The following is a 71,174-nucleotide window of genomic DNA, read 5'->3' on the forward strand; positions in this document are numbered from 1 at the left end:
CAATCACAAAGTCCAAGTTCAAACGCTGTTCAGGATCCATCATGTTAATGAGGCCATGCAGTAGAGAAGAAAGGGAATCTCATCTGGGTGGTGATCCGGGAGTCCTGGGAGCCAGGCTAGCATCGGGGGTGGCTGGGTTACCTTGGGTGGGTAACTTCTTTCTGGGGTCTGGGCTCCTGCTGTGAATCTCAAGTTGTTCCACAAGACTCATGCTGTCCCTTCAGATCTATCTAGTGCCACCATCATTCCCAAGGAGACCCTATGGTGTCCATCTTACCTTGAGTGGTACACAGGTTTTTCCCTTGAGGGTCAGGGTTAGCAGAGGCCTCAATGATTTGCTTCTTCCCCAGGATGCTGAGAGCTGTTACCTTGTCCACAGTCTGCTGAAATTCTACTTGAACACTGTTTTCAAAAACTACCCCAGCAAAGTAGCCAAGTTCAAGATCTCGAAGTCCTTCTCCACTCTGGCCAACAACTTTTTTGTCATTGTGTCAAAACTGCATCCTAGTGTGAGTAGATCATGACTGGAGCCTGGGAAAGGATGTGCTAGAGAATCTGCCCCTCCCTCCATTCAGACCCAGCTTCCATTCTCAACGGAGTCCTGGGTGTCATGAAAAAGGGTTATTGGTTCAGGTCTCTATTTGCCCTGATCAGCTAGGGAACCCTTGCAAGGTACTCAACTTCTCTGGGCTTCAGTTTTGTCATCTGTAAAATGGGGGTGACATTTCTACCTATAGAGAGTGCTGTGAAGGAAGATAGAGCCCTGCCATATGCTGGGAATCTGGCTCTGGCTTCCCTGAGAGTGTGGAACTCAGTGCAGTCCTCACAGGATCTGGGAGTCCTACCCTGGTATCACCAGGAAGAGCAGGAGGGGTGAACCTCCTGCCTGATCTGGAGGGGCTAACCTCCACTCTGGTCTAAATTTAGGAACTTTTTTTTTCTGATATGCAGAAGGACGAGGACATGCTTTCCATTAGTGAGAGTGCACACCGGCGGTTTTTGCTATTCCGCAAAGCATTCAAACAGGTAAGAGCTGGGAGCCTGCCTCCCCAACAGAAGCAGGCTAGCTTGAACTGCCACAGGGGAGTGCCCCATAGACCTTGCAAATGGAAATGCTATTGTATTTCCTTACAAGATAGTTCACTGTTAAGGACTTTCCCTAAGAGAAAGTTTTACAGGCAACTAATGTCAGAATTGAGAAAGAAGGTGGGCAACTCACCTTCCAACACACCAGCATCATTTCTGCAATATTCAAATGGTCTCATTTTGAATAAAAGATACCAAAGATCATATTACATTTTTCTAAATTAACACACCAAAGAAAATCCAAATTTCAACCCTAGTGCCCTCACCCTCAAAGAAAGCATCCTTGGTTTTGATCACTTTGTGGAAGAGCAGATATAGCAGTCTACAAATATATGGTGGAATGCAATGTGGGCTCATTTCTTATCTGCCCAATGAGTTCACCACATCTTCCCTGGGTTGCATCCCATGGTTCTTATGTTCCAGGAGCCGTGTTCTTCTCTGGCCCTCTACCTCCTACTCAATAGTCCCCTTTCCTCACCCTGAAAACATATAAACATAATGGGGTACAAGTGATGGGTGGATCTATTTATCAGAGGTCGTTCCCCAGGGGATTCAGCTAATTTGGAGTCAGGTCCCTTTCAGGCAGGCCAGGTTGGAATGAAGCTATTCTCAGTCACCATACCTGACTCCTAACTCTTGATTCACTGCAGATGGACACAGAAACGGCTTTGGTGAAAGCCTTTGGGGAAGTGGACATTCTCCTGACCTGGATGCAGAACTTCTACCATCTCTGACTGTCTATCAGGATAACTTCCTATTTGTTCTCCACGCCATTTCAAGCCATTGTTAACACCCAGGCTGTCCTCAGGACACTTCAGACTCTTGGCCATGGACTGACTCCGTTGCTGGCTCAGGCTTCTCTTCAGACTTCATTCTCCAGCAGTCCAAATGACAGTCATGGCAGGCACCTTGGAATGCTGTGGTGAACTCCTAAAGTGGACTTGTGTATTTATTACACCTTTATTTAATTATTGTCACTGTTTCAGTGGAAACTGTATTTATTTGTGAGACTGGAAGTTCCAGGAAAGCAGCAGAACGTAGTGTCCCATGCTTCCACCTTATTTCCTGTGCTCTGGCTACGACGTGGGGGCAGTGGATGGTTGCTCAGGAAATATTTAAACTGCGTTGTTTTTATTTATTGTTGTGTCTTGTGGATTATTGGGGAACAATGAGTGATGGGTTATGAAGCTAAACTTCAGTGCATGGAAATCATGCAGGGACAGAATGCTGGGGCATGGAGGGCACTGATTTGAGATTTTGTTTATTTTTGTGTGTATGGGTGTTTTGCCTACCTATATGTCTGTGCACTTCATGCGTGGCATGCAGTACCCTTGGAGGCCAGGTGAGGGCGTCAGATCCCCTGGGACTAGAGTTAGAGGCAGTTGTGAGCTGCCCTGTGGGTGCTGAGGATCCAACCCAGGTCTTCGGAAGAGCAGCCAGTGCTCTTAACCTCTGGTTTGTTGCTCCACCAAAGGACACTGATTTGAAGAATAAACGATGAAAACTACCATGTGGACTAAAATAAGGCAGATCCATCCCAGACACTTCACCTTTTCTTGATTTCCCCACCCATCCCACTCCCCGATTTCTCTGAGCACCCCTCTTTTCTTATGATACCATTCTTTCCTTATCTGTTTAATACAATGTATCAAGCGGTAGTAACATTGGACCTGGATGCACTGTTCAATCTGTGATGACATTCCTCGCTAAGAAAGGCAACTCGACTCAGGCAGCCACTCCATTCTATTTCAAGAAAAGTGTCCAGGGAGCTTATGTTGGGTATCTGGGAAAGACCTTCTTCTCAAAGGCAAGATCTGGCATTCTCTTGCCTCATGCTGTGGCTGCACTCTGCAGCTGATGTCAATTCAAGAAGTGTCTGACTCTAACCTTGACCTAAAAAGTGTGCGCAGAAGTGGGATGTCTCTTCTTCCACGCCAGAAGGACTAGTACAAATCCCCTGACCTTGTGGGATCCCCCAGGGTGTGTTTCTCCCATGTCTTGCCATGAGTTGTCTGGAATTGACAAGGGAGGTGATGGTTTGGCTAAAATCAAAGTGAAAGTATTAAAATGTAGAAGAAGGTAGGGAGATAACCAAGACTTTCTAAAAGGAGAGAGATGCTGGAGTCTTGTTATCTGTACCAAGGGATGGGGTTAAAGAGGATTCATGTGGGTGTATATCCCTAACACAAACAAAAGGTTAGTTCTAAAAATTTAGATATAAGTCATCATATCAAATAAGTTGCCCTTGCCATGGGACTCAAGAAAAGTAGCTCATTATGCACTTTGGATCTGGGCCTGGAGATGGCAGACAAGCTTATGTTCTAGCCTGATGCCACATGAGCTAGGGGTGGGGCAGCGAAGATCATGTGCCCAAAGGTAGTGATGAAACACCTTGTAGGTCCCACAGCTATCAGCTGGTACAGACAGGGCAGGTGCCATCATGACTAACGAATGCTCTGCATGTCCAGAGCCCCCCTGATGAATGCAGGGGGCATCAATGGGGGGTGTGAAATTAGCTTGTAACAGGACCATTCTCAAGGCACTCAGACAGTCGGGTGAGACTCAGGTTGGGGTAGGGGACATGGGAGGTGACAGGGATCCTATAACAAATGGAAAAGGTGCTGGAAATCAGCCGACAGGCAGGACTCATTGGCACGAAGGTCTGGGCCCTGGGAGACAGCTGGGGAGATGATGTGGGCCAGGAATATTGATGTAATCATCTGAATCAGTGTCTCCCATGTTGACAGCAGGCTGGTGGCACAAGGTCACGTATTCACAGCTTGTCTTCAGAGGCGGGGTGTGAGGCCAGGGGGCCTCAAGTACCTGGGAACAACCAAAGGAGTGTCAGTAGCTCTGGCTGGGGGGTTTTAACACCTGTTTAGGTGGATTTCCATTGCAGGAAATGGACGAACATGGACATGGTGGCTGAGTTCCAGATGGCAATGACGCAAAATTAGCTGAACTTCATTAAGAGGGCCAGCCCCGGGGTTTTTCAGGGTGCAGTCTCACACCTCCAAATAACTGGAAACTGCCTCATTCTAATGCCAGAGGGATGCTTTACATGGGTTCAGACTGCAACCATAGGGCTGAGCACAAGTGTGAAGGAGGCCCAACTGAAGAAGTCTCCCCTTGGGGATAAAGGGATATGACTTGTAAGGAAAATATGCATCCTTTCCATCAACTATTCAGAGGTAGGGTGAGTCATTTCTTACACCTCTGTAAGGACACGGAGAGGCCATGGCATCAGAATGCATTCCAGAAAAGGGCTAGGTAGCTGAGGAAGGAAGATTGCGGGTCATGTGGGCACTAGGGTCAGACAGAAGCGTCAGGACTCCCCCTCCATGGCAGCTAGTTCTCGGAAGACAAGGTTATGTCAAGACTCCAACATGGTACACGTACTGCACTAGCCACAGAAGAACGCCACGGCAGACACTGTGATCAGTCATCTGAAGTTCTAAGAACCAGGAGCACAGTCCTTTGAATGCAGGAAGCGTCTGTTAAAAAGAACTTCTACATTGTATATTTTACCAAAAAAGAGACACAGGCAGAAGCTTGCTTCAAAACCACATCTCCCACTGTAATGTCGACTTATTTGGTTTAGATGGCAAAAATGTTCACTATGGGCCTGGAGAGATGATGGCTCAGAGATTAAGAGCACTGGCTGCTCTTTCTAAGGACCCAGGTTCAATTCCCATCACCCACATGGTAGCTCACAACAGTCTGTAATCCAATTCTAGGGAATCTGACACTCTTCTACAGATATAAGCAGGCAAACCACCAATACACTAAAACTAAGTTTAAAAATATTCACTATGAAGACTGAAATAAGTCATTGAGCACACGTACCCTGTAAATTTGTTCTGTCGGGATTTTTTCCACCCTAATTGAGAGAAGGAGGGTCTCCCAGAGGGAGGCAGGATCACAGGGCAGATCCACAGGAAAAGACTAGCTTTGGGAAAGGACAGACAGGCTCTGCTGGGCCATTCATTCCCAAGCCTTGAGGACTATTTTGGGGGGTTACATGGGTGAGAGAACACATTCAAGACACTGGAGGTGACTACAGGGCTTCTTCCCTTTTTAGCCAGACACATCATCATTTAATCAATATATTACCAACCAGGCATGACACTCATTGTAGCTGGAGAATTTCTCTCCAGCTCCCGCCATGTCTCGCCAGTCCTGGAGCCCACTTATAAAATAAACACACAGACTCTTATATTATTTAAACTGCTCTGCTCTTAGCTCAGGCCTCCCGTTGTCTAGCTCTTACTCTTATACTAAGTCCATTTTTGTTAATCTATGTGTTGCTACCTGTTCCGTGGCTTTACCTGTTGCCTCTACATGATGCTCCCAGAGCGGCAGCTGGTGTCTCCTCCCCTCTGCCTTCCTCTCCTTTTGCTCTCTCCTCTCTGCTAGTCCCGCCTATACTTCCTGTCTGGCTACTGGCCAATCAGTGTTTTATTTATACAGAGCGATATCCACAGCAACTCATACCCTCCCTTGAAGGCAGATGTGCTTGCAAGACAGCTAATAAGAGGCAAGTGGAAGTGGGTTATGAAAATTCAGGGTCATGGTCATAAAGAAGCCAGTTTTCCCTCTGGGTAGAAATAAGAACTTGGTCTGGTGGCTGAATACTGGCCATGGACATGGAAGTTTGTTGGAGTTTTTTTAGAGCAAAATGTCACTGGGTGACGGCATGGATTAAGCCAGTTCTTCCTATCTCTCTGGTTTGAACCTTGACTTCAGAGGAAGATTGGCCTCCATGTCCTGAGCTCTGCATTTTTGGGTCTGTTATATTTAATTAATTAAACAGTAATTATACAAACACACACACACACACACACACACACACACACACACACACACATGGAACCCTTATTAATATTTTTCTGACTACAAAATCCAATGTTTTGGACGTTGAGAATAAAGAATATTTCCTTAATTTAGAAAACAAAAGGACATACCTGTAGTGTTGAATGTCTGCATCTCTGCCCAGTCACTTTGGATAAAGCCTAATGATCACGTTACTATGACTTCATCTCATTTTAAGAGTTGTCTCGAATGTTCTCCCTCACACTGAGGTAAAACTATCCTGGTAGCTTCCACCTTCTCTAGCCTTCTAGAAACCTAGGTGTCCCTTTTACATCATGGTCACTGCAGAGATATACACCTTTTATCATTCTCTATTAGACTAAAGCCATGGCATCCATTCATCCCAAAAGAAATGCTTGGCCAGTAGGTAAAAGTAACCACAGTTCTTGCAGAGTCACCCTCCAGAGGGCTTAAACCTAGGAACTGGATATAACCGGTTAGTGGACCCGGACCAGAGGAGCGGGCTGGGGCGGGTGGAGCTTACCTGTACCTGCAGCGGGGCGGGAGATGCTGAGCCTGGGGCACTGAGGAGCGGAGCCTCTGCCGGACCTACAGGGCAGAAGAAAGCGGTGAGGGCCGGGCCTCTGAAGGCCTGGCCGCCACCTGTCCCCTGCACCCCGCTGGATCCCGTCTCCACGCTTCACTCGCTCACCCACTCGGTCGGGGATCGGTGCACGCCGCGGGCAGGCGCTGTAGACGTTGTTCTGCGAGCGCGGCCTCTGCGGGGCACCCCGGCGCTGTGCCGGGAACGGGCGGGACGCCCCCTGGCCTCGAATCCTCATTGCCACCCGGCCCATGCGCCTGGAGAAGGCTTCAGGAAGTCACCGGGAAGAGAGAAGGACATGGCATCAGACAGTGCGTCTCCTTCCCCCAAATTGTGGGCTACACACTTCTCTGAGGCCTAGCAACGTATGGTCTGAGCATAGATGCCCAGGGTGCAGAGCAAAGAAGGAAGTGCAAAGCGGTCCTGGGCTCCATCTCCCACCCACGTTCCCTGGGAGTTCAAGCTGGATCTGAATGCTCTGGGCTCTTTGGGTATCTCAGCTCTCCCAACCCAAGCCTAGAGCCTCAAGCTGCTCACCTTTCCTCCGTTGAATGGCTCTTTTTACCATCAGCCCCAAAAGAACCAGCAAGAGAAAGGCCAGGAAGGTCGGGATCAGGATGTGAAATTCCAGAATGGGGATGTGAAGCGCCCGGTCTTCTTTCCCATGCTGTGGGCTGTGGTGGAGTGTCCTTGGCCAGGAAAGAGAGGGAGAGAGGGAGACAGAGAAGGTAAATGAGGAAAGGAAATTTAAAGACTCATCTTTGTGTGGCCACCTTTTTTTTTGGAGATGACTCAGAGTTGACCCTTTGTGAACAGAATTTCCTCCATTACCCCCCAAAGAGATTTGTTTATGGGGTCAGGAGTCTTGGATTCAAATTCAAGTTCTGCATTTTACTGGTTATGTGGTCTTGAGCGAGTCTTAATTCCCCTGAGCTGTATTTCCTTATAAATGGGAACCATAAAACCTGCCACGAAACTGTTAGGGCTGTGAACAAAGGAGGCATAAAGAATTGAAGGTGCCTGGCCGATAGCAGTTTCTAAATCGGCTCCTGCTCCCGCCGCTAGAAACCCTTCCCCAGGCCGGCCTGCATCAATCAGACCTGGACATTGCATATCTTTATCTTGTAAACATCTTAAAGACACTGCACGGTGCCTGGCGCACAGTTGGCATTAAGAAAATGTTTATTACGTGGATTTCTGAAATAGGAATCAAGAGTCCTGTTTTCATGGAAACCACTTAGATTTTATTGCCCAGTTCCCTCACTTAAAGGATCCAAACGATTCTGGGAGTCTTTTTTCCTCGCTCACAAGTTTATATTCGCTCAGGCTATAAAATTCTTGTGTGCTTTCCTCAGCATTTTCTGTAATGTTGCCCCCTAGTGGTTCATTTAGGTCCGATATTTAGGACAATGCTAAGCAACAGAAACATTTGTCACTTATGGAATTAAAATTCTGTTAGCAGCATTAAAAAGGAAAAGAAAAAAGATGAGAGTAATTTTAACACTTACTAATTAGTAATTAATTACTTTAAATTAATTAAAAGTTCTTCTCATTTAGTTATTCATTACGACAGACCTGAATGAAGCTGTATGGTTGAAAGAGCCAAGTCTTTCTATAAGGTCAGAAATGGCTGTTGGCAAGTGTATTCTTTGTTGAGGAGACTAACGCATTTATATAGCACACTCAGAAACAGAGCAATTCTCTGTAGACTCTTGGAGACAAAGCTGAGAAGTGGACAGGCTGACTTGACCGCTCTTAGCTCTAAACACAGAGACCCTTACTTTTGCCTAAACACAGAGACCCTTACCTTTGCCTAAACACAGAGACCCTTACCTTTGCCGGTGAAATCTGGTGTGGTGGCTGTAGCTGGCCCCTAGGGACCCGAGTGCTTGCTGAGCTGAGGTCTTTGGGGGTGTGGTAGCTGGCAGGAGGGCTGGGGACTTGGCAGCTGTCACGGAAGATGTTCTGGAAACTCTGGGATGGTGGGTGACTGGATTGGTGCTGGAGGGCTGGTCAGCTGGAGAGGCCTCAGTCTTTGGGGCTGGTGCGGTAACTTCAAGAGAGAGAAGGAAAAGGTTACATTAGAGACATATTGTGTTCTCCAGTCTCCAGAAGGAGTGGCCTCCTCTTCCTCTCTCGATCATTTCTTCCCTTTTGCAGCCCTCATGGCCTGAAATGCCTTTATAGCATGCCATCTGCACAGACACTTTTCATGCATGCTTCCTTCAAATTTTCTCAGCTTCCTTCCAATTGACCTCAGCTCAGCAAGCGCTGGGGTCCCTAGGGGCCAGCCACAGCCACCACACCAGATTTCACCGGCAAAGGTAAGGCTCTGCATTTAGGGCCTGTGTGCTAAGAGCCCTGAAGTCAGCCTGCCCCTTCTCAGCTTTTTTTCCCCAGCAAGCCTTTCCTGGCTTCACAGGCATGGTACTGAGCATGGGAATGGGGGGTGAGGTGGGGGGTGTGTCTTACTTTTCTGTGCTCATCTATTCTCCCCCCATCCCATCCCTGTCAGTCGCGCTCATGGATCTCTGATCTGCCCAGTTACACTGTTTTTCTTGGCCCCAGCAGGGTCTCCGGGTGTAACAATGCTGTTCACTTAGTGTGTCTAACTTATCTGATGTATGTTAAGATACAATGGAAATGCTAGCATGACAGTCATCTTTTCATTGCCAAATGGAGCTGTTAAAACCACTAGTGACCAGCAGCCAGAAGACACCCCTGCAGGTAGCAGGAAACATAATGACCTCCAGCTGGGAACCGGCTGCTGCCTGCTTCCTGTCATTCAAACAGGAGCTGGCATTTGTAAACTGGTCACTTTGTTACTTGTGGTGCCACCTGGTGGTGACATGGGACTCCTCCAACTAGAGCCTCATGTCCTAGTGGTAGGATGAAGCCCTCTCTTAGGGCAAAGACAAAGCACAGGGAAACCCATGTCTGCTTTGCCAGCCACCCTTGGAGCTGAAAAACAAAACAAAACAAAACAAAACTCTCCCTCTGCTGCTGATCTTGATTTGATGGACTGACCTTCGACTATGAATTCAGAAAGACTGGCATGTTCATCCTCATGGAGCCAGCTGGGAATCTGCTCCCACGGAAACCCGTGAAACCATGGTGGAGGCTGAGGAGTCGGTTCGTCTTCCCAGAATGGCTCATACTCTGTTGGAGGCAAGAGGGATATACTGGTGATCATGAAGAGATAGGACTGGGGGATCAGGTAGAAGCTGACTCAGCCAAGGCCACGAGGAGATGAGTACGGTCCCCCGAGACAAGCAGAAAGGGAACCGGGCATCCCCTCCCCGCCACTTCCCGCCGGCACATCCAGCATTCCCTACAAGACTATCAGGCTATTGGGATTATAAACTGCTGAACCAGTCCTGCGTGTGTTAGGAAGCCACTGAAAAGAGGAAAAGTCAGAGGTCAGAAGAAATGAAGGTCCCGACCATACAGTAACAAATTTGGACTAGATATGACTTGATCACTGAGTCTTTCTCCTTTTCATTCACCCGAGACTTCTCATGACATAGGACAGTCAGGGTCCTTCTGGTTTCCTCTGCCTCAAAGCCTCTCCTCAGGCTAACGTCTGTCTCTCTGCTCACACCGGCTAGGATGGGCAACACACAACATCCACCTTATTCCTTTCATCCCCTGTGGTAGAAGGTTCTAGGCTAGGGTGTTAGTCTTGAGCTCTGTTGAACCACATTGTTATTGGGCTGCCTAACACGGTAGTGGCACAGAGCAGTTACAATGAGAAGATTGCCTCCGTTTTCCCAACTGGGAATGTTTTCTAAGCACCTACCATTGTGGACATTCAGGGTGATTTTCTGGGTCTTGCCCCGGTCCGTGTATAGACCCACACCACAGGCATAGACTCCAATGTCACTTTCAGTCAGATGTGTCATCTCCACTAGGAAGAGCTTCTTATCCCAGCATGGCGTTAGGGTGACGCGTCTTTCATACTCCTTCTTGACAAAGCTGCTGGATACCACAGTGGCACATATTCCAGGGTCAGCCATCTCCCGGCAGAGATACATCCTCACATGTGTTTGAGGGAGTGGGCACGTGATGGTTATGGATCCACCCCACTCTACATCCAGCTTTACTTCTGGGAGGACCTTCAGGGTCTTAGACACTGCAAGGAGAAGAAATTAATGCAGAAGAAGCTCCATACTCAGTTGTATCTCAACTTCAGCCACATCCTCAACCTCTAGCATCTCTCCAAACCTAGAGCTGATCCCAGACCACCCACATGCCCACCCCTAGATCTAGCCACATTCCTGTCATTAGTCCAGCCTCGTCCCTATGATGATCTGCCTGTTGACTCATGCTCAATTTCTTCAAGGTCCTATTTGCATTCAGGCTTAGTCTGTGCCCACCCTGTGTCCTCAGCCTCAGCCTCATAATTAAACCTGAAATTGTAAGAATTTAGACACAACTACAGTGCTTATTCCAACGAGAAATAGTGTGCCTGGAATCACCCCCAATGACACACAACCCCCAAGTGAATTCAATATGGGGTGAGAAGGGTGACACGTTCTTGCAGGACATTTCTGTTCCAAGTTCTTTTTTCCCTCAAATCCTCTCATCTACCCAGTCCTCCTTTCAACTCTATTAAACCATTCAACCAGCACACATTGGATGCCTTTCGTGTGCATCCCTCCCTCATATGATAAAGCATGTGGTAAATTATCCCAACAGACAGCTACTGCAGCACAATGGAATAGAGTCCACGAGACGGACAGCTCAGTGTTCCCTGAAAGGAGCAAACAGGAGCGCCTGATTCAGGCTACCAAGGGGATGGTGTCCCAGGAGGAGGGCTTTTGAGAGAAGTGATGTCCATGCTGTACCCTGAACCAATGGGCATGAAGAGCAACTGAGAAGGTGATCTTAGTCACTAGTGTAGAGAACTCACGGAGGGAAAGCAGGCATGTACGAGTGTGAGTGCACATGTGTGGGGATGAGCACACATATGTCTGGAGGGCGAAGACCAGGGAGGAGTAGAAGTTGTGTGCCCACCCCCTCAAATACATGTGAGGATGTATCTGTGGCCACAACTAGCAGGAGGAGAAAAGGATAGTATAATTTGACCCCAGACGACAATGTAAGTGAGTCCCAGCAAGTGTCCATATACAGAGAAGAGAGTTGTCTTAGGTACTTTTCTATTGCTGTCACAAAACACCATGACCAAGGCAAATTATAAAAGAGAGCATCTACTTTGGGGCTCACACTTTCAGATGGTTAGAGCTGGTGAATGATCACAGAGGTGCCAGGGGTGGGGTATGGCAGCAGGCAGGCAGGAATGGTGTTGGAGCAGTAGCTGAGAGCTTACGTCTTGATCCGAGAGAGAGAGAGAGAGAGAGAGAGAGAGAGAGAGAGAGAGAGAGAAACAGAGAGACAGAGACAGAGACAGACACAGAGAGACACAGAGAGACAGAGACAGAAAGAGAGAACAGGCTGGAATGGTGTGGGGTTTTGAAATTCCAAAGCCCACTCCCAGTAGCACACCTCTTCAACAAGGCCACACCTCCTAATCCTTTCCAAACAGTTCCACCTGGACCAAGCATTCAAATATATGAACTTATGGGGGCCATTCTTATTTAAACCATCAAAAGGACTGATAGGGCAAAGTGTGCGTGTTCAGGTGATTCTGGATGGCTAAAGCAGAGGTGAAAAGGGACTTTCAGATGATAAGAACCAGCTGCATCAAGATGGGGATGTGAGAAAGAACATGGTAGGGAGATCTGCCAGCCTACTGATGTTTATCTACAGACTGTACATTCTGAATAGCTCCAATGATTTAGTCAGATGAAAGTTTAAAAAAACTAGAATATTCTTGGGTTGAGGCTTCTATATTAGGATACTTCTGGTAGAGGGGAGCATTGAGGGGTAGGAAGGTGGGGAAAATGCGCTAGAGACAGATATGAGGGTTAGGAGAGGGTAAAGGACTAGAAAATGCCCACAGAAATGTTGAGATGGAAAAGTGAAGCTATGTTTTTTGTTTTGTTTTGTTTTTAAGACAGGGTTTCTCTGTGTAGCTTTGGAGCCTGTCCTGGAACTTGCTCTATAGGCCAGGCTGGTGCCTATGAGGTAGTCTTGTCCTTGGGTGTGGCCATTCTCTCTGTCTAGGCTAGTGTAGGGCCCACTTTTTAAAGGAACATTCCAGATGCAATCCTTGGCCACTGAAAAGCGATTCTTGGGAAGAACGGGGAGATGGGAGAAGGTATCTAAAGGACCCACCGATGTGATATTAATGTTGTAGCGGCAGTTAAGTGACATCTAGTTTTCAGTCTCTAATTCGGTGACTAAGTAGCTGGTAATAGCAGAAGGAGTGATGTAGTTTGAAAAGTCATTGTCGATATAGAGTCGTGTGAAAACACATGTCTGAGATGTGAATGATGCCCTATAGCCTTTTCCTAGGGCAAAATACGGTGAAAGAAGGTAAGGCTGTGAGGGCCGAGGCCACTCTAGAGATTGTCCAGGTGGGAGTGGGATTCAACCCAATCAGGAGCAGAATGCTCCAAAGGATGGAGACAACTGCTTGACATTTGTATGTTTATCAAAAGGGTTGTAGCTTATGAGTGTGTGTTTGTGGGGCAGGTGTTCTCTTTACCTGGACCTGTAGCTCACCCATTCACCAGCAATCGTGGGTGTCTGTTTGTCTCTGCCTCCCCAGCTCTGGGCTCACAGGTGTGTGTCACTGAGCCTGGCTTTTTTTTCTTTTCTTTTCTTTTCTTTTCTTTTCTTTTCTTTTCTTTCTTTCTTTCTTTCTTTCTTTCTCTCTCTCTCTTTCTTTCTTTTTTTTAATGTGGTGGCTCTGAACTCAGGTTCTCATGTTTTTGTGGAAAGCATTTTACCTACCTACCTAGCCCCTGACTGTAAAATTCTAAATTCCTTTAAAAAGGATGAGAGGGCTGGTGAGATGGCATGTGCTGACAATCCGGGCGATTTTGATTCCCAGTGCCCACGTGATAGAGAAAGAGAACTTACTCCTTCAAATTGTCCTCTGACTCCATATGCATGCTGTGGCACATGCCCCAAAATAAACAAACAAATGTAATAAAAAAAAAAAGTGTAAAAGCACGAGAACTTCCCACCCAGCATCCCATCTCCATCTATAGTCGCCTGACATTAGTTCTGCAACAGAAAACGGTCCTGTTTCCTCTCGCAGGGCGCTCCCTCACTGCAGCCTGAGTCCACCCTTCTCTCGTTTCAGAATGTCTGTCTGCACCGACCCCACCCCCCTTTCTGCAGCATCACTGGCTTCATATTCTCGTCAGCACTGCAGCAGCTCGCACACAAGCCCTGATGTCGGCGCTTTTAAAACCCCTCGGAGGGTGTTTGCCTCTTCTCCGCTCTTCTCTGTTCTCTCTCTCAAGTGTCTCATCAAATTCCTATCCACTCTTCCAATTTCTCTTTGATCAAATCCAAGCAAAATCTTGTCTCTAAAAGTCCACCCAAACTGCTCTCATCCGAGTCGACACAACTGCCATCGCTGTCCCTGTCGACCACTTGTTTGTCCTCATCTTACTGGCCCCCTTGGCAGCATTGACCCAGCTGAGTCCTCCCTCCTGGGACCACTTTCTGTGCTCCCCCTGATGCTGTACTGCCGTGGCTGTTCCCGTGACGGCTCCTCTCTCACTTGTCCATCTACATCTACCCCTCCACTGGGCTGGCACACAGCTGGGTATCCGACCTTCTCTTCCTGTGTCTTCCTTCTCTTTCCACACTACCTCATTTGCTCTAGGGCCTTTTAAATACAGGTGCCGATAGACTGGGTTTTAACTAAACATATGTTTGTTTCTCGTCTTGTCATTTCCTCTGAGCTCCCGACTGGCTCTGGCCCCTGGACTCCGTGGGATATTTAAGATGATATCGAACAACAGCCATCAGAGAGCTCTTCTTAAATCTGCTCTCTCACAAAAGAGTTTTCTATCTTGGGAAATAACGCTACCACCCAAGTGATGAAGGCCAAACTCATCCTCATGCTAATGAATCAAGAAGAAATTGCTGGAGGTCCAGGGAGATGGCTCAACAATCCAAGCTCTGTCCTTGGAACCCAAACATGTATACATGTCTAAAATCCCAGGCATGTATCTGTAATCTCCTTACTCCCATGGTAAGATAGGAAGCGGAGAAAGGAGAATCGCCTGGAAGTTCATAGGCCAGCTACCTTAAAGTCTGTAGCATAGCAGCAGACACAAGACGGGTAGGAAGAAGGTACGAAGTGACCCCCCAAAGTTATCCTCTGATCCCCACATATGTGCTGTGGCATGCACACAATAAATTTTTTTTAAAGGAATAAATGAATATTCTCTCTCTCTTGAGTACATGTCTCACATGTGCGTGCTGAGTCATAATATGTATATGTATTCTTATTGGTGGTCTAGGGAAAGAGGTTTGAAGCCCACATCCTATGATACTGTCTTGGTTTATGAGGGACCCTCCCATAGGGCTCAGTGTCTATAGTTGTACTGAGCTCTAGGGACAGGCCTACCCCAATATTTACAGGCCTGAGAGCAGTATTAACAAATAAAGGTCAAACTATCATACATCTAGCTATTTAAAGTTATTACCAAGGGCTGGGCATGTGGCTTGGTTGCTACAGTGCTAACCTAGCACGCACAGAACCCTGAACTTGAGCCCCAGGCCTATGTAGCCAGGGATGGTGGCCCATGCCTATAATTCTAGTTCTTGAGATCCTCTGCAAGAGGATCAGGAATTCAAGGTCATCTTCATCTACAGAGCTCATTAGAAGTCAGCCTGGGATACAGGAGACCCTGTCTTAAAAAAAAAAAAAAAAAAAAAAAAAACAAGATTAACAATAAACTATTGATTAAAGTATTTTGTATGTTCTAATCATGTTAAATCTATATATTCCTGCTCTGTTGCTTATAGCACATGTGACCTCCCTCTGGGCGGGCTCCCCTTGGTCCCTCAGCTTTCCTCAGTGATGTGATTTCTCCACATTTCTGGCACCTCCCATGTCCTGGGGTCTCCATTGCTTCACCTTCACAGCTTCATGCAGTGACACCTTGGGGTCTTTGTACAGACAATCCAAACCTGCACCCTTTGCCTAGCCTCGGAAGCTGTTCGGAACCTCGGTGCTGGCCTTCACGACCCCTTTACCCTTGTATGTTGCACATCTGCAAAGGCAGCTGTGTGTGGACAGGCCGGTTCTGCTATAGACTTGAGAAGCAGCATGGCCCCTTGGACCACAACTAGAACAGGATCTGTATGTCTTTGAGGACAAACACTTTCCAAGGTGGCGGTATTCTAGCAACACGCTCTGAAGAGTCTCCGTACTTAAGCTCTCTTTTTTCAAATGAAAATCTGTGAAATGGGTTCACATCACTACACTCTCTAGTTTGAGAGGTGGAATTTTGTGCTCAAGGCATCTTTCCTATTGTCCCATTGCAAAGTCCGAGGTTTCCCCTTGTGCTGGATAGTTTTATGTCTCAATTAAGAAAATCCTTCCACATGATTGGCTTTCAGGCAAGCCTGTGGGGGCATTTTCTTAATTAGTGATTGACGGGATAGGGCTCAGCCCATTGTGGGTGGGACTGTCCCTGGGCTGATGGTCCTGGATTCTATAAGAAAGCAGGCTAAGCAAGTCATGAAAAACACACCAGGAAGCAGCACCCCTCCATGGCCTCTACATCAGCTCTTGCCTCCAGATTCCTGCCCATATTTCCTTCAGTGATGAACAATGATGTGGAAGTGTAAGCCAAATAAACCCTCTCCTCCCAACTTGCTTTTGGTCATGGTGTTTCATTGCAGCAACAGAAACCCTAACTAAGACACTCCCTAGATTGTACTAATCTCTTAAAGAATCATAGTTCTTTGTCTGAATCCATTTTATCTGATCTGTTTGCATCTCTCAAGCCCTTTTCTCTGCCAGGCAGAGCATTTTCCACACATTTCTGTTCTTTCTCGCTCTGACTCTGGGCACACGCAGTGAGCCATAACTGTGCCATGGCATGAATGCTATGCCACATTTACAGTACTTCCGTCAAAACAACTTAGTTCACCTGAACTCAGCATCATTCAGCTTACGGAGGCCCAAACAGAACACAGGCAGATTCTTTGCCAGGTTATAACACAAATGACTCCTACTTCAAGTTCTGATAGAGTCCTTGTTCTCCCGTGAGCACAGTCTTTACAGTGGCCCCCTTTTTTAGGGGGGGTCGGTCATTCTGTTCTTACGTGCTCTTACCAGTATGGCCCAATTAACTTCCACTTATAGCATTCTAGATCCTCTCTACATCATCTGTGTTTCAAAATGCCTCCTGAAAACTAATTCTGAAGGCCTATAAAGCACAAGGTCAGATTTCTCACAGCGGGAACCCAAACTTCCTGGTATAAATTTCCAATTATTAGTTACTTTTTCTCATTGTTGCAACAAAACACCCAACAAGAAGAAACTTCAGTAAGAAAAGGCCTGTTTGGGTTCACAGTTTGAGGGTCTAGACCAGTGAGTGGTTCTTAACCCCTTTGGGGGTTGAACGACCCTTTCACAGTGGCCACCTAAGGGTGTCAGAAAACACAGATATATACATTGTGATTCATATCAGTAACAAAATTACAGTTATGAAGTAGCAATGAAAATAATGTTATGGTTGGGGGGTGGACACAGCATGAGAACAGTACTAAAGGGTCGCAGCATCAGGAGGGGTGAGAACTGGTCTAGACTATCATGGTGTCGATACTGTGGTAGCAGAAGCATGAAGCTGCTTGATTTTATCTCGGGGTGGGATCAGCAAGGAAGGTGAATTCCAGCGCTCAGCAGGCTTTCTCTCTTCCTGTTTTGATTCTGTCTGTTATCTCAGCCCATAGTACAATCCACAGTCGAGGTGGGTCTTCTCCCCCAGGTGATGTTCTCTGGAAACACCTCACAATCATACCCAGAGGTAAGCCTCACGAACACCTCAGCATTTCCTAATCCAATCAAATCTTGAACGAAGCTTAACCACTGCAAAGGAGGTATTATTGACAAACTAAGTAAGATAAGCACACTGAGCCAAAATATGGCGTGCGTGTTAATGGATTCAGAAGGTGCTCAAGAATGAGATACGGTAAGTGGGTTTGAGAAGAACTAGTGAGTGGAAAATGGGGAAGAATGATGTTCCCATAGCAGGAACAGCCTGAGAGAGGGTGTGGTGGCAGGGATCTGTAGCATTTGTTCAAAGAAGAGCCTGTTTGGCTGGAAGAAGATACAGGGAAGTGCGGTATGTTTGGAGCAGAAGAGAGGAGAGGATATTTAAGTTAGTAGTGGGAGCCATCGAATGACATTCTAATGTTAGAGACAGGGTAGATGGACTAGCTGGTTTATACGGTGGACCTGTGAAGTATCTCAGGCAGGGCATTAGGCACATTGAGTTCCAGATCTTGGCGAACATTCAAGTGAGGTGCCAAATAGGCATTCATAAACCGAGATATGAAGCTTAGGGGCTAGGTTAGGGAGTCTTCATTTGAACTTGAGGGTTGCCAGTTCAAGAGTGAAAAAGAAAGATATAAAGAAAGAGAAAATAGAAATAAGAAGAACAAACCTTAGAGACACTCACTTTTAGATCGCATACATATAAGTGAATAGTTAGGATACGTGACACCTCCAACCTTTAAGACTCTAAGGGTTGCCCTGGATGGAGGTCTGGAAGAATGCTGCATGAGTCAGGAGGGGCCAGCACTTCAGGGGTCCCCATCCTGATCCTCCCTGGCTGCAACTCAATCTCTCAATCTGTGCAGGAACGGTAGAGCTGGAGATGGCTGCCGATTGATAAACCTCTGCCTACCTCAAACCTGCTGGCTAGCCTGGAGTGTTTCCCCATAGCACTCACCTGGCAGGAAGGAAAGTAACCAGAGCCAAAGGCACATGGTTCCTTGAGGCCGGATCCTATCCAAGAGCCCCTGGAGTGCGGCGGAGACACAGTGATCACCTGGGAGCCTTCTACAGTTGGGCGCTTGAAAGAGATTCTGGCCCCCCTGAGGGGTAAGGGCTTAAAAATGAGGAAATGATAATCTGTCTTGTTTGCTAACTAGTCTTTGTCTAAAAAAGAAAACAGCAGCAAACCACAGCGGAAATCAAGTGTTGAGAAAACATGTGTTACATGAAGATGGGTGGCTAGGGTTCAAAGGGCCTCTAAGAAACTCAGGACTCCCAGATGCTACCAGGTTCCGGCACCTTTCTCAGAGGGGCTCAGGATTTCTATGCATTGATTGGCTTCCGAGTTAAAGGCATTTATTGTCTCTCTGACTTCAGGACAACACAACCTCCTCACCAACCCTCCCCCAACCACAAAGGCTTTGTGGACCAAAGCTTGGCTGCTTGAAGTCTTAATGAGTCGTCGGTTAATTCCTCCGATGAATACTTGTGAACACCTGCTATTCGCAGTGATATTAACCATGGATTTTCAGCAGTTCACTATTTTTTTCTCTGAACTTTATCTAGAGGATAAATGAAGGTGAGACACACAGCCTCTGGCACCCCACCATGCAAATGATCATTTCCGGGGTCTGAGCCTCAGCCTGCCCAGTACCCCAGCCATGCTTCGGCTCTCATTCTCCCACAGTGGTCTCCAAACAGGGGCTCCCCTCTCACAGAGGCATTGATAGGGAGAAGAGAGAAGCCAAGGCCCAGTGAGCGCATGAAAACAACGTTGGTTTCAAGGCAGAGGGTTTGTCCAGGCTTGACACCTTTTAGCCTTGGGCGAGCTTCCCTCAGCCCGTGTTCTCACTGATCATTTGGGGACAGCAGAAATCACTGATGAGGCCAATACTGTGCAAAGCCATAACTTATCAGAGGATTCCCAGGTTTTCCTTCAGAGGTCCCCTAGTCTGGCATTCCAGCCCCTCGTGCCCACCCTATTTCAGGCTCCTTGGTGGCTGGCTGACTGCACACACCACTCCCCACTCACGCCCACACACCAGATTTGTCACATGCTCTCCAAAACACAACTGGACACTTTCCTCAGCCCCGGAGGTTGAATGCGAGTGAGTTCAGAGCAGGTGCAGAGGAAGAGGAAAGAGGAAACGTGTGGGTGTGAGCAGCCTGCCCTGCCCATCTCCCTCCAGGTCTCTACTAGCTCAGAGCAACTGGCGTGGGATGTCCTCCAGCTAGCAAACAGGCCAAGAGGTCTGGGCGCAGCCTCGGGCTTCTGGTTAGAGTGGCTAACCGAGGCCACTTTCAGCCAGGATCAGTGTTTACACTTCCTCCTTACAGAGCGCTTTCCTGGGCTCCATCTGCCACACAGCTAGCGGGGCTCTCCATTGGCTGGGATTGCCTTCGTGTCCTGGGGTGGGTGAGAGGAAGCTAAGGAGAAAGGGAAGGAAGGGAGGAGGATATGAGTGAATATACAAACGACAATGGTGGCTGTGAGAGCGTGTGGGTGTCAGTGTATTTTGAGTGTGTGAGAGCAGTGTCCTGTGCCGATGTGCAGCAAGCCATGTAAATGGGTGTTGTGTGGTGTGTAAGCATGTGATGGGTGTTCTGTGACACACGGCCGTGGTATGTGACGTCTGAGCATATGATGTGGCGGTGAGTGTGTATCATGTATATTTGGTGTGTAATGTCTGCATATCTACGAAGTTCTGGCATTTGCCGTGTGGCCGAGCCTGCCAGTCAGGGCTACAGACATGCGGATGAGAGAACACTTAACAGGTGCAGCCTACACAGATTCCTTTTGCAAATTCATATGAGGGGGAAACAAGAATTAGTGTGTGTTGGAGGGGTGGAGGGGTGACCATCTGCAAACCTTTCCATCTACCGTGGTGACCTGCCTGCCTGATAGACTGGGGTGATAGTGTCACAAATAATGTGGGAGTGACCAACCAGTATCTGATTGGAATTGAGGCCCGTTTCATGAGATGGAACCTGTACCTGCCGCTGCTCTGGTGCCGAGGACCTGAGACTAGATTGGACATGGACCTAGGGGAGAAACAAGTACTATTGTTCTACTAAAGGAACCTTGTAATTAAATGACTCCTAACAACGTTCTTCTATACATACAGATCTTGCTCAGCCTTCATCAGAGAAGTTTCTTCTTCTTGTTAGTAACGTAAACTAACACAGAGACCCACAAATGTACAATGTGCAGAGTGAGAGACTTTGGAGCACTCAGTCCTAAATGGGATGTCTCCATCAAAGCCCTCTCCCTAGGCTTCAGGGACCTATGCAGAAGGTGGAAAGGTTGCAAGGGCCAGAGGTGATGGACGACTCCCAGGAAACAGTATCTTCTGGATACAACAGGCGAAGGACCAAGCCATATAAAATAAAAATAAATAAATCTTAAAAAAATAAAAGAAGTACAAGTCTAAGCTATGAGAGGTAGGAATGACTGGAGAGATCAAAAGTCTTAGACCTGAGTCTGGCCAAATGGAGGGTCTCCACTTCAGGCAGTCCTCCTCCTGACTCATTGTCCTTTCCACAGTGACACACAAGTCAACCAACCAATCAATAGTAGCCATTGGCTGAAGCTATGGCTCAGTAGTAGAGTGATTCCTTGAATGCCCAAAGTCATGGGTTTCAATCTCCAACACCACAAAGATACCACCAATCCACTCTCACTGCTAGATGGGAATGTTACAGATATGTGTTAAATGTAGTTCATCTATAGTGTACTTTAGCTATGAAATTTCTCTGTTAATTTTTAGTTTGGAAGATATAGCTAAAGATGAGAATAGAGTATTGGAGTGCTCTCTATTAGTATACCAGGCCCATCTGACTTTTCATGTCCTTTAGTGTTCGTTTTATGAAATTACAAGCCCTAACAAACATCTGTATATGTCTTTATGTTTTATATCTTCTCATGGGTTATTAGCTTTATTAACATAGAGTGCAGTGATTCTCTACCTTTCTAACGCTTCATCCCTTTAACACAGTTCCTCATGTTGTGGTGACCCCCAACCATAAAATTATTTTGTTACTACTTTATAACTGTAATTTTGCTACTGTTATGAACCATAATATAAATATCTGATGTGTAGGATATTAGATATATGTGACTCCCAAATGGGTTGCAACTCACAGGTTGAGAAATCATTGATATAATGATATAGTGGCTTTCTTTATCTCTTCCCTGGACAAGTTTTGGGTTGAGGCCAACTTCAGTAGCTATCACAATAGCCGAGGAAGCCGCTTTACAGCTGCCATTGGCTTCATGGGTTGACTCTGATATTTTGATCTCACCATGAGTATGTTTCTTGCAGACAACAGATAGTTGCATTTTGCTTTTTAATACATTCAGATTGTCTGAATCTTTAAATGGGGCACTGAGGTCATTTGTGTCAAAGGTTGTTTTTTGAGAGATGTTTGTTAGTGTCTGTGACTAGGTGTTGTTCTGGTTGGTTGGACTATTGTTCTTTGTCTCTTGTTAATGTTAGAGGATTCTTGGCTTACTGTGTTGGACATGATATCTTTCCTAGCTCTCCTTTGTTAATCTATTCAGTTCATAAAAGTCATTCTTTTTTTTTTATGAATAAGATTTTCTTTTAGTGTGCTATTTTTAAAGTATTTTCTCTTTTGAGGATCTAAAATGTTATCAATGTATATATGTGTGTGAGAGAGTATACACCATTTGTGTGGAGGCCAGGAGAGGGTGTCCGATGCCCTGGAGCTAGAGTTATAGGCAGCTGTAAGCTGCTAGCTGTGTGTGATGAGTAATGAGCTTAGATCCTTTGGAAGAGCAGGACACACTTGACAGCTGGGCCATCTCCCTAAGTATTTCCTACAGTGCTGGCATGGTGGTCATGAACTACTTTAGCTTGCAAATGTCCTTATTTCTTCCTCAATGTCAAGAGATGGCTTTGCTGGACGAAGCCATCTTGATTGGCAGGTGTGCACTTTCAGCTTGCCATATCTTCATAGCTTTCTAGCTTTTAGTGCTGCTGATGATAGACCTGATGTTATTCGGGTGTGTTTGCCTCTGTAGGTGGGGTTGCATTTCCCTTACAGTTTTCATACAGTTTCTTCATTTTGAAGGGTTGACACCTTGATTATAATATGTTCTTCCTATTCGGGGCTCTAAATGCCTCTTGCATTTGCATGTCCATTTCTTTTTATAGGACTGAGAAAATTTCTACTGTACTTTCATTGAAGAAACTACTTATGCCTTTAGATTTTACCTCAACTTTTTCTTCTTTCTTCAGGATTCTTGGGTTTGGTCTCTTGAACATGTCATGGGTTTTGGTCATGCTGATCAACTTTTCTTTTGTATATCTGAATAGATTATTGTCTTTAATTTGTCCATTCCTTGAGAATCTTGTTTTCTTTCCTGTGTAGCATGGTTTTGTTTGCTAATACCTTCCACTGTGTTTTTTCATTTGATCAATCGCCTCTTTGAATCCTAGCATTTCTGTTTGGCTCATTGGAATCTGGAGCTGAAGTTTCCCTGTTTTTCTACGTTTGTTATCCACGTTGTTCACCTGTTCATCTATTTCCTTCTCTTTCTATTCTAGGTCCTGCATTGATCTCCTCACTTCATTCATCTGCTGGTTTGAGTCTTCTGTGTAGGTATTAATTCTTGACAAAGTAGGACTCTGATGCATGGATTCCAGCATTTCATCTATCACGGCCTTTCGTTTCTAGTTTTGGGGAACTGTGGTCTTGTGGCCGTTTTCTTATGTTTGCTGGTCCTTTGTTGTGTTTTGCACTTCTGTCAGGATAGTTGTAGTCCTGGTTTTTACTTTTTCACATTTCCAACTCTTTTTACTTTGATTTTTTTGCAAGTCCCTTGGGCGAGCTTGTTTTTGCTTGTGTTTATGTTTCCTGAACTCTTTAGAAGGGATGCTGGCTACAGCAACAAATGCTAAGACTTGGCGGAAGTCCTGGTGTAAACTTGTAGTAGTGAACACGCGGTCCTTCACTTGTGTTCTCGGTAGGCTTCAGAGACAGTGGCGCTAGGATACTGACTTAGAAAAACGTAGTTAGTAGGGTTTTAGAGCTGAGAAAATTAAGAAATAAACAGAGGAGGAAGTAAATAATTAAGAAGTAAAAGGAATGGTAAAGGAAAAAATACAGCTAAGTTTCAAAAAGAGGGTAAGTATGGGTTGGGTGATAAAATAATGGAGACAATGTTCTAGAATAGGTGCAGAAAAGAAGAAAAGAAAGAACAGCCGTAAAAGCCTGTTTAGATGAGACAGAAGCTAAAACAGAGAACTGAACAACTAAAGTACCTACCGAAGCAAATATTAAAGTGAAAATGAAAATGCGCCAGCATAGAGTAGCAGTCCTTGTTTCCCGCTGGTTGGGATGGACACCGTTTTGCCTGTCCCCTTGGTCATCTCTCACGGCAGTCTGTGCGGGTGGGATGAGGGCTTTAAGCAAAGCAGACCTGTTTGTCTTCCCCGCTGAAAGGGGACTGCCTGGGATTCTCCTTTCTTCAGCCCCTCGCCCACTGGCTGCAGCTTCATCTCTGGTGCGCATGCGGGGCTTTCTGTGAGGGGGCGTGCGAGGCACACCCACACTTGTGTTCGCCATTGCTGCTGGGCGCCCTCTTTCCTTCGGCCTTCTGCCCATCCTTGTTCCTCTTCTCTGACAGCTCTTGTCTAAGGATTCTTGTGCTCAGTGGTGGGATCACGCCACGCTAAGCGCACTGTTGGAATTCCGGCCTTCTCGCTCGCCCGGGCAGTGACAGAGGAGCTGTCCTCCTCAGGTCCCTCTGGATGCCTGCGGAGAGTCTCAGCTTAAGACTCTCGTGCAGCGTGCTTACCACAGTCCCCATAGTTGTGCAGCGCTCTGGCTGTATCTTCTGTCCAGAGTGTGCCTAACATCTGACTGCAACTCTGAAGTCCATCCAGTCTCTCTCTAGCTTGTCAGTCTTACGGTGGCTGGGCTCAGCCAGCAGCAGCGCCAGGGTGGCGGCTACCACTGACTCCAGCCTGGTGTGAGCACCATAAAGTGGCTGTGTGCCAGCTGACTGCTCCATGGCATTTCTCCATGATGGCACTGTAGATGTCCCCATGGCTTGTTTTTGTTTTTTGTTTTTTAATATTGTTTTTTTCTGTCGCCCATCTTTGTTTGCCCACTGTCCTTTGTGTGTTTCTGATGTTCTTCTGGTATTTCTCTCACTGGAATTCTGGTCCCTTTCATCTTGATTCTTCTCCTTCACTAGGTCACATAGCGGCCTTGTCTGTCACCACACCTAGAAATCCTGATTGTTTATTTTTGAGACAGAGTCTTGCTATGTAGTATAGGTTGGCCTGGAACTCACAGGATTCTGGCCTCAGCCTCCTTCATGCTGTGATTACAGGTGTGTGACTTTACACCTACCTGCCTTGGAAGAGACTCTCTGGAGCACCTTGGCTCATTGGCTCGTTTTTCCCAATTCCCACTTTAGCTTCATGGCCAACTTGGCGCCATTGGCCTCCGTCTTAAATCTTTTATCCAGTGTACCCTATCTCTTAGATAGCTTTGTTTCTGAGATAACCCTTCAGTATTAGTTTTTATGGTCCAGGCTCCTCAGCACAGTTAAGTATTTCGGGGAAGCTTGGCTGGGGGTACACTACAGATTTCTTTGCCTTGGGGTCCAGCTTCATAGTCATCAGCATAAACGGTTGGTCTCTAACTTCATATTAATTATTAATGTCTAGTGTTCTTAGAAGAGTTGTCCAGTCTTGAATCTAGAAAAGTCTTAAATGGTTAGAGATTATTTCAGTTTACAAAGTAAAATCAACTGTCTCGGAACTGCTAGGTGGGCCTTGTTAATGCATAGTCAGACTATTCTGTAACAGCCCTTCAAAGGATAATTTTTAAAACACAGGAAGGTTTCCTTGTCATCAGATGTTTAACTCCCTGAATGGTTGATGGCCACTGCTGATTGGTTTATCATCGTCAGGCTCACATCTGTTTTTCTTTTGTATGGGGCTGAATGACATCCTAACAAAGTTCAGGTCCACCTGTGACCCAGCTTCCTTCTTGTAAGGAACTTCCTCAGGACGAGACTATGTGGTGCACTTGCCATCACCTATTGATAATACAATACATTGCCTGTGGCTTTGGTGACATTTTTTGGCCTGTGAGTGCAGGGATTGGGATAGGCTGTGTGATAAGCCCAGGCTCAGACTTCCGGTTACTGACATTAATGCAATGTCTCAATCTCCTGTCGCAGGCAGAGCCCTTGGAGTTGACACTGCGAGTGTCCGAGATAGGACAGCATAGAGAATAATGTAGGATTGTACTCATTAACATAATATTAAAATGACTCAAAGTTACTTTTGTCGGACTTACTAAGTTAAAATATAATTATGCAATATCTATTCTGGGCTCGGGACTTCTATAAGCATATTCATCCTACAGATTGGAAAAGATTATACAGATATTGGCTATACCACCACTCACCTAAGAATATGATTAAGAGTGAACCTATCACCCCAATTACCTCTTTTACCGCATCCACGATAGGTATTTCAACTTCACTCTATATTGAGAAGCTCCTATTCTATTGCTAATCTTGCAGGGTAGCATAGCCGTAGCACATTGAAGGGGCCCTCAAGGAATAGCTTGACAACACACGCCTTTGTCCACTGGACAGCGCCTTATTGTGCTTCTGACACATGAGTGCTTCTGTTGAGCGAGGAGCTTTACTGGGCTAGGCGCTAGCGCTATCGTTCAGAGACCCTGGAAAAAGCTTAAGCTGATACCGTTGTCCTCTATGTAGGGAGACCTTTGTAATACAGGGATTAACATGCCACTACCGCGGTTGATGGAAATAAACAATGAATCCCAGAGGCACCTAAGACATAGGGATTCGAAAACACGATCGCGATATAGGTAGAGGTAGCAAGACAGGCAAAGCCACTTCTTAACTACTGCTCCTTCTCCTTCACAAAACCACAAATGTCCAGAACTCAAAAAAAAGTCTAATAAATTGTGGTAAAGTTCAGTGATAATAGGCTCCCTCTAATTATAGTAGAAACCAGTTTTAGATATTCTAGCACACACACTAAAACACACGCCCTCAAATCATCTTTATAGCTTAATTAAAGATGACAAATCTCACTATATAAGACGACAGAAACAATGTATTAACACACAGAATCAGAAGAGTATCCACTAGGAGGACACGAAAGATATGAGTACCCTCACACAGCTGTGTCTATACACACCTATACTGATTATTGGAAATAAAATTCTGACATGAAGCAAGGACATGGCTGCAAGCCATTACTACACTGACTCATTTGTGGACAGTGGCTCTCGTCGCCTCTATATAATCTAATATCCTGATGTATAGTTGGAGACGACAACGAAGTATCTCCTTACCCAACTCTCTGGAGAATGAAATTAATACATAGGCCTCCTCTATGTGCACTTATTAAATAGTAGGTCGTATCCGAAATGTGTAGGTCGGAGTGTCCATAATTTTCACGTACCTATCACTTAAACATTCAAACCAACTCTAAACCTTTGTGAAACACAAAACTTACCTGCCTCTTTCTGGCCGCTGGGACCATGAAGAGAACAAATTTCTGAATATTTGAACATTATGTATAAGAAGCCTCTATGGAGACGCTATGAGATAAGCCGTCCACGAGGAGTGAGATAGGCTGGGAGAGAGAGACCTTTGTGAGAGAGTCATCCAAGTAACATAGTCGAGGTTGAGAACAGCAGGTGGGTTCCTGTCCTGTTGCCTGACGTTCGAGAGAGCAGCATGTCATGCCTCGTATCAGATCCAGGACACGTGACTCATCTCACGTCGCAGAGCCAGGCTTCGTAAAAGATGTGCTGAGTTTTTGTTGGTTATGCAGAGCCACAGCCAAATTCTGGGCACACTTGAAGAGTGTGGCGAACAAATATGGTTGACACGGAGGTCCACCGACTCGCGCGCATAGTAAGGATTAGCATATACTATGAGTAGCATGATAAAATTGCCTATATTGAAGATCGTGAAATATTCACTGAGAATTTGTGGCCTGAGGATTCTCCTAAGCTCATGTAGAGACTTCTGATAAGGTGTCGAAGTGATCCTTATGAAGGAGACACCTTGCATAAATAGCAGAAGACACACAAAAGAAAGAATGATCAACGATGAACAAGATCATAGATCTATAATGACTTGGTATAAAATTTGTATTATAATCTCGTGACCCCACTTGCTCAGAAGAAGGAACATCTGGCTCCTAGGCTCAATCTTTCATCCTACTTGAGTTACGCTCATACAAAATCTCTCACTAACTATATCAGCACGGAGAAGAGATTTCAACAATTTATATCTAGTAGTCACGCTACCAATGAGCGACAGAAGGGGAAAGAGTGATTATGCATAACTAGAGAGACTAATCACAGGTGGCATGAGGTATTTGTTGTTTTTCATCTCCTATGCACCTCCTATATCTCTTCTCCTGTCTGATCTATCTTCGTTGTACCCCTATCCATCGCATCACATTCAGTTTTGCGCGCGAGATTCTAATCTACAACTCCTCGTCAGACCATATAAGTAACTAACATTTCTAACCCTATATTCATCTATTCAGCCCGCGCGACTTATAGCTGCCTTCCTGCGGATCAGTCACACAGCGGAAGAAAAGCACGAAGATAAATTGTGAAATCAAGGAGATCTTCAACTAGATCGTTGCATAAGGTACGTACACTACTAATAAAACACACCACTGTTAGCCAAGTATAGACTCGGATAAAGAGTTTAGCCACCGAGTAAACTCATATTGAGGGATCTACATGATTCCCATAACCATGACTTAACCTTATTAAATGAAATCTAGATAAATGCGGGAATCATGACGAAGCTACGTGTATTGGTAATCCTACTCTTCAAAAACTGAACTATATCTATAGATTACTAAATATGGCCAAAATGGTGTCTTAAAAAAGTATTCAGCAGATGGTGAGTAGTCAGCACACTATGAATTCGCAGTCTTACCTATATTCAGCGCATAGATACTAGATGATTCACTAGCCACTCCTAGAGAACTGCAACAAGGCATGCTCTGTTTAGAAGACAAATAGAATGCACAGGCTCTTGAGAGCACATGAGCTTCTATGTCGGACAAAATGCTATGGATATTTCAAGATCACCAAATGAGAAGGGTTATATCTCTATATCGAGGATCCCCATCCACTCGCTAACAACAAAGTCTCTATATCCAGTGCGAAAGACAACGCGTAAGGGTGACAACGACTGATTACACTCATGTAAGATGCTTATGCTTAACGCGAGGAATTTCGTCGTGGTCCTTGACCAGTCCTATGAGCAAATAATAGGAGCATGAGCCATGAAGAAGGTTATTGCACGCCAGATCGCGCTCAAATGGTGAAAATGACACTCGTATGTTCTGATAAGGAACAACAAACAGAAATATCAGTATTTGTGTAGGATAGAATTGGTCTCTTTCAGTGTGAATAGTCCATTAGTTACAGAAAGTTGTGGCCTGGGTCGTTCGAGGCAGTTTATGACTCATGGTTTCACCTGAGTTCTAGTAAGTCTTTTCAGATGTGTCTTTTTTGCCAATCGGAGCAATGAAGAAGGACGTAGGTGATGAGAGATAGAGAAGGAGAGAAAAGTAGTCTATAACATAGTATTTGACTTCCCATCAAATCTAATGTAAAGTTTAAATAATGACAAGTTGATAACATGTTGGTAAAGAGGCTTTATCACACCAATAATGGAGCTCATTTCTACTTCGGATCTAAGTTTGTTTATGTGACCGCGTTGACCCTGGTTTGTTATGAAAAATATACGGAACATGCGTGTCCAGTACACAACTATAACACATACGTTAACCATTTTAATCTTGACAGAGGTATTCTGCAGAGTCTTGTCCATACCAATAGACAAGTTAGTTATTGATAGTTTCTTCTAGACCTAAAAGATTAAGTTTAAACCTTGTGTGTAACTAAGTAGAGATAACAAGCTGCAGCTTCGGCACTCACTCCACACACCTTACTCGCACTTTCTGCAAGACACAGAATCACCGAAGAAGAATGTGGCACATGAGCTTATTTGAATGGCTGCAAGCTCAAGAGTGACGACATTTTAATCACAGGTCCTTATCTGAAGGGTCTCAGGAGAAAAGGTGAGTTCTAAAACTGGACTAGGGAGAGTATGATGCAGGCTAGGTGAAGTCTTGAGAGAAATTCAGCATTTGTTATGCCAAGATACCATACTATTATTAGAGCACTTATGAAGTATATTTGATACAAACACAGACATACTGTGAGATAGGAGCGGAACATCATAGTTCACTGCCAATCACGATCATTACACCTAATTGGGAAACAATATCAGAGTAAAGACCACTAGTGAACAGACTATGCTATCTGAAGATAATTGGAAAAAGGAAATATCGATATAGGAAAGCACTACGTGAAAGTCAGGACAATATCTCTGCATGATGAGATGACTGGGGAAGCCATATTTTTATCAAGGAGTGTAGAAGAAATAGCGCACTAATAAGGTTGGTCAAGAGAGCAAAGAATAGGTAGCAATATAATCACCCTTGATTGAGAGAGTCTTGCGTATTGATGAACCCGTATCTGAGGGCTGGTCATGGGGGCGCAATCGAGAGCCCGCTTCTGTAGACTCCATGAGAATTCTTGGCTAAACTCAGTCACCGAGGCACGCTCGGGCACAGCTTGTAGCAGGAGAGAGAGTGTGTCGATGAAAATATATTTGAGAAATTGGAGAGAGTGTTAATCGGCCTCTTAAAAATATCTCCCGCAACTTGCCAATGACATCTAGCCTGGGAATTGCAGAGGACCAAGCCAGTACATGTTAAAACCATAGAGGTGCCAACGTAGGTGAAGTCCACATGCCTTTAATCCTACCAATTAGAGAAGGACGAGACACACCGCAAGATATCTTTAGTGTACGACACTACAAGGGCGCAGTGAACACCATGAGAGAGAGTATAAGCAGGCATACGGTGGGCCGTCCACACCAGAAGTTAATGCACTTTTTAGAGTCTTAGAGCACGAACGGAGGAGATGAGGTCGAGTCGGAGTCTATGCTCATGCGAGACTGCATAAGATGTATCAAGCATTTTGCTCTATGAGCTTACCAGGAACGTGCTTCACCACGCCTCGGAGGAGTGATATGTACGTAGATATAGTTTTTGTTTTGTTTTTTTGTGCTTGTCTTTCTTATTTTTGTGTCAAAGGCTACTGTGAGCTCCAGCGCGCGCAGGGACTATACATACTGTCTAAGACTTAACCTGGCTATCTATTTTATTTGTACTATAAAATGCATGTATTCTTTGTGATATGTAAAATTGAAGGGGGAAGCAGAACCTATTTGTTATAAGATTCCAGATTAAAAAATGTGTTATATTCAAATATTTACTTTATAATAAAGATATGCTACATAATTATATGTACGGAGGCAGGGAGGTTGTGTTGTTGTATCGTGTGGGTAGGTTGTAGTGCAATGAATAGTTAGTCTTGGATCTAATCATGGATCACGTACAGTGATATATGTATGGTCAGCTTCTAGCTACTCTCCTTTACCGTGAATTAGAAAAGACAGCCGGCTAATCATAGAATACTCTGTTGGGTAAGACATCTGATAAGGGAGGGGTAGGTTTGTTCCAACCCAATGGTTAGGGGAAATCAAACTCACTCATGGCCGTTATTCTAGTGATAGGGATTAGGAGTAATGGAACTACTTAGTGGCTGACATATTGAGGGTGCTTATGTATTTGTCGAGATCAGAAGAAGGATACCACGAAACGGTAGAAGAGAAATAGTGGATACGCGAGGAGATCAAAGAGGCGCAAGAGGAGGAGGGAAGGACGAGGCAGGAGGAAGGCTGTGCGCACGCACACGCACACTCTCACACAAGACAGGTGGATGTTGATGGATGCCAGACGGGAAAGGCCTCTAGAGGGAAGCGAAGGGAGAGAAAAACCTCCATATTCATTTTCTTGTATATAGTAATTGTGCTGCATGCAAGGCTTTGATAGGACACTCGGTACTACCATCCATTCCACATTCTACGGCGTCGTAGGCCATCACTGAGTGTAACAAAAAGAGAACTGACGCCCTAGATTCTGCCGCCCATGATGACCAGCAAGTCTCTACAGGCAGGTTTCCACAGCTCTATCAATATTGTGTTTCTGCCAGAGTCTGAGCTCTGATAGGCATAATAAATCACACCATGTTCTCCTTCAACAACGCTTAACTGCTCTCAAGTGGACAGGCCATTTCTTACGCTGAGCCGTATAGGATTTGCCTGTCACCTGGAGGTAATGATACTTTCTTCGAAGAATGCAACCCATGTGGGCGATGAATTATAGCCTGACAAATGCAACTGATAGATATCCAATCTACCCGTCGCCAACTTAAGTAGATTGTGTTTACTTACCCTAAACAATGTCACTGAGAAGGAGATCGAATCTAATTGAAATAATTCGTGGTATGTTGCTGTTGATACATTTGTGCATACTTTCTTGGTCACTACTGTGGACTAAATTCATCAGTGGATAGTAGGAGATCACATACGATTCCATGACTAGTGAGCGAATTGAGAGGAGAAAGTGTCCTTAGCCCCACCCACTTCATCTCTGTTCCCTTCCCAGATGGGAGCAGGTCCAGTTTTGCTATCCGAAGGGCTGTGCATTCTCAATACCTACCATCCTTTTTCTTTCCAGCGACTGTCTCGCCTGAATTGTCTTAGAGAAGGCTCCCAGTTTGTCATTTGCCTCCAAAATCCCTGGAGTTCTTGAAGTCTGACATGCTAAATGTCTGTCCTGTAACTGCTGATGACATCCGGTCCTGTTGGGCAGAGAGTTGGTGTGAGAGTAGGGCGCATGGTGAGGTAAGAAGCAGCGTGTGTTGCTCCCCTGAGAGGACCTACCACACGCCACACCAGAAACACCAAAGGAGTGTGTCTTTTGATGCTTACCTCTGGCTATTTCAAACAATACAAATGAGTGGAAGCATCACTCACGTCCATGCACATGCCCTTTACTTGAGTAAGTCAAGACACTAAGGACCGAGCATAAGACTGATATGACTGCAGTTTAACTAGCACACCATTACTAAAGGTGTGGGTTGTCTTTATAACTCAGCACACCCGTTGAGAGTCACGTTTTTCATTAGAGATCTCTGCATGTGCACACATCTACTTTTATGTTCTTGAAGCAGCGCTAGAATACAGCTGAAATATGGAATATAACCGTGAAGAATGGTTATAAGCAGGTCACGATGGCTGCATCCAGTAAAATGCTCAGATTTGAACTCTTGGAGTCCTAAAAAATCAACACCGGGCATGGGGAGCATGCTACGGTAACTTCACCATATTGCCTACTATAATGTCTCACTCCGTTGACGGGAACTCCTTCGCCACACAAGTTTTCCCACACCATTTTTGACACCTAGTTCTATGCACCGACACCCAGCACCAAGACCATCAGAGCACTAACTCCATAGGGTTGGCATATATCCAGAGAAGCATCATTTGGAGCATACAGTCTTCCGTTCCATGTTTAGCGTCAGCGACTGACAAAGAGAAAGTAACTCATAATGAATAGGTATGAGGCACCCACCGACTGAGGGAGATGCCTCAAGACATTGTGCTGGAAGAGTTAAATTGCTGTACTCAGAGCGCGATTATGGATGGAATCCTCCCCCAAGCCACACAACCACCATTCATATCTAAAAAACTCTATCTCATATTGAGCTGCTCTCTCAAATCACTTTGTCATCTAGTCTTTGATATGACCCCGACCTACAACTACCCTGAACCAGAAGTTGCACCAGTTTGAAGGAGACCACCAAAACCACTTAGCCTACATTCTCCACATCTGTATCATCCAGGCTTGAGATATTAATTGGTAACAGGCACTCCAGGCAAACAGGTGAGAAGGGGTGTTGCACCCCACAAATCAAAAATCTCCTCTTGCCCTGTACAAGCATCGAGCCAACCGGCTTGTGAGCACGACTACACGGAGTTCTCCTTTCACACTCTGCTACTTTGTTCTAAAAACGGTCTCAGACTTTGGGGTCTTTTAATCCAGCCTAAAATCGGTAGTCGTGTTACCTGGATTGTGTGTCGATAGCATACTAGAACGAATCTGCCAGTCTCATTTCTAGTAGATGCTTGACTGTTTCTCCTGATCTTGGTCTCCTACGGCCCAAAACACACAACCCTTTCCAGGAACAGGCTCCTCAATAACACTCCACAATCCTCTTCGTTTCTTATACCTAATATCCTCCTACCCCCCTCTATTATTTCTCTGCAGAAGCTTGGGGTTCAGAAACGGTCATAATTCTCATTCTCAAGCATGACACTGGCTTATCAAGACTGTGCCATGTTATCTAGGAAGCAACATTTCCACGCATATGTCGATGGGGCGATTTCGCAATCTAGATGGGGTTGAATAGACGTAACTCCAGCAGCAGAGCAAAACAAATGAAGCTGGTTCTCATTTGGTTTTTCCTCTGGTGTTCTTGTGACTTTTGATGGGTATAGGAGAATATACCAACCAGGGCGTATGACCTTCGAATATTAGTCTGGCTGTAATTGTTGGGCTCATGGAACAGTATGTCAAGTGTTGACTTTTATAAAGTTGTATGTGGATAGAAGCGAAATCGACCTGATCATTCATATTTGATCAGTGTACGAGAAAATTATGAGACAGTCAATTACTCTGTACGCGCCCCAGAAGCCTGACACCACATGACTACCTCGTCCAATTCCTCCCCTGGTCTTACCAAGTTTCATTCTGCCCTGTCAGGATCTATGTAACATCCACCTGGGAACATACGAGGGCTCTTACCCATGACAGACTAGAGATTTTTCAAACAGCGAGTGCCACGAAAAATGCAATATCCTGTCCTATGAGGGCGGCCTCGTTCCAGGCAAGAAGCAACACCAACAAGGCTTCTAGTGAGGCTAGTCTTGCTGACTCAGGCTCCTGAGCTATCCAATGGCTAAAGGCCCACATCCCATACAAGATGGCAATCTCCCTTATAGTATTAACTACTTTCCTTTTCTTTTCCTTCTTTCCTTTCTTTTTCTCTCTTTTTTTCTTTTTTGAACAGTTTCGTCTTGTTGTAACAGCTTTCACTATCGAATGAAGATATCTGGCACTTTGTAAAGTATGAGTCGAAGGAAGAGCTACTCTTAGAAATCTCGACTACGAGATCCACCTCTGACTGTTTGCCTCCCATATTGCTGGGCATTTAAAGTATGCTGCCAGACGCTAACACAGCATCACCACACTGGCTTTATATGACATTTTAATCAGAGGCTAGGAAACCCAACCCATTGCCAACAGATGAGCTTGCATTAATTGTTTTTTTCCTCCCTTTTATTCTTTTGCGTGTCAGGCAATTGACAACCCAGGCACCGTGCATGCTGACAACATGCTCTAATATCAACGACATTACCTCTATGTCATCTACACTAAGATATTGCTTAGTCAGTTTTTAGTTTTTCTCTTTCCTTTCCTCGTCTTCCCACTGGTGCCTTTCGTGTTCTTCGGGTCTAATGCAAACCTGTCGGCACCCATCCGTGCTACTCAAATCGATCCAAAACACATCATTCGGAAAAAAGAAACCAAGTCTCAGCACAGTAAGCAGGAATAAATGAGAGGAGAGAGCTAGTAGAGTAGGCAGATGGACGTGCCTAACTAATGTCTGACTTTTTCTGTATAATTTTGCATGTATAAGGCCTTTACTTGGACGGAGAAGGCCGTGGACACTGTCTCCACCCTGGTTGTGAGAGCCCACCTTTGATTAGTAGTATCTGTTTCTTGTGGAAATGCGGTAAATTATGTAGACTTATTAATGCATGAAAAGTCCACTACTACTTTGTGCATCCTGATACTCTCCTATGAAAGACAAATGCGGGGTTACGTCAAATAAAAATTAAGCCTGACAATGGAGAGAGGAAAGAGCTTCCCATAATAACAAGTAAAAGGGCCTTATGAAATTTGATAGTCTCCAGCACAATTGACGGGGTGCACCGTGGGAGAGTTCAGGTCACTGGCTGCCACTTATTGGGAGACTCCACAACATCACAGAAAGTTACACTTAATATATCATGATCCTCTCTCAACCAGCTACATAGATGGCTGTGAGTTTATAGACATAAATGTTCTGGAGTCATTCCAGCTCACCACCCCACCCCACACCAGTACCAGCCTTCGTCTTCCTTCTTGACGGGGTTCAGGGTCATGGAGATGAGCTGGTTGCTGGGGTCACAGCTCACAGAGGGCTGGCGGGCCCCTTCGTCACGGCTAGGCAGGACGTGGCAACCCTTGTTGCTCCACTTGCACCAGTATTTCTCATGGGAGTAGAGCTTGCAGGGGTAGTGGCAGGAGAGCGTGAAGGTCTCTCCCAGCACAGCCGTCGCGTTCTGGGGTGTCACCTCGAGGTTGGGCTTCCCTGGAGCTGGCAAACAGACACAGAAACTGAGACTTGGAGATGCGACCAGGGAAGGAAAGTGGTGGCTTTGGCATGCCGTGTGCATTTCCCCTGAAGATATCATTGGGATACGTTAGTCTGCATATAAGAAGAAGCAGAAGGCATGCTAATACGGTGACTATTGATGACCACCAGATCAGCCCAGACTTTAGTACAGAACATACAAGCCTTGCTCGCTGGCTTCTCTTCGCTTCTTTTACTTGCCTTTACTTACTTAGTTTTTTCTAGGCTTAGTACAAAGAGCATGTTCAATATTCTACTTCAGGGGACATCTGTCTACAGCAAAGGAGGCCAATATTTGATATCAGGAAGTGTTGCAAGTGATGATTGAAGGAACATGTGGTGCTGGTCATGGGTCTGGAAATGTGACCTCTGGGACAAGTAGGTCCTTCCTGCACCAACATGGAGATGGCACAGCAGGGAAGATGTCTAGGGGGCGGATGAAACTGCTGCTGTTGGAATAGTCCTCAGCCTCCTGCCTCCACCTTCTCCAGGTCAGCTCTCACCTTCAGCAACCTGGAGTTCTATGGTGGTTCTCCAGCGAGAGTCGCCATTGGTGAGACACCAGTAGGAGCCGGCATCCCGGGTGGTGAGCTGGTTGAGGATGACAGTGTAGGAGCCATTGCCTGGCTGGTCATACAGGGCCAGTCGGCCCTCATAGTCTTCTTGCACCACCCCCTGGCTCTCCACAAGAATCGGGCAGTGGCCATTTCCATCCCCTTCCCAGCGACACCAGTACTTGAGGCTGTTGCTTTCCTTGGGGTTGTAGGGACAGACCATGGCCACAGAGCCTCCTGTGACACCCTTCACCACAGAGCGACTAGGGGGAATTGTAGACTCTGGAAGTACAGATGGGGTAGTGTGAAAGAACAGGAAATACTCAAATGGCAACTTTTCTTCCCATGACATCACCACGGAGAGAGGAAAGTTGAGACGAATCACCTTCCACTCCTCAGAAAATGAAAAACATTTTATTTATGTCTGAGTCTATAGCCAGAGTCTGGGGGCCAGACACCGGTGACTCTGGTGTGGGTATCTCGTCCCTCTCTCTCCATCTCATTCTCAGCAGCGAATGAATGGCATTTAAGAGAGAACATTGGCCCCTTTCCTTTGGCTTCTTATGAAATCTCCCTCTAGATAAGCTTCTAATCTGTTTCTTAGTATATCTGGAAAAAAATGGCTTGATGTATTGTACCTAAATTACAAAAATGTATTTGGAATAGCTATACTTTAAAATAGAAACTAAAACAATGTGGTATGATTTTAGGAAAGTCCCTAAGAGTCATCTTCAAGAACACAGAAGCTAATGCATCAGTCCAGAGGGAACCCATGATGACTGAAGATGTCAGGGATGTTAATGAAGACCCAGAGTTGGGAATAGGAAAACAGTGTCAGGAACATAGTCCCCTTAAATAAAAACCATTAGGACGGGTACTTTGAACTTCAACTACTGGCTTGCTGCTTCTCATGAGGGCGATTCCTTGTGTGAGGGTGAGAAGGAGCATGGGCTGAATCATTCTGCCTTGCTGATAGCACATGGAGGTGTAGCTGTTGAGGCAGATTGTGCCAAATAACAAATAACCCTTAGAGCTGTGGGAGTGGAACATTCAGATGCTGGGGCATTGCCTTTCCTAGAAGCTTTAAGGTCATGGTATGCCAATGTTCTCCCATCTGAGTGTCAGGGTTGTGGTGTACAACTTGCTCCTGAGTTGAATGGGTTGAGAAAGGGACATGGTTCCTACCATGGTACTGAATGCCATCTACTAGTCATGTCTCCAGCAGGGGCTCTACTTTCCTTGTTCTTGTTACCCAGGGATAACCACCAACAGCCCCTTGATAATGCAGAAGAGTAATTGGGAACTAGCATAAGGCAGAGGTTGCATTTTCTAGCTCTCCTGAACTGTCTCCCACTTAGTTCAAGACTTACCAGTGAGTAGATACTGATGACTAACGTGAACATCAATGAATATATCAGGGAGTTAAGCTCCCTGATATATAAGTCTCATCTGCCATCCCATGCCACCCCATCTTGCTTGTCTTTTGGAGGGTCTCACCTTCATTGACAAAGAGTTGCCACGCCTGAATGGGCCAGCCTTCTTGAGGCAGACCAGAACTGTGGGCTCCACACAGGTAGTGCCCTGCGTCTTCCTTCCTCACGCCTGTGATCAACACACTGAAATGGCCATTATTGTCCTTTTGGGTTAGCAGGATCCTGCCGTCAAAGGCTGGATCCCTCTTCCCCAGGGTGTTGATGACCACATCACAAGTTTCCTTGTTCATCCGGCACAGATATTTGGCTTCATTTGCTACCTCACGACCCAAAGTGCAGTCAAGAGTCACTGAGGATCTCAGATCTGCATAAACCAGCTCTGGCTCAGGCTCTAGCACCTGGAGGTGAACATTCTTTTTATTGGCACTAGACCCTTCCCCAGCCTGGCAAACATACAGCCCAGCATCACTGAGTCTTAGGTGATCAATGCTGACACCGAATAGTACTCCGCTGGTCCCTTTCATGGAAAGTTCTACTCTGCCCTCATAGTTGGGGTCCACTTTTCCAGTAGAGTCAATGACAAGTTCGCAGGTCTGACCTATCTTCTTACACAAGGATTTCTTGCTATGAGAGTTCTCCTTTTGGAAAGGGCAGTCGAAGGTCACACTTCTGCCCATGTCCTCAGTGTAGACATGAGTGTCCTCTGGGAACTCAGGAGCTGAGAAATGAAGAACAGGGGTAAATTATAATCTTTGTTTCATAACCTAGGGCCATTTGCTGCTCCTAGTGAGGGCTCTGGGTGGGCCAATGACTTAGAATGCCCTCCTCTCTAGAGGAACACTATCAGAATTTTTCTGTTGGAACTTATACAATGACACACCAGGACAAAGGCCGCCAAAGCAAGGTTTTATTTTTGCTTTCTCCTGCCCTTTTATTTTTCACGCCATTATTCCCAAGGGCAAGCCATGGAAACCAGAATTCCTTTTCTCTAAGACAGACCATAGAAACCATAACCCCTTTATCCTAATGCTACCCATAAACCCTAAAAACATTACTTTGACCTTCTCATTTTTCTTTGTGACAATGAGGTACAAAGAAGCTCCTGACCTACCATTCTGTCTATCAAGATCTTCACTGCCGAGTCTGCCTCACACCTCAAAAGAAGAACTACAGCTGGAGTACCCGGAAGAATTTGAACAGATGAGCCTTGCTGGGTTTTCCACTCAGTCTACTAGCATGGGTTCACACTTGTTTTGTCCTGTCTCATCTCTGTATGGCCACCCGTGCTTCATGGAACTCCATATAAAGGTTCCATAGGAACCAGATCTTTGCATGGTCATTGTGAAGGTTCCTATGATTGCAAAACTTCAATAAATGGGGGCTGGAGAGATGGATCGGCAGTTAAGAACACTGGCTGCTCTTCCAGAGGACCAGGGTTCGATTCCCAGCACCCACATAGTGGCTCACAAGTGTCTGGAACTCCAGTCCCACCCACGGGATCTGACACCTCTTCTGGCCTCTGAGGGCACCAGGAACGCACATGGTGCACAGAAATATATACAGACAAAATGCTCCCACACATAAAATAAATAACTAAAATTTGAAAGCCAACTTGGTTAAATGAAGTGTTCTCTGGTTACCCTGCCTTTTGTTGTGGAGGTGTTGGCTATGACTTTTAAGAGTGAAGTCAGCAGTCACCCATCATCTCCTCCCTCTTCCAGGACCCAGCCTGACTTTCATCTCCCCAGGAAGGGTTTCCCTAAGCTTGCACTAATTTCTCCCTTCTCTGTGTCCTCCTGAACATCTTCGTCAGTCATCACATCCAGTCTAGGCTCTACCTCTACAGACTGGGGAGACATTTCCTGCACATTTTCCCTCTGCTGTGACTGGCACAACATCTATTTTTGGCAGGTGCTAAATTAACATGTGCAGAAATAAACAGAATTGAACATGAATTGTCTAAAAATAATATCCCAAATCTTCTGGGTGGCCTTAAGCAGCAGAATCTGGTATTAAAAGTGTTTAATTCCCAGCATCTGCAGTACCCTTCTAGATATCTAGATGGGGTCAACTGTGAAAAAGCCTCATCTCTTAGGGATCTGTGGTGTTATGACTCTCCATGAGCATAGGAACAACCTTCTTATTTAGGATGAAGTTAATGGCAGGCACATCCCAAAGAGCAATGCATATCCTCAGAGCCCCTGTGAATTTCCTCCCTTGAGTTTTCTCTTTTAACCCCCCTTGGATGATCAGAAAACCTCTTTTTTTTTTCTCCTTCTGATCTTTCAGTTATAGTGGGTTTGTTTAGTGGCCAACCTCTGCAGGGGCCTAGACTTCAGTTAAAAAAAAAAAAAGAAGAAGAAGCTAGGGCTGGAGAGATGGCTCAGAGGTTAAGAGCACTGAAAGCTCTTCCAGAGGTCCTGAGTTCAATTCCCAGCAACCACATGGTGGCTCACAACCATCTGTAATGAGATCTCGTGCCCTCTTCTGTATACATAATAAATAAAATAAATCTTAAAAAAAAAAAAGCTAATTCATGTTGATAGTTCTAATGGAACTATCTATGGTTAAGCGGAAGGTTGAATTGTAGATATGAGGGAGAGTATAGCCAGAGGCATCTGGAAGAGTCCAGAGCATGGAGAGAACGTGGTAGACTGCACATGACCAGCAGACACAAGAGAGAAGCAGGAGCATGGTAAGGGTTGGGGGGAGCAAAGGAAGTGTGGGCCAAAAGGAAGGTGCGGAGTCCAAATAGCAGGGTAGAAGGAGAAATGAGGAGCTGGGGGAGGGGCGGGGGAAGGAAGCCCACCAGCTGTAGAAGTTTAGGATAGGGGAGGGCCAGGATGCCAGCATGGGCTTTGAATATATAACAGGTACTTGTGATCCTGAGGGAGCCTGGATGCCAACATGGGCTTTGGTATGCTAACAGGCACCACAGATAGTCATTTGTCCTTTCTGTCAGTTCTAAGGGAAATGGCTCCTTTAGTAGAAGGGCACTGGCTTCACAAGTTCCCAAGGAATGATGGCTTTCATCTATCCTCCAGAATTTGGGGGAAAGGAGTTTCCTTTGGACCTGACAGACATCATGTCTCAACTCTATCAAATCAACAAAAGCTGTCCTCCTGGCACCCATTCAAGCCACTTAAGATGCTTGTTAGAGATCCAGAAGACATAGAAAGTTTCCCCCATTTCCCCCAGATATCTCATCTGTCTTGATATTCTATTATGAAAAAAAAAAAAGGCTTTGCCTCAGGAGGGAGGAGACTCATGTCAGGATACCCTTCTGCAGGAGGTATCTTCCTGGGGCAAACGCTGTCATTGCCCCTGAATTGATTGAAACTATTTTCCCCAGGAGCCCAGGGAGCTGGATTCTTACCCTGGCTGACCTCCAGGCTGACGTCAAAGAACAGAGGTCGGTTACTGGTGCCCAGACCACACTTGTAGCTCCCAGAGTCATCCTGGGAGAGGTTTGCAATGTTAACCACAAACGTGTTATTCTCTGGGAAGTTGATGATGTTGGCTCTGCCTGCATACTCCTTGGAGACGTAGCCGTTTGAAGAGATGAGGGTTGTGCACAGGCTGTTGGCTCCCTTCCGGCACCAGTACTTCCGGGAGTGTCGGTTGACGGAGGTGGCTGGGTAGTAGCACATGATGGACACTGAGTTACCTACCACACTGCTCACCTCCTGGGGACCAAATATGGGGCTTTTTGTGGAGGCCGCTGTGGGAACAGAAGACAAGAGAGTTTTAAGAACGGAGAGAAGTCAAGTGGGCCGAAGCGATCCACAGAGCTCATCTGGAGGAATGCCATTTTCTAATTAATGTGTATTCCCTAGTTATTTACATGACACGACAGCCATACAGCACGGTATAAAACAAAATGGTTACTTAATAATAATTTGGTTCCATTTTAATTGTAATGTAATAGGTAAGTAAATTCCTATTTTGTACCAGGCATCCACTTTATTAGCTGTTGGCCTCTGACCTCAATTCCTAAAAGCTCTGACCCCTTGTCTCCTCCCCTAAATTGTATAACTGTTGTGAAATGATTAACAGCTTGTTCTGGCTTCTGTAAACACGCTTATCGCTGTGCCATGGGGAATGGCAGTTTCTCCTGTAGCTATAAATTCTACAGAAGTGGAGTAATTGTGGTGCTCACCTTTCAAATCCTTTCCCCCATCTGTTCAGGTGTGGCACATTTCTGATCTCTCTTAGAGTTACCTGCCCAGCTAGCACAAATAAGAATTTTGGCAAATTATATCTGTAATTGAGTTTGTAGTCTTTTCCCAGCAGTCTCAAACTCCACAAGATTCTTGGAGGCCCCAGCGAGATCCTGGGGGGACCTCAGACCCAAGGCCAGGGATCCAAGATAAGCCCCAAGTGAGGGCAAGTCTAAGGCAGACTTGGAAACTCAGGGGCATCGGACACCATGACTGCTGAAAATTAGAGTCACTAGTCAGAGTCAGGCCCCAGTTGAGGACAAGTGCCCAAACTGGGAGCTCCAGTGGTAAACAGCTCCAGATGGGGGCAAGTACTTTTGTGGACTTGGAGGCCCAGGGATGTCCAGACTGTGACCACTGCAAATTTGCAAACTGAAACAAAATGGAAGTAAGAATTGCTGGCTGATGTGTACTTAAGACAATACCGATCAGTGAGCTGTTCTGAGGAGTCCTGATCTCTGGAGACACATGGAGGAGGAGGAGAAGGAGGAGGAGGAGGAGGAGTGCGGGGCGTTTACCCACCAACCCCACAGCTCCCCAGAGTTTTCTTGAGTGTGAGCAGAAGGAAATATTAGATAGAAGGATTTATTGTGGAGAATATCGCGGAGATAAACAGATAGAAAATAAGGGATAGTCTTGAGAGGGCCTGGAACCTATTCCAACGGGCCCTGACTGTCTCTGCCCCAGGGTTTTTATAGAGACGCCAAGGGGTGGAGCAAAAGACCTCCTCCCCCAGCACAGCCAAGTGCAGACCATCTCAGACACCTGCACTCAGGCCCGTGGTCCTAATCATCCTCTATGCGGACCTGCTGGGTAAAGCCACGAGGAACCCGAGAACGGGCTCCCACAGAGGAGATTTAATGTGATTGTAGACTCAGTCTCCAGGGATAGAAGCGTTGTCCTCCTGTACCCCTGGGGGTTTGGGCATGTAAGTGAAGGTGGCCAATGTATGTCTGTGTCTGACTCCTCTGACTATGTGAATGTTTTGTCTTTTTACATTGTTTGCATTTGGTGGATTTGTGTTTTCTGCTGTGCTGCTTAATAAGTTTTGTTGCAGAAAGGAGAAACTGACAGAACATAGCCAAGTCTCCCTTGAGCTGCATGCTGCAATACTTCTAGAAGTTCCATAAGGCCGAGTATGGAGTTAAGATGTCATCTAGAAAGCTCTGCACTCTCTGTGAACTAGTATGTCCCTCTTTTCATGTGGGATGGCCAGATGCAGGGTCCTTCAACGCCCAAATTTCCAAGAGAGTCTGTCAAGTGGTCCCAGGGAACCCTAGCCAGCCAGACCAGGTTCCTCATATTGACTGCTGGTTCTCCCTCCTCTTTGAGTCCCCCCATGGCTGGAATGTTGTACCCTCAAACAAGGTTCCATGGTTTTAGTTACCAAGTCAATAAAATCAAAGGCTCAGTAGAAACCTAAGTAAAATGCCTGGACTCTCTGTATTGGCCCCTGTGAAGGAGGGGGTTCTTCTCCACTTTACAACTGCATCCAGCCAGTCCAGGATCCGACTGTATCTGAGTGGGGGCTGTGCACTGGCTCTCCCGATAATCTATCCTGACCAGCCCTCACTTTCACACACTTGGGGTTGCCTGGTTCATGTTCCACGCCAGCTAAGCAAGGCTCCAGCTGTTCTCCCTCTTAGAGAGGCAACCCTCAGGGGGCTCCCACTCCCACCAGCACAAAAGGCTTAGGAGGAGGAGAGGCCCAGAGCCTCTCTAGTTTTTGTTCTTTTCTTGACCCTGTATAACAGCAAGACTTAGAATCTTCCTTTCTCTGGGATGCCCCAGGCCCTCACCAGCCTGTTGGAAACTACTTTCTTTACCCACCAACCCATTTGGGATGATTGTAAGCAGCTTCTAGGTACCCTGTTTACTGCTGAGAAGAGGGATATAGTTATGACAGGAAGGCGGTGATGGGTTCTGTGGTAACCACAGCAAATGCGGAAGAAAGAGCTGAGCGAATATTACCCTCAGCTTTACCAAACTGGGATCTCAACACTGACCAAGGTTTAAGGCAGCACTAGACACCTATTGCCAGGCCGTGGTGACCGGAATGAGAGCAGCGACCCCAACTAATCTCTCAAAGGTATCTGAGTAATGCAGGAAAATCAGGAACTATTCATGCCCTCAAAACCTTCTAATGTCTATAACTTCCTGTGAATATTTGGGGATGGCTCATGACAAAAGCGGTATTATTAACCTGCTGGTTTTCTGGGGCATCTAGACCTATGGAGGTAAATTCCCAGGAAGCCTCCCAGAGGTGCTCCAGGAATCCAGCAGGAGATTCCTGTGTCATCCTGTTTAATCTTAAGGGGAGTAAATAAGAGAGTAGAAACCTCCCCCCCCCCCCAGACAATACCAAATCCTTATACTTTGCTCAGCCTATTGGCTCAAGGATAAACTCTACACACTGTCTTAGACCTGAAGGATGCCTTTTTCTCTCTGTCTCTGGCACCTGTGAGACAAACTATATTTGCCTTTGGACAGACCCCGAGTCAGGGTTCAGTGGCCAATTGATCTGGACCAGATTACCCACAGGGGTTTAAGAACTCCCCTACTCTTTAGAGAAGCTCTTAGTGTGGACCTGTTTGAGTACCTCCAAGGACACCTGAATGTCACCCTCTTGCAGTATGTGGATTATCTCATTGATGGACGAGCCCTGGAGGAGGGCCAAAAAGCTGCAGAGGAACTTCTCGAAACTCCTCAGCCACCGAGCTGCTGTGTGTCTGCTAAAAAGGCCCAATTGTGCTCCTATAAGATGACTTAATTTGGGTAACTTGCTTTCGGGGCGGCAATAGGAGAACCCTGTCCGTAAGCAGGATCCAATCTCTTCTGAATATCCCTGAGCCGCGAGATAAAAGGCAGGTGAGAGAATTCCTGGGTACAGTTGGCTACTGCAGACTGTGGATATCCAACTCTGCAGAAATAGCAAAACTGTTCATATCAGTGCCTAGGAGGAAATGGCCCCGTGAGCTGGGAGGGCAAAGAAAAAAGGAGGCATTCCCAAAGCTCAAGGAAGACTTGGTGTCAGTCCCGGCGCTCGGCGACCAGACCCTGATGGGAACTTCCACTTGTTGTGGATGACAACATGGGGTGGTGAAAGGGGTACCGACTCAACCTCTGGGACCCTAGAAACGGCCTGTGGCCTGTTTGTCTGAATGCCTAGACCCTGTCGCCTCAGGGTGGACAACTTGCATCTGGGCCACTGCTGCCCCAGCACTATTGACGAAGGAAATTGATCAATCAACCGTGGGACAGGAAGGAGCTGGTTGTCACCAATCCCCATTCCATCGAGGTGGTCCTCCGAGGAGCCTCTGAGCACGGGACGGCAACCACCACACACCTCACCCGTTATCAGGTTCTCCTTTTAGACGTACCCAGGATCAAATCCTCGCCATCTGTTGTGTTAAACTCAGAATCCCTCTTGCCTGACCCTGAAGAACAGCCGGTCCATGCCTGTGCCCAGGTCATTGACCACCTGCAATATGGACAACTGGACCTCTGGGACCAGCCCCTTGGGAAGGCAGATGCGACCTTATTCACCTAAGGAGGCAGTTATGTACAAGACAGTTTCAGGTATGCGGGACAGGCTGTAGTGCCACTCACAGAGGTCATCTGGTACAATCTCTGCCTCAAAGGACATCAACCCCAAGGCAGAACCCATAGCCTTGACTCAGGCACTAAGATGGGGAAATAGCTGAGCCATCAACATCTGTGCCAACAGCCAACATGCCTTTGCCAATGCACATGTCCACGGGGCCTTGTACCCGGAACAGAGCCTGCTGACCTCTACCGAAAAGACGATCAAAAAAAGAGGAGGTCTCTCCTCTCCGAACAGCTTTCAGGTTGCTAGAGAAGCTTGCTATTGCCCATTGTGTGGGACACCAAAAAAGGGATTTGGCAGAACCCTAAGGCAACAGATTTGCTGATGGCACAGCGAGAAGAACAGCCACGGAGCCAGTGCAAGCGTTTGGCCCGCCACATACATACACCTGCGAGGAAGAAAATTGGCCTGTACAGTGGGGGCCCACCGGGACAGAGGACTGATGGATGCTTCCAGACTGATGCTCCATCCTACCGGAAGCCTTGGGGTCGACCCCTCTCTCACAAATCCATCAGAGGGACCTGAGATCGACCAAATTAAAAGAATTGATCAGGGACAGGTGCTTTCTAGGCCACCTAGATGAAAGAGTTGAGCAAGTTACCTGCCGCTATGCCATCCGCCCCCAGGTGAACCCCAGAGGAGGAAAACCCGCACCTGTGGGTGTTCGAGGAAGGGGCTTGGTCCCAGAGAACACTGGGAATTGTACTGAAGTTACTCTGACAACGTTTGGTTACCTGTATTTGCTAGCTTTTATCGATGCCTTTTCAGGATAGAAGCCTTTCCCACAAGGTCAGAAAGAGCAAACGTAGTTACTAAAAAGTTGCTGATGGAGATTCTTCCCAGATTTGACCTCCTCTCCTCTTTGGGGTCTGACAATGGGCTGGCCTTCATGGACAAAGTCTCTCAGCAAGCAGCTAAAATGCTAGGGATACATTGGAAATTATGTTGTGCCTATAGGTCCCAGAGCTCAGGACAGGTAGAAAGAGCTAATGGGACTATTAAAGAGATACTAACTAAATTCTGGGCAGAAACTGGCAAGGAGTGTATAGAGCTGCCCATCATTCTTTTTCGGATCAGGTGCGCCCCCTACCAGGACAAGCTACACCATTTGAAATAATGTTTTGCAGTAGCCCCACTTATTTCTGCAATGGGAAGGCCACGGGCCATTGAAATATCTAATGATTCCTTCCTCAAGTCCTAGGCGCATTGCAGCAGACCATCTGAGACATCCAGAGTTGTCTATCACCCTGCCCACCCACGCTGCTTTTGACTGAACAGAAGCACAGGTTCCAACCTAGTGACTTGATGTAGGTCCGTCGCCTGCCCAGCAAAACCCTGGAACTTTCCTGGAAGGAGATGTACCCAGTGATCCTGAAAACACCCATGGTCATCAAGGTAGCAGTGACTGAGGTTTGGATCCACCACTTCCATTTTAAGGAGGACATGATTAGCCAAAACAAAGGTGAGAAATGGAGAGTACTGAGAGATCACCAGCTCCCCCTAAAGGTGTGGTTCATCAGCACCTCGGACTCAGACACACTAATGTTGGGAATCTTGTCAGGTACCTTTTAGGCTTAACTCACTGAAAATGTTAAGGTTTGGGACTGGGAGTTGCCATGGGAACCACACATCTTACAGTCATGGTCAGATAGCAGAAAAATAATGTGTTCTACAAAATGATGCCTCCCAGCCTGTGTTTAGATTTGATCTAAGTGACCTCTTCAAGGATTCTCTAGTCCAGGCTGACAAAAAAGATGGGGATCGCTGACTTCTAAGATACAGTATATTGGAGGCAATGCCATGGCCATTCCCAGGATGTGATAAGAATATACTAAATGAAACTCTTTTCCATATATGTCCAGCTGATGGGCCAACAAATTGCCATCAGCAAAAAACGAGATTATCATTGTTCTGATCCAAACTGTGAGACTGAGTTTGTCTGAGAAAGGGATATTGGGGACCTAGATCCATACATCCTTTTTGAGTGAGAAATCTCTTCCCGAGGGTGCACCTATGGGAAATAGAACACTTCCACTCTGTCATGACCTGGAATGAATGAGCACACAGCCTTGGCTTAAAAGCTGGTCCTGGGGTTTCTGGCTTGATATCAAGAGTTTCAGTTTTAAATGTGCTGTGGAGTTCTCTATGCAAGAAAGGGTTAGGGTTAATCCCAATCCCAAATTAGCCCTACAGGCCCAGGTAAAAGCTGGATGCCTTAACCAAAGACTAGGGTAAGTTCCCTTCCTGTCCTCCCTCCTCCGAGCACTCTACCCATAATAATAAATCAGCCTTCAATCTCAACCAACGGGTATATGATAATAGACTCAACCTACGCCCTAATACAAAAAGACATGAAATAACATCTTCCTGATGATGTCCCTGAGCATGAGAGCTTAAGGTTACTACACAACTTGATTAAATCATACCCTCTCTAACCTGGGAAATTAATGTTGGCTTTGTCTCGGCTCTAGGCTTCCTTTTTATGTGGGCTTAGGGGTCAATCTCTCTATTACCCCAACTACTACCCCATCTGAGAATTTTAATTGTGAACCAGAGAAAAGTAAGCTCACCATAGAAGATCTCCAAGGAACAGGTACTTGTTTAATCTCTTCAACTAATAATTACTCAGATTGCCCTTATGGCCGATCCTGTAGTACTCACATGTACACCAATAGGTCTGAATATATTAGAATGTACTTTCCAGCTCCTTTAGGGACACAGTGGGCCTGCACATTTGGTCTCGCTGGATATGTAACAGTGGAACACCAGAATTTAGGACATGGGAAGGAAATCTCTGTATTCTAACCTATAGTCTTCCCCAAGAATATATGTATACTAGAGAGGAGAGTAGAAACAATTGCCTGTATATAAAGAACACTCGTGCTGTGAGTGCCAAGGCCTAGTTAGAAGAAAAAGAATAGTAACTCAGCTGTAGTTATATCCCCTCTTAGTGACAGCAGGGATCATAGTCTTGGCTGCCTTGGGAACGTCAGCTTAATTATCCAAGATCAGACTTTCCAAACTCTAAATGATAGAGTAGACCAGGCCATACAACACCTCAGTGATTCTATAGGACAACTTGAAAAGCTGATTCCCTAGCAGAAATGGTTTTTATAAAACCGTCGGGGATGAGATTTGTGCTGTCGGATGTGAAAAATGCTGTTTTTATGCCAACAACTAGGGAGTTATCTGAGAAACATTAAACATGGTCCAGAAAAATTTAGATGCAAGAGCAGAGTGTGATGAGGCCTCTAGTTGGTATCCATCCGTTTTCTCTTCCCATGGCTTACCATTCTTTAACTGCCTTAGCTGGACCTATCCTTTTACTACTCCTTGGCATTATGATCAGCCTTCAAATTTTAAATTGCTTGATAACATACGTTAAAAAAAAAATCAACTTTGTTAAAAAATCAATTCAGCAGGAGTCAATGATTTGATTCATATAATCTAAAGTGGGGAATGTTGTGGCTAAGAAAATTCCATTTGTTACCAGGTACCCAGTTTTGTAGCTGTTGACCTCTAACCTAAAGTCCTAAAAGCTTTGACCCCTTGTCCCTCCCCTAAACTATGTAACTGTTTTGAAATGATTAACAGCTTGTTCTGGCTTCTGTAAACATGCTTATCGCTGTGGGCAGGGGGAATGGCAATTTCTCATGTAGCTGTGGGTTTGGGAGTGAAGCAGTTCCTTAGGTCTAGGAGAGAGGGGCAATTCTCCATGTAGTTGTAAATTCCACAGAAGTGGAGTGATTGTGGTGTTTGCCTTTAAAAACTGTTCCCCCATCTGCTCGAGTCCGGCACATTTCTGATTTGGCTTAGAGACAGCCACCCTGCTAGCAGAAATAATAAATTTGGGTAATTGTGATCTGAATTGAGTCTGTAGTCTTCTCTCTGTGGTCTCAAATTCCACAAGAGCATCGCATTAACAATAATCTTTTTAAGGACAATGAATGACAAAAATGGTGTCTTAACACTACTCTCAGGATGATACGTTGTTTGCATTTACTATATAATTTCCCTTGGTAGATTCTTTCTTTCTTTTCTTTCTCTTTCTTTCTTTCTTTCTTTCTTTCTTTCTTTCTTTCTTTCTTTCTTTCTTTCTTTCTTTCTTTTCACTAAAAACATTAAGGGCCAGGAAAATTAGTTCATTTAGTTAATTTCCCCCAAATCGCACAATTCAGAAAAGATGTTGGGTTTGAGGTCAAGGTCATTTTTTTTTTCTTTCTCTTTAGTCTCCAGAGAGGATTCTCTGTAAGACTCCTTGTCTTCAAATTAGGAGTTTTCATTCTTGTCTCTGGTTTCCAGTGCTATCAAAACCCACTTTTAGACATGCCTTTTCTGGATTGCCTCTGTGTGTCTGTGTCTCACGGGGATACACATCTTGTGAGGGACATAGCTGGGCGTGACTGATATCAGTGTCCCATGAAGCTGGGATCCTAGAGATAAGGAGTCTAGAAACAGAGTTTGAGCTGGGGAGTTGGGACAACAGACCCACCTGAGAAGATAGCCAGGAGGACGGTGACTAAGAAGAGCCTCATTGCTGGTGGCTTCCAAGGGGGTTGTGCCATTCAGGTTGGCTTCTTATGTGAGATGCTGAAAGACAATAACCAAACAAGATGAAGTTCCTCTGCAGAAATGGTTGTAAGCCCTGTTGAATGAATGAATGGAATGAATGCATGAATGCATGAATGGGGCTTCCTCATTGTTAACAACTCCCAGTCCTCCCATCCCTCATCTGTTCTCTCTCTCTCTCTCTCTCTCTCTCTCTCTCTCTCTCTCTCTCTCTCACACACACACACACACACACACACCTACAATAAAAACATTCTCTTAACCATACCATGGAGCAGCCATGTTGTCAATTTATATGAAAAAAATCAAAGACAATCTTTGACAAGTGATAGGTGTTCTTAATTGCTCGTCAATAGTTATAAGTACCTTTGTCTTCTTACCTAAGCTTCATGTTTCTTTGGGATAGTGATGTTGGTGACATTTCTTTGTCATCATCCAGGACACAGTTGGGTATACTGTAACAAGGCCCTGTCCTTTTGTGTCAGTTACCCTCCCTACATCCCTAAAGGTGGAGGAGGCTGACGTGTTTTCAGTGGTTGTTGGGTAAACTGACAGGAAGAAGTAGTTTAGCAATTATGGTGTTTGTAAAGGCATACAAAGGCTTGCAAATGCCACACAAGGGTTGACTGTGGGATAGGCAGAGTGAACTGGGGGAAATCTGAACCCTGCCTTGTCTACGCTCTTAACCTCTCTGCTGCATCAAGACTCCGATAGTAAGCTTATCCTGGATGCTAGAATGCCTATTGTTTGTCAAAGACTGTCTTTGATATTATTTGTATAAACTAACATGACTGCTGCATGGTTTGGTTAAGAAGAAGGTTTTTTTGTTTGTTTGTTTGATTTTTGTTTTTACTTGTTTGTTTGTTTGTTTGAAACAGTTTCTCTTTGTAGCCTGGTTTCCCTGGAACTCACTCTGTAGACCAGGCTGGCCTCAAACTCACAGAGATCTGCCTGCTCTGCCTCTGAGTGCTGTAATTAAAGGAATGCCTGGCTAAGAAGAAGGGTTTTTTAATATATATATATTATTATTGTAGATATGAGAATGAGAAGGGGTAGGGGTGGAGGTGGGGTTCAGATAGATTCATCTGGAAGAGTCCAGAGCAGAGAGAGAAAAAAGTAGACTGGACATGGCCAGCTATCTGGAGAGAGTCAGGCCTATCTGTGAGAGAGGAGAGAATAGAGAAAACATAGGGAGAAAGGAGGAGCAGAGAGCTGCAGAAAGATAGAAAATTTAAAATATAGCAAGAATAGCAGGGTTATAAGGAGAAACAGTAGCTGGGCGGATGAAGCCTGTAAGCTGGAGGGAGTGTAGGGTAGGGAAGGAGATGAGGAGGGCTAGGATGGACTTTGAAATGTCTAACAGGTGCTTGTGATACTGAAAGAGCCTGGAGGCCAGCGTGTGCTTTGATATGCTAATAGGCACCACAAGTAGCCACATGTCCCTTCTGCCAGAGGTCCCTTCCTTTTGGTAGAGGGGAACCAGCTTCACAAATTCCTGAGGAATGCTGGCTTTTATTTAACTACCAGAAACCCACCTATAGTCCAGATTGAACTCATTTCTAGACATTTGGACTATCTTTTCCATTTTGGGAACTGGAGTTCCCTTTGGACCTGGCATTATTCATTTGAGTTTTCCAAACGCCCTTGAAATAAGACAGATAGGCAGACACGTAATCACAAGGAAATTAAGAGCTGGAGATGATGAGTTATGCCCAAGGTTTCCTGTGATTCCATTCTGGGGTCGGAGACAAAACAGCAGGTGAGTTCTGGCAAAGAGGGAGAATGCAAGCAACCCATATGGACTTCTCCGCAGTCCAAACCTGGAGAGGATTGAGGTTCTGGCCCATGCTAGGCTGTGCTATCACAAGGACCCAAATGATACCCTAGATTCTAGAGCCTAGAGGAAAAGAGAAGAAAGGAGAGGGGTGCCCACTTCCAACAGACCTGGAGGACTTTGCCTGGCTTTAAACTTTGGAATGGATTTGATGGAGCTTTTAAAGGAGAAGGACAATGATAATAGGCCCTCCGCACTAATGAGTCCCCATAAAGATAAGGAAGCTGTAAGCGGAGGCAGCCAGCCCGGGTATTATCTTTTCTCCCTGCCGGTCCCTAACTCCTGGTTCCCAGAGACTTCCTTCACTAGCTGAGCCAAAAGCAATAAGTTTGTTTATCTTGGTTATTTCTTTTCCTTGGAGGGAATTTCCCAGCAACAAACCCTTTTATTTCCTTGTGGAGATAAAGGTATTCTGTTTCTCTAGTTCTTTGGAAGAGTGAGGGCAGGGGGTGGGGACAGACAAGGGCATCAGGTGGCTACTAAAGGCTTTTTTTTTTTTTTTTTTTTTTTTTACTGGGGTTCATGGCCCGTGCTTTCTTACCAAGTCAATGATAAACTCCTGGAGTGGAGTTTTAGCCAAACTCAGGCTAGTTTGGACGTGATCAGGTGCCCATGGGTCACCTGAGTGGCAAGAAGCTCCTAGGCAAGAACAGCTGTGAGGCCTATCTTCTCTGTAACAGTTGGGATGGGTGGTGCCAAGTCCCTTGGGACCTAGCACCTGCCCCCTGTGCTGGTCCTGGGTGCAGTCACAGGTGGGAAGGCCAAATATTATCAGCTTTTAAGAACTCAATCTAGTGGCAACCATCTTTTATTGTCACTCTTGTCCTTGACTCTAGACCAGCAAGCCTCTAATAGTCATGAGGCAGGACCTGGTCTTCTTTTCATAGGCTTGGCTGGGGTCCTACCTTCTCTGGAGGGTGACTTTCCCTTTGTTTCTGAGGTGGGAGCTTTCCATGGTGGGGGACCTGACGTCTAGCCCAGGCTGCCAATCATTTTATGATACATTTTAGATGGCTAGGTCAGTCAGCTGGGAAGTGGGGAGATGTGTGTGTATATCTTCAACTTTGTGTGTAGCTCGAAGTCAGGTGTGAGAGAATCAGGTATGCATATCTGGAAGGAAAAACCTGGGAGGGGGTCACCTTTGCAAGGAAGTCAAGAGTCTACTCGCAGGGCAGATGACGGGCAGGAAACATTTTCTTCCTTTCTTCCTTTCTTTCTTCCTTCCTTCTTTTCTTCCTTCTTCTTCTTTCTTCCTTTTCCTTCTTTCCTTCTTCTTCTTCTTCTTTCTTTCTTTCTTTCTTTCTTTCTTTCTTTCTTTCTTTCTTTTTTTTTTTTTTCGTTTTTTCGAGACAGGGTTTCTCTGTGTAGCTTTGCGCCTTTCCTGGATCTCGATCTGTAGACCAGGCTGGCTGCGAACTCACAAAGATCTGCCTGGCTCTGCCTCCCGAGTGCTAGGATTAAAAGTGTGCGCCGCCGCTGCCACCGCCGCCGCCACCACCACCACCGCTACCACTACCACCCCAGTGAGACATTTTCAAAAACAGGAATTCTTCCTTGCCTAGAGCTAAAATTTGGAGCTGTTTCTCCGGTAGCAGCTGAAAGGACCCTGTATTTAAGACATTTTTATCTCAGTCAGACTTTCCCCAAAGCCCAGGCAACTGAGAGCTCAGGGAAGCCCCAACGGCAGGATGGATTTAAGAAGGGAAAGAAAGAGTGAAGCACTAACTTACCCCACCCCAACCCTAGATGCTTTGCTAGGATTCTCTCCTACAAGATCTAATGCATTGCCGCAGGAACCCCAGGCATAGATGCGCTATTACCTTATTGCAGCAGATCGGAGACCTAAGGACCAGGGATCCTTGACCCCAAGACGTATTTCAGAATTGGACCGGGGACCATGAATCTATTACTGCTTCCTGCATGAGCCCAGAGATCAGTTCTATGGGGTTGTAAATATGTTCGCGACCAGCTTAAGAAAGGTCAGCTTGCCTTGACTCCTAACCTCCCCCACTTAGGAGCCACATTTGCCTCTCAATAAATAGTTTTCCTTCCTCTTGACCAAGTGTTTTACAGCACCAAGAGGACAGGCCATCTACGCTGAGAAAGGGTCCTGATATGCAAAAACAGTTTGGTTCCTCTAGAGCAGTGGTTCTCAGCCTTCCCAACCCTGCAGCCCTTTACTACAGCTCCTCGTGATGACCTCCAACCCTACAAACTGTTTTCATTGCTATAGCCAAACCGTAATTTTGCTAGTTATGAATCGCAATGTAAATATCTGCATTTTCTGATGGTCTCAGGTGACCCCTGTGAAAGGGTCGTTCAACCCCCACAAGGGTCTTGACCCACAGGTCGAGAATTGTTGCTCTGAAAGTATGACCTTGTGTGATGTTTTACAAGATCAAAGGTTACATTGTAAAGACCGGTAGCCAACACCAGGCTATGTATGATGCGTATACAACCTTTTGACTTTAAAAACCTTACCCTCCTTTATCTGGGTACCAAGAGTCTTTTCCCATGCAAGGGCCTACTCAAGGACTCATTATACTCTTAACTGGCTTAATAAAGCCAAAGTGTGGTGATCTATAACTTCCTGTGTGGATTATTCAATAGTATCCCTGCACTTAAGCTAGGATTGTGCCGTTTTTTTTTTTCACTGATGAGGCCAAGATGTTCCACACTGTTTGAAGTTTACTGTTAGTTTCCCAGTATATTTATAACCTATATCCCCAAGATTGTAGGTTGGGGTAAAAGTATGGGCTACATGGAAGAATTGAGTTGGTCTCCCTATGAACTAATTTAGTTCCCCGTTGGTTAAAGTGACAACTTTTCAGCTTTCAGGACAAATCTTTGTTCATCTGATATCATTTGATATCCCTCTTCTGAGGAAGGGAAACCTGGGCCTGGGTCTTAGCTTGGCTAGGAAGCTATCTATTCTTGTATCTCTGAAGCAACCTAAAACCTTTACCTCCCAAGAGAAGGTAAGGTGAGTTTCTCAAAGCTCCAGGGGCTTCAGAGGGGACAGAGAATGTGAGTTAAGAAGACCAGAAGCCAAGTGACAGTTTCTGAAGACCCAGGAGTATGAACTTGAAGGAGTAAGATGCTCTGGAGTTAATAATAGGGAGAGGATGACTTGGCTGCCTAGGCTTTCTTTTCATTTCTTCCTTCACCTGAGCTGAATAGTTCCTTCTACTCCAGAAGAAGCATTGCCTAAGTCCATTTGGGACTATCACTTTCAGCTTACACAGACCAAGAGTTGAGCACAGGATAGGTAGCATGAGCTTGGAAACTGTCATGTGAAGAAGGGTGTCAAGGATGGAAGAGAACCTGGGAGTCTGTACTCCATACTATCATGGGTATAAGGAGCGTTCTATCACTTGGGTAAAATATACTGACTCAGTGCTTTCATTGATAAAATAAGTATAGGAGTTTCTGACTCTTCTAACTTGAAAGGGGAATGCCTTGGGATTGGAGGACATGGGGAAAGATGGAAGAATAATATATAGGGACACATTTTTAATGACATTGAGTGCTCCTCAACTGAAAGCAGCTACAATTACTCTAAAGGGCAGGAGGGTGGGTGGTGTCTGATCTTCATGGTAGCTATGCATCTGGCTAAATGGCAAAACCACTTATTGTCCACTTGGCTTTCCACTCTCTCACTTGGGGGCTGTGTGGATTTTTAAACTGAGCCTATAGGTCCCCATCTGTAAACTGGAGGTGACTCTACATTGTAGAGAGTTGTTATACAGATCAAATGACAAAATCCTTAGCAGAGTGATGGGATTGGAGGTGTTAACTCATCCACATCTCCTATCTAAGGTCAATGCAGTCTTCTCGTGAAAGGGGACTGGAAGGCTGTTGGCTGGGCATCCTATCAAGATGACTCAGAGAGAGCTGTTTGGATTGAACTCTGTGACTCCCAGAGGCAAACACTGTGACCTGGGTTAGAAGAAACACATACAGAATTCTTTCCAAGACCTGTACTGATGTTAACTTTTTAATTTGTGCAGCTACCCCAGGAAGCAGGGTATAAGGCACAAATGGGTAAGAAAGTTGCCCAAGGGTACGTGCCCAAGTGAAAATGATAGAGAAACACACCCAGCAGAGATTCTCTGACCTCCATATGCATAGGCATAGGCTGTGCGTACACACACACACACACACACACACACACACACACGCACGCACGCAAGCACGCACGCACGCACGCACGCACACACGCCTCACACCCACACAAGCACGTATACCATATACACACAAACACCACATACATGCTAAAATAATAAAAATAAATTCTATGAAAAGCATAGGATCTTAGTCACTCTGGTGTGCTGGAGAGGGTCTTGCTGTTAGAGGAATCAGTAGGAAAAGGAAGGAGCAGGAAGGCCAACCTTAGAGAGGGAGTAAAATTATTCTCCCCTCCCCACCTTTCACAGAAAAGGCAATTCTCATGAAGAGTCCCTTGGACCTAGAGGTGGTGCCAAGTTCTTCCTGAAATCACTAGCTGTTATTTATTGAGCACTGGGCATGGACGAGGAGTGATACTTTTGTTTCCTGAATCTGGGTGCATCGATGCCAAAGCTCTGTCACTCCTGCCATGCTGCGTCAATGCCAGTGACTCTGGAACCCAAGCTTCCTTGTACCCAGAGTCAGAGAAAGGAGGATGTGGATCGTGTCCCAATGCACTGATTACGTAGGTTGAGTGTCCCTTATCAAAAAATGGTTAGGATCAGAAGTGGGCTCCATTTGAAGTTTTGGAATATTTCCGATATGTGGTAAGATGTCTTGGAAATAGGACCCAAGTCTAAGCACATCCTGAAGATAACTTGATATATTTTTAGTGTGCCTATGTTTTTTGATTGACACCCCTTACCTGAGGTCTGGTGTAAACTTCTGCTTGTGTGGTGTTGGCTCTTGAAATGTCTAGGTTGAGAGCATTTCAGTTTTGAAAATTGCGGATTCAGGAATCCTCACCTGTGGTTGATTGATTGATTTATTTTTAAGAGTCTCTCTATGTAGCTGCCATCCAACGCACAATCCCTCCGTCTTCCCATGCTAGCCCCACAAGTGCTAAGATTGTAGGTGTGTTCCAGTTGCACATATATTTTTAGTTAAGTGGTTGTTTTCATAGGTGATATCAAAGTGTCTTTAAAACCATATCAGAAAGGATGCACCAGCCCACTGTTCAGTCTTGCTGGGTGACTTGACATTATTCACGCTACCTCATGAAGTCTTAATTGTCTCAGTGATAAGATGGGATTGTGGTGTCTACCCTTCCTAGCTCCTTGGTGTTTGGGGAGGGACATGAGATGAATCTAGGAAGTCTCAGGGCAAGTGGACTTACTGAATGGAAGCTGAAGGAACTGGGCTTTTTGTGAATGAACCCCACAGATGTAGAGGTGTGCTAAGAAGCAGGTAATGGTCATAGAGCTTGGTGTTCTTCTGACTCCTGGTTCAGGTCACTGGGCTATGTACAACACCACATCCAGGACAGGCAGAAGCATGGCTGGAAAGTTCTGTATGTGGCTCAGAGCCGAGCCCCTACGTTCAGTCACTGGATAGATGCCTCTACCCAAATCCCCGAAAGTGGTGCACACCCCGCTTTATATATTAAGAAATCTCTTAGCAGCAGGGGAAAGTGATAACAGAAACTATCACACACATTGCGTGTGCCTGTCCTGGGTGGCTCCAAGTATAGAGGCAGTTGTAGAGATGGAGCTGTTGCAGAAGATGAAGCTACACTGTCACTGTCCTTCTGTACTGGCTTAGGACTATTGTCAGGATGGACAAAGCTGAGGAGGTTGTCTGATGGGTGCATGTTAGGGGGTGCATCAGGGCATAGGGCTAATGCCTGCGCCTAGAAGGTGGCTCTGCCCCCTCCCTCCACCCACCATCCTTAGTCTATTACTCCACAAAGACACTGTTATGCCCATTTAGAGCAGGGCAGAGTGACACCACAATGCATATTTGTTTCTAGTGGCGTGAATACGTGGGGGCAAGTCTGGATTGCAATTGGAAATGATTTCGGAGCCTCACAGAAGCCCAGAAAAAGCAATCGCGTGTGCCCCCCTCGGAAAGGTAGCTGACACTGTGTGCATTATTGTATGATCTGAATTCAGAGCTATCTGCCTGCCCCTCAATTAATTCTTGAGTAACTGAACTAAATTATGACTCACCAAACCAGTGTCATATACTTCACACTTATTTTCTCAGGTGAACCCACTTTGACCAGCAGTGATAGCCGTTATTTTTAAATTCCCGTCTTAAAGATTGAGACTGAGGCTCAGAAAGATTAGGCGCTGTGTAAGTTAGTAACGGAAGGAGAACAGGGGAATTTGGGGACTAAGAGTAATGGGTATGTTGGCAACAGAACTACTTCCTTCTTACCCCTGATAGTTTGCAGAAAAGGCATGCCCATACACATGTCTGCCGTTCTTCGTATCACTGGAATATGCCCCTAAAATCCCTTGTGACGTGCAGGCATACAGCCTGCCCTGTCCTCCTCACCCTCTCTGTGAGCTTGGTGAGAGTCAGAGGGCCATCTGAACCAAGATCCCAAGGAGCATCCTATCCCAGGATCCCAGGCAGCACACTTACTTTCAGCCACTTCCTTCTCTCCCGTTGATCCAGTTTCGGGGCGCAGCCTGTCAGCCAGTATGGACCCCTGCCTTTCTAGAAGCTTCCAGCAAGGCACTGGTTACTGCTGCCAAAACTGAAACTGTGCTCTGTGCTTGACCCGCACCTGGCTCTTAAAGGGCCGCTGTCCCAGTAGGCAAAGTAGCCAGCCGGAGCACGTGACTCCCACAGATCCTAGCTTCCCTGGCAGAGCCTGGCTGGCTCCATTTGTTCTCCCCTGTAGGTGAGGAGACGATGTCGCGTGTGGCTCTTCCATTGTTGCAGCTTCAGGATATGGAACAGAATGTTCCTTAGAGTTTGGCCTCACACCCCCAGTCGCTATGGATTGCCCCTGCTCCCATGACCCCCCAGCACACGGAGCCTGAAATGCCCCCCTGAAAGCATCATCTGCGAAGTCTCGCTTTTCAGCCTAGAGCCTTTGGGAACTATGCTTCTTCCCCTTTTTACCCTGACTCTCCCTTGCTCCCTGAAGCTGGGCTGAATGGGGAACTGTGTTAGGGCCCCGGACCTGGCTACACACAGAAGAAGACTCCCACCAGCTGAATTGAGGGAGCAGCCTCCTTCCTCACCACAATTAGTCCGTGGAACTTTCCCAGGTCATGACCCGTTTGGGCCTCCTAGGTATCCTCCAGACAATCATAGCCTTCCTGGGCCACACAAAGAAGCCCATTGTCCAACACACCCCATACCCTCACAAGCTCCCCCTCCCCTTGAAGTGCTACACACTGTACCTGTGCAGGGCTCACCCGTCACTGGCTCTTCCTCAAGAGTCCCAAGCAAACTCCCAGAAGGGGAAGGGGAAACAGGGCTAGAGAAACAGGAGGGTCAGATGTGCACATGAGCTCACTTGTGTGCACTAACCCACAACACAATCGCAGATTTTGATGTCAAGAAAAGAAATTGCATTTTTTTTTTTTTTTTTTACTATGGAGCTTCATGGGAGACCATAAATCCACAATCTGATTGATGCATGAAAAAAAAAAAATAGCTATAGTCACTTCCAGGAAAGCTCAGTCCAATGCAATGGTATTTCAGATTGGATTTCTTTTTCCCTCTCTCTTCCTTTCCCTCCTCTGGGCGGCAACACAGCTCCCGGGGCAGCGAGGAGAGACCTGGTTTTGGTGTCAGTCTGGGGTGCTGCCTTGTGTCTCGTTCTTCCAAACAAAAAAAGTGATTCTGTGAACCAAGATAGAACTCGTCCTACCTCGCCAGTGGGACTGTTGATCCTTGCTCATTCCGAGGGCTCGGGAGCTGCCTCGTCTGTACTTTCTTGTCACTACTACTGCTCAGTTCCTTCAGTAGGACTTGAGGGCTTCTCAGCCCTCCTTTGCCCTTCTCGTGGCTGCAGAGTGGACTGACCAATCTATAGCTCTAATGCGTATGTATCCTTTAAACTCATGCAGTTGGAGGGGCAATGGGTAATGGTGAGACTGTGGGCCACGGTTAGTTTAGAGAGGACCGTCAGTGTTGCAGCCCTGGACTCTGGAATTTCTTTCTTTCTTTTTTTTTTTTTTTTTTTTTTTTTTTTTTTTTTTTTTTTTTTTTTTTTTTTTTTTTTTTTTTTTTTTGGAGCTGAGGATCGAACCCAGGGCCTTGTGCTTGCTAAGCAAGCGCCCTACCACTGAGCTAAATCCCCAACCCTAGACTCTGGGATTTCTAAACTGTCTAGATATCTTTGTTACTCTCCTCTCTTCTACCGAAGCCCAGGCTCGGAGCCTTGGTGGCTGGCGGGAGGTCACAGAGGCACATTAGTAACTAACTTCTGTTTTCTTCCTCATTAGCAATTTCCTCCTCCCCATTCTGGGGCAGAAGGTTAGTGGGAGATGTGCTGGGAGAGGGAGATGTATGGGGATGGAGAGGGCACGAGCCTCTCTGCCATCCGAGAGCTCTTTGGACGGCTTTCTGTCCCTGCCTCCTTCTATTTAAACGCAATGGTCACGATACCTGCAGGATATGATTGCTTCCCTTAGAGCAGGGAGTCGCTTGTGTCTAGTTGTCTGGGATGTAATAGGTATGAAGGAAGGCCCCTGAGTACTAGCACAGGCATTAATGAAGGAAGATTTGAGAGAAGGAAAGGAAGTATATCAACTAAGCCATCACTTCTTTTGCTACCTGGAGGTCGAGGCTGGTCTCCTTACCTTCTCCCACAACTCCAAGATGATGGGTGGCTCTCTAAATCACCTACTGGTAACATGCTCCCAGTGGTATCCAGAAGTGCTTTAGCAGACATATTAAACACATGCATCCACAGAGAAATATGTTAGGTGTGTTCCCCGCAGACCCAAAGACCTTCTCTCGCCCTTAGAGAACCAGCTTTGGGGAAGAGGAAATCTAAAAGTAGAACCCACTGGTTAATCAGGAAGTAAAATTCTTGTGGCCAGTTTTGACCTCAGCCACAAGCTGGTGGTGTGAGTACAGTGATTAGCATCTCTCTTCATACTGCAGTTTCCCTTTCTAGAATCCAACGAGTGACCCTGTTTTCAGCTCTGAGGGAGGAGGGATGGGCCCACAGCTAGGGGATGTGTCTAGTGTTCGACTTAGTGCTGATGCTGACAATAATGCTTTCCAAAACTTACTTCATTTGCTCAAGCTAACCCTCTCCTAATAGTAAGAAAATATGACCTAGATCTCATCCAGTGTGGGGAGGACCAGATCCACTGGGCCTGAGTCAACACACCTGTATGCTAGCCTTGGCTCTGCCTCTACCTTGCTGAGTGACCTTTGCCAAATCACTTCCTCCTTTTGGTCTGTGGACTTTTTTCATCTATAAAATGAAAGAGCAGGGCCAACTGGTTTGCAAAGCCTTCCGGTTTTAGGTCTGTGTGTGTCGGTCGAGCACTGTGCAAGTTTGTTGTGATCGTAACAACCGCAATCTTAGTGCTGTTAAGCAACAGAAATATGTTCCTCTTCGGTCCTGAAGAACAGAAATCCAGGACCAAGGTGGCAGCAGGGCCACCCTCCGTACGAAGTCTCTAGAGGAGGATTTGATTCTTGCCTCTTTCCATGTCCAGCTTCTGCTACCATTCCTTGACACCCTTTGATGGACAACGGAACCTTCCAGGCTCTGTCTCGAGAGTCACTTCGTGTTCAGTGCACGTTTCCAGTACCTGCTGCTCTTACCATGACACTTGTGATAGCACCGAGGGGCTGATCCCACGATCTGGGATGATTTGTTTGTCTGATCATCCTGATCTTAATCCTGTTTACCAAGACCCATTTCCTAAGCAAGGCCACGTTTACAGGCTTCTGGGATTAGGGTGTCGATATAGCTTGGAGACTGGGTCTACTACTGGCATCTACTCTGAGCATGATCAGTTAGAGATCCAGGGAAGCTGGAACTATGCAGATGCGTGTATTGTTGTTTCCTCAGAGTTATAGCCATCACTCACACACAACACTGCCCTGCACAAGCCAGGAGGAAACAGGCATGCCATGCTGAGGCAGTACAGCCTGTGAGAAGGGACAGGCTCTGTACCTAGCCTGTCCTGGATTCATACCCAGGTCTTTCCGTCTGCTAACTGGGAAGGCTTGGGCGAGTGACTGAATGTCTTTGCTTATCCTAAATCCATAAAGGTGCTACAAAAGTTAATATGTATAATAGCTGGAACTTAGCAGGTGTTTATCATTCATGTTTGATCAACATGGCACAGAGCAGGAACTCAGAACTATGAGTAAATCTGCACTGAACACTGAAGATCCATGAGCACAGATGTGAAATGATGCCCCAGTGTATTTAGAAAGGAAGTGACAGAGACAGGCATATACCCAGGAACTTCCTGCACTGGATACCTGCCACCCCACCCCGCCCCTACTGCTTTTTCACACCGGGGATGAGTATTTTGAGTTATATTTCCATGGACGTCAGGGGGTTCTATTTAACCCTTGGTTGATCGAGTAGGTTGTAGAAGGTCAAGGCCCACACAGACCCAACCTCGGCTTGTCATTAGCTTGATGCTCTAAGGCTATGGACTGACCCAATAATCCTTGATAGAGGATTTCCTCAAACTATATATCTCTTCCTCACTTTGCACTGCCCATCTCTTACCAGCCTGGAATTTCCATCTGGTTCATTTTTCTCTGCCAGTTAAAGAATTTAAAAAAAAGGCAGGCAAAAGTCTCAGACACAGCAGACAGAGTCAACTAGTGAAGAAAGGCTTTTATTAGAGGTGAGGAGATACACACAGAGAGAATGACACCCTGCAGACTGGAGAGGGGACTTGGTACCCGAAATCCAGTCTCTTTTTGAGGGCTCTGGGTTTTAAGCATCTTAGAAGGGTCTTCCTCCCCTAATTTAGGGTTGGTCACTTTAAACAAAGACAGAGAAGCAGCTAGGCCCACAGTTTGGGGGATAAATATGTCGTAATGTAGCTTGAACTTGCTGGGCCCATACAAAGGCAGATGGCCTTGCTGATGGTAGAAAAAGGCCACCAGGCCTTCAGGGATCAGAAGTGTGAGGGAGAAGCTAGACATTTGCCATCTTTATTATCTTTTGGTGGCCCTTCTTTTCAAATGTCCACCTATGAGGACTCTGTCTAACTTCTAGGCCTTTACATCTGGCAGGGGATGGTGCCTGTGGTTGTTGCTTTGCAAGGGGAATGAAATAAGACGAACAGATGAAGTGTTGTTTACTGTCAGCTCTGTTCCCAACAGTAGGTAAGTAGCTAAGTCAATGTTTAACCCTTGTCCTAGAGTCAATGTTTAATCTCACACAGCCAGTTGTATAATCCAGCATTCTCTATCAAGTTGAGACTATAGTCAATTTACTATCAATCACTGAAAAATAGCTTTGAGACAGCGAATCTGCCAAGGCTAAATTGCATCCTCTCCACCTTTGAAAGGGGTATCAGCTGTTTAGAATCATTCACTCCACAGTAGCCCATCAGCAGATAACGATACAGCTTTCTGATCTCAGCTGCTTATATTAGCGGACACACAAAACTCCTTGTTCCAGTTCTGCCTGGGACTAGTGGAGACGAGCATGGGGTGGGATGATGGCCTTTGTTTGCCCAGCTGGCAACCAGAGAGCTCCTCGCTAGCAACAGACTAAGTGTACTCCTTGTTTTGAATCCCACTAAAAGAGATGGAACTGGAAAAGCCCAGTTGACTAATATTGGGCAAGTTTGCTGAAACTTGCTGAGTCTAGACTGAGGTGTTGCCAGAGTTTTTCTGCCTTGCCCACAGTCAGGACAAATCCTTGTCACCCGCCAGTCCCACAGCCGCTCAGACCCAACCAAGCAAACACAGAGACTTATATTGCATACAAACTGTATGGCCGTGGCAGGCTTCTTGCTAACTTTTCTTATATCTTAAAGTAACCCATTTCTAGAAATCTATACCTTGCCACGTGCCTCGTGGCTTACCAGCATCTTCACATGCTTCTTGTGCTGGCGGCATCTGGCAGGCAGTCCTTCTGCCTTCCTGTCCTTTTATTTCTCCTCTCTCTTAGTCCCACCTATCCTTCCTGCCTAGCCACAGCCGATCAGGTTTTATTTATTGATCAATCAGAACAACTTGACATACAGACCATCCCCCAGCACAGCCAAGTGCAGACCATCTCAGACACCTGCACTCAGGCCCATGGTCCTAATCATCCTCTATGCGGACCTGCTGGGTAACGCCACAAAGAACCCAAGAAGGGCTCCCACAGGACATACAGAACATCCCACAGCACTGAGGCCTAATTTTTCCCCCACAGGCAAGTCTTCCTTTTAAAGGGCAGGTAAAAAGAAGGGAGATGGATTATAAGCATCCCTTATTTTCCTGAATATTGGGTGATGCATAAACTGAGGATATGACTGCTCCAAGGTATGGTTGAAGAGAAGATTTTTATTGTAGATATGAAAGAGCGCACAGAGACATCTGGAAGAGTCCGGAGCTGGGAGAGAAAGTAGTAGACTGCACATGGCCAATAGACTGAATGGGGCCATGAGGAGGGGTAGGGGGGATAAGAGAGGACAGGAGAGGAGGGACAGACAGAGTCAGAGACAGAGACAGAGAGAGAGAAGGCAAAGAAGGCTAAGAGAGAGCAGACCAAGAGCCAAAATGGCAGGGTTATACAGGAATATATATACAAGTTATACAGGAATATATGTACAGGTTATATAGGAATATATATATACATGTTATACAGGAATATAGGTACATGTTATACAGGAATATATATACAGGTTATACAGGAATATATGTACAGTTATACAGGAAAAAAAAAATATATACAGTATACAGGAAATATATATACAGTTTATACAGGAAATATATATACAGTATATACAGGAATATATATAAGTTATACAGGAATATATGTACATGTTATACAGGAAATATATATACAGGTTATACAGGAATATATATAGTTATACAGGAATATATGTACAGGTTATACAGGAATATATATACAGGTTATACAGGAATATATATACAGGTTATACAGGAATATATATTATACAGGAATATATATACAGGAATATATATACAGGTTATACAGGAATATATATACAGGTTATACAGGAATATAATACAGGAAAAAAAAAAAAAAAAAAAAAAAAAAAAAAAAAAAAAAAAAAAAAAAAAAAAAAAAAAAAAAAAAAAAAAAAAAAAAAAAAAAAAAAAAAAAAAAAAAAAAAAAAAAAAAAAAAAAATAATACAGTTATACAGAATATATATACAGGTTATACAGGAATATATATACAGGTTATACAGGAATATATATACAGGTTATACAGGAATATATATATACAGGTTATACAGGAATATGTGTACAGGTTATACAGGAATATATATACAGGTTATACAGGAATATAATAAGTATACAGAATATATATACAGGTTATACAGAATATATACAGTATACAGGAATATAATAAAAACAGGAATATATATACAGGTTATACAGGAATATACATACAGGTTATACAGGAATATATATACAGGTTATACAGGAATATATATACAGGTTATACAGGAATATATATATACAGGTTATACAGGAATATATATACAGGTTATACAGGAATATATATACAGGTTATACAGGAATATATATACAGGTTATACAGGAATATATATACAGGTTATACAGGAATGAGAAGCTGGGGGAGGGAAGCCCATGAGCTGGAGAGGTTTGGGTAAGGGTCGGGTTGAGAAGAGCTGAGAGGAGCTGAGATGAGAGCATGGACTCTGTAACAGGTATTTTCGATGCTGAGAGCCTGAAGGCCAGCATGTGCTTTGATATACTACTGGGCACCACAGTTAGCCACCAGTCCCCAGTTTTGTTTGGGCCTGGCAGGTAATTCTCTAGTGGCCCTGTGAGGGCTGAAGGTCTCGAGGCATGGAGTCTGCCATCTGGCAGTATCACCCCAAGGAGGGAAAGGAGGCTGGCAAGCAAAGAAGTGTAGTGTAGGGGAGTTAAGTAAGGGAAGAGGGCTGCTGGCAGGTTAGTGGCTCTTACAAGAGTCACTTAGGGGCCAAACACGCATTCCAGCCTTAGGGTTTTCCTTCTGCCCAGACAAACACTCCGAGTTAGAGTTACCTGCTCCATGACCACCTGCCTGCTGTGTCGTTACAGACATTCAGTCCTTCATTGTTTGCCCAGCGCTGTTGACTCCTGACAGCCAATCAGAGCGTGAATGAGGCGCCCCCCCCCTCCCCGGGATGGCAGCATTATGGAACCCTTTATCAGTCTGGCTGAGGAAGAAGTAAATGAAGAGATTGTGGCAAAACTCCTGAGGCAGGCTGTCGAGGGGAGGCAGGCTGTTGAGGGGAGGCAGGCTGTTGAGGGGAGGCAGGCTGTCAAGGGGAGGCAGGCTGTCGAGGGGAGCCAGGCAGTGGGCACACCTTTAATTCCAGCACTCCAGAGTCAGAGGCAGGAGGATCTCTGTGAGTTGGAGGCCAGCCTTGTCTATGGACAGCCAGGGCTACACAGAGAAGCCCTGTCTCAAAAAAAAAAAAAAAAAAAAAAGTAGAAATGGAAAGTTGACTGTGACCCAACAAGGTCTCAGTTTCCGTTTAGGGATCTCCCAGGCTCTGAGGAGCTTTGCGTCTACTATTCCTGTTGTCAGGGACAGACGAACAAGTCTTTTCTGAGGTTACAAAACCACTCTCCTTCCCCCTCTCGCCCCTACACTTGGCTAGGGAGCAGGAGGAAGTTTTGAGTAGACACCCAAAGTCAACAGGTGAGTGCCAGGTGACAGGGCCCAGCCCCTCTCGTAAGCCACTTCAGGGTCCCCCTGAAGATTGGCTGTTTCCTTGTTCCTGGTCCGGGACAGACCTGTTGCCCGACATGTGCCAGGTAGGCAGAGGCTGGAAAAACAGCTCCTGTAATGCCCTGCAGTCCACCTGAGCCTCGGGGCTCCCAACGACCAAAGGAGAGTCTTTCTTTCTGGTGTTGAATAGTGTCAGTAATGTCTAGCTGTCTGTCTATGCTGCACTGTGGTGGTCGGGAACTGGTTGCATCTTCTAACCAATCTACCTTTCTTGTGCTAGGCTCTAAAGAAGCAAATTTTCTGTCCTTTGTTTTGTTTTATTGTTTGTGTGTGTGTGTGTGTGTGTGTGTGTGTGTGTGTGTGTGTGTGTGTGTGTGCGTGTGTCTTTTGAGGCAGGGTCTCACTGTGGAGCCCAGAATTTGCTGCACAGCACAAACTGACTTTGAATTTGCAGCACCTCTCCATCCTCTGCCTCCCATATCCTGAGATTACAGGCAAGGGTCACCAGGTCCATCCACCTTTGCCTGAACTCTTCCCCAAAGTGCCTCTCCTCCTTGTCTCTACAATACTCTGTGTTGGGTGGCACGAATTTGCAGCTCAGAGAAAGAAGTGATCTTACTTGACAAGTGTGTGTCGGCCTTGGTGCTTCAGAATTATAATTCTCACATGTCTCTGGGGTCGGGGTGGAGTCCTCTTGTGGATGCTTCCAGACTCTCCGCTGGGTTTGAGTTGTGCTTATCTTCCTGCTGAGTAAGAGGAGCAGGAGGCCAGTGCCTGAAGTCAAGCTATGGCACTTGATGAAGAATGGAGAGTGTGGCGATCCTGGATGCCACACACAGGGTCACTCACAGAGTGCATTTCCCGTGTAGAGTCTCCAAGGCATGTTTGTCAAGCTGTCAGCCCTGGGGTATCTCCCCAGGGGAGGATGGTCAGAAACTCCTCATCTGTTTGGCTCGTGCATCCTAATGTGTCTTTCAGTGGAATCTTCTCTCAGGCAGCTACTACAAGGATTCAGTATTTCTCAGACCCTCCTCTCCGAGGCAAAGGACCAATCTCTGAAGTGTCAGTAGTGATGCAGTCTAGGGGTCTTGAGATTATACCATCTAGGGGGTCCAGATCAGGTTAGTTTTCTCTGCCAGTTAAAGCATTGACAGGCAGGAAAAAAAAATCTGGAATGGCACCAGGTAGCAGCAGAGAAACCTCAATCACCACGGACAAAGTTGACAGTTGAAAAAAAGACATTTATTGGGGGTGAGGAAATACATCTGCAGCAGACACAGAGAAAAAGACCCTGAGCAAAGCAGGCAGTGGGGTTCGGAAAGCCGAAAACTCCAGTCTCTTCTGAGGGCTGGGGTTTTTAAAACCCTCAAGAGTTTTCCTCCCTTAAGTTGGGGTTGGTCGATTTGACTAAAACAAGGGCTGCTGATCGGCCTGGAACTGTGGTGACATGTCCCGAGCAGGCCTTGAACTTATGGAGCCTGTCCACCAGCAAGCAGCCTGCTGGCGGACGACTAAAGCTCACAAGGCCTTTGTCTGAAGCTGCCAGGCTTTCGTCTCCAGTCAGGAGGGTGAGGAAGAAGCCGGCCTTCTTGGAGACTTGCCACCTTTATTACCCAGCCATGGCCCCTCTCCCTAGCTGTCTGCCTGCCAGAGAGTCTGTCTCGCTCCTAGCCTCTCAGGAGGGTGCGGTGAGGAACATTCATACTGAGTGACCTGGGATACATGGACACTCTTACACATCTTTGACATCTGAGCTCCGTTTGTCCAAACAGCAGCAAGTCCCTCAGGGCTGAAGTTTCAGCTCTCAGTCTGCCTTCATGAACTCCCCCACCCCGCATCCCACTAAGCTCAGACAAGAATAAGCTAGTAAGTGATCAAAGAGATCCAGTGACTGGAAGGGATTGTGTAACTTCCCACACATGAGTCTCAAGGAGAGAAACAAGCAACCCCCCCCTCCCCTGAAACTCTAAGCAGGGAAAGGCCTGACCGGAAGACAAGGTTGTTGTCAGGCAAAGGAAACTCCAGTTCCCCAAACCCCAGAAGGCAGTGCAGGTATCCAGAAATGACAATCTTGGCTCAGCTGAAGGATTCTGTCAGCATTCCTCAGGAACCCCTGACAGGGTTTCTGTCAACCAGAAAGAGGCACACCCCTGTGTCCCCTTCCACGGGTGGATGAGGCATCAGGCTCCTTATTGACATGTACCTATGGTGAGTACCGAAGTCTGCTGACTCCAGGCTTTAGTCCTTACAATGTTACGCATTTCAAAGTCTATGCTTGCCTCCTGGTCCTTCTCACCTCTCCACCTCCTCCACTGCGCTAGCTCCAAGGCTGCTGCAGCTCACAAGCGTCCCTCCTCCCCGTAGCTGTTTGTCCAGTGTACAATGGCAAGGTTTCCCCCTACCCCAGCTCCAAGCATGTTATCGTCACTAATCTCGATTGTTCCTCTCTGCTATCCCTGCTTCCTTAGCCCTGCCCATGTCCTGTCTGCTTCTTTTCTCTCTGCTCTGGACTCTTCCTCGGGGTGTTATCTCTCCTCTATCCACGATTAAAAAAAAAAAAAAAAAAACCTCCCCCCAATCATGAAAACAGCCATTCCAGTGGTTTCTTTGCTGCATCCTCGATTACAGCCATTAATAAAGACAATCATGATGGGGGATGGGCAACAGCAGTGATCAAGGATAGAGGCTGCTGGAGGGCCACGTGTCCCAGCTTACTGTTCCCTTGGAAGTGTGAGATGTTTCCTCTGACTGTCGGTTTCCTCATCCATAAAATGGGACTGGCCATAACTAACTACCTTTCAGAACTGTTGGATCTAGTGCACCCAGAACGAGCTGCGTAGAGACATGTGGTTGAGAAGTTAGCTACCTTCATTAATAAGTAGAAAGAGAAAGAGCATTAGAGGGGCCGTGCCCAGCTGCTTCACCTTGTAAAAATCAGTGGCATCCCTGAATTGCCTCTGATTTTAGCCTAGTGAGGAAGTGTTCTCTGCCCCTCACTTCAGGGGCAGGGGCGTGGTGCTAGTGGAGCTGGCCTGCTCCGTGTGGTTTGTCTCTGGCCCTTTAAGCACAGTCCACCCTGTTCCTGAATCCGTTGGACCATAAAGGAGAGCTGTAAACCGGGGCTGTCCCTCTTCCTTCTCTGTGGCATCCACCCAGATCTTATCCTGCCTCCCTCCAAACACTAGGGCCTGAGATTGACCTGCTGCAGCTCCTCCTGGTAGACCTCAGGTTCCTCTAACCTCCTGTCCTCCTGGAAGCTTCCCTGACCCCAGCACCTGACTGCAGGGGCCCCTTCCCTCCTATTCCCTCTCTTCTACTAAGATGAGCAGCCAGACAGGACACCATAGCTGCCCAGTTCAGGACAAAGAGGATCAGAGCAGTTCAGAGGAAGGGGCGGCAGGAAGTTCCTGAGGAGACAGGTCTGATCTTTCAGGTCAGGTATCTATGTATCTAAGAGTCCCCTGTAGTCTTATGACTTCATGGAGGCATTACAAATTATGGTTAAAGGACAGATGCAGCTTCCTGTTTCTGTGACAGTTTTGCTGGACTGTAGGATTAGCCTGTGGTTTGTGTACCCTCTGTGGCTAAAGAGGTGCAGCTGACATTGCATGAGTTGGCTGTTTGAAACCAGGAACTTATGCTGGGACACTTGGCTTAGTCTGGGAGAAGGACTGGATCCTGATGAGTCTACAAGTTGATCACAGTCTCGGGGAGGACTTGTCTGGAGGAGTGGGAAGGAGGGGGGCTGGGGAGGGAGGGGGGGGGGGGGAGATAGGGGAACCATGGCGATATGTAGAATTGAATGGTATTGTAAAATAAAAAATATATATAAAAAAAAAAAAAAAAAAAAAAAAAAAAGGTGCAGCTGAGTTGCCAAATCTCAGAAGCTTCTGAGTTGCCAAATCTAAGATAGTTGCTATGCGGCCTTTGGAGGAAAAGTCGCTCACGTCTTGGTTTAACGTATTGGCTTCTAGAATGAGCAATCTAGAATGGTTCAATGGGAATGCTTTGCCAAGTCCAGCAGTCCAGCACACACGATGTCCTTACTCTCAGTTATTGACCATGTTCCCTTGGATAGTTAAAGCTCTGAGAAATCCTGCGTATAAGACTCTGCTGATCAACCTAGCATTTCCCACACTTCTTTGAGCTACAGCTTCACTTCCTCTGACCACCTCTTACCATCCCAAGAAGCTGATGGCCTATGGATAAGCCTGGTAAAGACCGATTGGTTAGACCAAACA

The 71,174-nt window shown here is 45.9% G+C and overlaps 3 protein-coding genes across 3 annotated transcripts in view; 1 reads left to right on the forward strand and 2 right to left on the reverse strand.

The window, feature by feature from the left end:
• Positions 1-2,472, forward strand: part of Il24 (interleukin 24) — a 3,870-nt gene extending 1,398 nt beyond the window's left edge. The window contains exons 3-4 of the mRNA XM_037211441.1: positions 952-1,026; positions 1,737-2,472. Of these exons, the coding sequence (XP_037067336.1) occupies positions 952-1,026; positions 1,737-1,820 (159 nt within the window). The 3' untranslated portion in view covers positions 1,821-2,472. The remainder of the gene's footprint in view (positions 1-951; positions 1,027-1,736) is intronic.
• A 236-nt stretch (positions 2,473-2,708) lies between these two features.
• Positions 2,709-18,527, reverse strand: Fcmr (Fc fragment of IgM receptor). The gene is made up of 8 exons (XM_037211440.1): positions 18,337-18,527; positions 10,302-10,634; positions 9,530-9,661; positions 8,336-8,555; positions 7,040-7,191; positions 6,611-6,769; positions 6,443-6,507; positions 2,709-3,909 (listed from the first exon to the last, which is right to left on the reverse strand). The coding sequence occupies exons 1-8, from the start codon at positions 18,371-18,373 to the stop codon at positions 3,733-3,735; spliced, it is 1,275 nt and encodes a 424-aa protein (XP_037067335.1). The 5' UTR covers positions 18,374-18,527; the 3' UTR covers positions 2,709-3,732.
• Positions 18,528-35,565: 17,038 nt separating this feature from the next.
• On the reverse strand, positions 35,566-58,838 carry Pigr (polymeric immunoglobulin receptor). The gene is made up of 7 exons (XM_037211046.1): positions 58,694-58,838; positions 56,970-57,070; positions 50,186-50,283; positions 41,243-41,587; positions 37,931-38,584; positions 36,383-36,715; positions 35,566-35,843 (listed from the first exon to the last, which is right to left on the reverse strand). The coding sequence occupies exons 3-7, from the start codon at positions 50,256-50,258 to the stop codon at positions 35,566-35,568; spliced, it is 1,683 nt and encodes a 560-aa protein (XP_037066941.1). The 5' UTR covers positions 50,259-50,283; positions 56,970-57,070; positions 58,694-58,838.
• Positions 58,839-71,174: the final 12,336 nt, after the last annotated feature.

Source organism: Peromyscus leucopus, chromosome 15 (genome assembly GCF_004664715.2).
Source record: "Peromyscus leucopus breed LL Stock chromosome 15, UCI_PerLeu_2.1, whole genome shotgun sequence".
Classification (NCBI taxonomy): Eukaryota; Metazoa; Chordata; class Mammalia; order Rodentia; family Cricetidae; genus Peromyscus; species Peromyscus leucopus.

Excerpts from the sequence above, each read along its gene's own strand:
- Fcmr (XM_037211440.1), bottom strand. The coding sequence starts at position 18,373 with ATGTGCCTTTGGCTCTGGTTACTTTCCTTCCTGCCAG. Across the intron at positions 7,192-8,335 it reads ACCAGATTTCACCGGCAAAG|GACACTCCACCACAGCCCAC; the intron begins GTAAGGGTCTCT and ends TTCCTGGCCAAG. Across the intron at positions 6,770-7,039 it reads AGCCATTCAACGGAGGAAAG|CCTTCTCCAGGCGCATGGGC; the intron begins GTGAGCAGCTTG and ends GACTTCCTGAAG.
- Pigr (XM_037211046.1), bottom strand. The coding sequence starts at position 50,258 with ATGGCACAACCCCCTTGGAAGCCACCAGCAATGAGGCTCTTCTTAGTC. Across the intron at positions 41,588-50,185 it reads CCTCCTGGCTATCTTCTCAG|CGGCCTCCACAAAAAGCCCC; the intron begins GTGGGTCTGTTG and ends CTGTTCCCACAG. Across the intron at positions 35,844-36,382 it reads AGAACTCCAGGTTGCTGAAG|CTCCAGGGAAGCCCAACCTC; the intron begins GTGAGAGCTGAC and ends TCTGTTTGCCAG.